At 42.1% G+C, this 72,089-nt stretch overlaps 3 protein-coding genes across 3 annotated transcripts; all 3 read left to right on the top strand.

Moving 5' to 3' along the window:
• Positions 1 to 2,685: 2,685 nt before the first annotated feature.
• Positions 2,686 to 5,783, top strand: LOC309506565 (G-protein coupled receptor 35-like; the record flags this gene model as incomplete). The annotated part of the gene is made up of 3 exons (XM_082180408.1): positions 2,686 to 3,370; positions 5,704 to 5,723; positions 5,765 to 5,783. The coding sequence occupies exons 1-3, from the start codon at positions 2,705 to 2,707 to the stop codon at positions 5,781 to 5,783; spliced, it is 705 nt and encodes a 234-aa protein (XP_082036534.1). The 5' UTR covers positions 2,686 to 2,704.
• Positions 5,784 to 17,291: 11,508 nt separating this feature from the next.
• Positions 17,292 to 19,480, top strand: LOC309506564 (C-C chemokine receptor type 8-like; the record flags this gene model as incomplete). Its single annotated transcript, XM_082180407.1, has 2 exons — positions 17,292 to 18,048; positions 19,473 to 19,480. The coding sequence occupies 2 exons, from the start codon at positions 17,292 to 17,294 to the stop codon at positions 19,478 to 19,480; spliced, it is 765 nt and encodes a 254-aa protein (XP_082036533.1).
• Positions 19,481 to 41,844: 22,364 nt separating this feature from the next.
• Positions 41,845 to 42,870, top strand: LOC309506563 (G-protein coupled receptor 35-like; the record flags this gene model as incomplete). The annotated part of the gene is made up of 2 exons (XM_082180406.1): positions 41,845 to 42,516; positions 42,865 to 42,870. The coding sequence occupies 2 exons, from the start codon at positions 41,845 to 41,847 to the stop codon at positions 42,868 to 42,870; spliced, it is 678 nt and encodes a 225-aa protein (XP_082036532.1).
• Positions 42,871 to 72,089: the final 29,219 nt, after the last annotated feature.

The raw sequence follows: 72,089 nt of genomic DNA, 5'->3' as shown, positions 1-72,089 counted from the left end.
TTTGAGATTAGGAGGAAACTGCGGCTTTACCGGCTCAACGGCTCCGGCTGAGCTGTGATATAAACTAAACGCTATTGGCTATTTAAAAAAAGGGGAAGAGCTCATCGATATGTCCCGCCCTGTCTTCCACCACAAACTGACTTATCGTTGTACATTTGTTTGTTCTAGTTATTTACACAGATTTATTGTTTATTCTGTATGCGTAATTCAGATATGGCTGGCATGAAGAATGATTACATCAAACTTGACATTCTGTCATAACACAGATATATAGTGGGGTTTTCTTTGTCGTAGTTTTTAAATGCTCAGTCTAACTATTTGAATATCAGGTGTTGAATGAGTAACACCTGACCTGTGTCAAAGACTGGGCTGTGTTCAGCCCCGACAAAACGTTGCACAACGTTTTTTAAACAGAAACGGTGATGCGTTGAACACACTGTTCTGATGACGCAAGAGTTGCAGCTATGGCAGCTGAGAAGGCCATTCTTTGTGTTCTTTGTGAAGAATTTTCGGAGCCTGATGAAGTCGGTATAAATATGTTTAATACTACAAAATATGCCCGATGTTACAGTTACTGCACTTGCCGCCCAGAACAAAAGAGAACATCCCAATCGAGTGAAGGGATTGCTGAAACTGAAATGGAAGCACACATCTTACCTAATTCAGACTAAAACACATCTATTTAGCCTCACATACTGACTTTATTTGTAGTTCATACTGTTTTTTAAACAGAAACGGTGATGCGTTGAACACACTGTTCTGATGACGCAAGAGTTGCAACTATGGCAGTATTATACGAACAACTATGGATAATATACGAACAATTATGCAACTTTGGCAGTATTATACGATAAATACGAACAGTATTTATATCGTTTTTACCACTTATACACAGCCATGTCCAAGTGATCTGATCTGACGTGTGCGCAGACTGGTGCATAGATATATACACACTATGTCGCCTTGTCTACGGCAGTTCATTGGAACGAATGTCTTTAAGGCAACATCTAGTGTATATATCTATGCACCAGTCTGCGTACACGTCAGATCAGATCACTTGGACATGGCTGTGTATAAGTGGTAAAAACGACATAAATACTGTTCGTTTTCTCACACAAACCGCTCGTTTCGTGTCTTAGGCCATCAATGTGTACTTACGATGGGGAATTGTTTAATTTGGACGACGGGAAATTGTTTTAATTTGGACTCTGTGCATGCTCTTTGAGACAGTGACCATAGACCTGCATTATATGACTGACAGACAAGAACGGTTTGACCTAAAAATATCAAAATTGAAACTACTGCAGAAAAAAAGACACCTACATCTTGGATGCCCTTGAGGTAAGCTAAAACATACCAAAAATTAATTTCAAAGTGAACTATCCCTTTAAACACATTGTTTATTTCTATACCAAATGTCATACACTTGCAATGAAGCTAAAAATATAAACTACTACATCATTGTTGATATCCTATATTTTTACAATAAAACTTACGACAAACATGTCTTCTAATATCCTCAGTTGTTGCGTATACATTTGTAAATTACTTTCCTTGAACCCATTGTGCGAGTTCACTTTAATACCGCGTGCTTTATATACATGTTGCTGCTGATTGGACTGCAGTTCTGACACACCCACCAAACAAGAGAAAACGTATCTCAAACCCCGTTGCACACCGGTGCACGCCGTTTCCAGGAAACATGACGTTCAACCCGGAAACCGTAGCAAAAGGTTGCGCACCGTTTTGAACTTGAACATGCCCCTGAATCTTTGAACGTTCACTGATTGTATCTGCATACACATCATTCTACAAAGATGGTTACTGAAGTTAGACAATTTTCTGCATGCATGAATGTAAATAATGGTTGCCATATTTATTTTCTTCAAATGTTTAGTTAGTCATTTTAAACCCCAGTTTTTATTTTAAAGTGCCCCTATTATGTTATTTTAAAGGCTCCTAATTTTGTTTTGGAGTCTCCTACAACAGGTTTACATGCAACAAAAGTCCAAAAACATTTTCCCATAATATACATTGAACATCACCACATTTTTCAATGATTCTCAAATGGACTGGATGGATGAATCAGTCTCTCTAAATCCCTCCTTTTTGCGAGCTACTCTGCTCTGATTGGCCAGATGGCCCAGTCTGTTGTGATTGGTCTACCGTGTACAGCGCATCTGTCTCTATCTCCTGTCAGAAAAAAAAAAAAAGAAAAAAAAAGTGTTTTATGTGATGTGTAGCAGATGTCGTGCTCATATATTCTTGTGACTGCTGTGAAGTCAGTGTACAAAACACAGCACAGAGATTTATCCACAGAGAAACTGGACATTCACTCTTCAGGTGATCAACTTCTGTTTTTGATTGAATTTCTTTTCTTTTTTTTACCACCAACAATAATCAGTCGCGTAACTGTGTTTATCTGTCCAAGGGGCCAGTTTGGGGTCAGTGTAATTGTTTAGAGATATTGAATTAAAAGAGACTGTATATCATTTAATAATGAAGTGCTCTGGTTATTTGAATGTAAACAAAGAATTCTTAGAATTCTAGACTGGATCGTTCAAACTGGATGCATTAAAAAATATTCAAATCTTACTTATACTGAGTTCATTCACTCAGGTTTAATTCACTGGTTCATTTACGCTTCTCTTTTCCAGTAAATCACAGTTGCAGGATATATTGCTGAAGACAAACAGACAAGAAGATGAACAACTACACAGTGAACTTCACCACACCTGAAGCATCTACAAACTCCACAACTGATTCTTTCTGGTTACTTGAAAGTCCGAAAATTTGTATGTTCAGCATGAATCTCCTGTTTGGTTTTCCTACTCACTCCTATATTATATGGCTCATCATCACAGGAACGGGAAGTGGAGTCGCATCAGAGTTCTTCAACCTCAATCTCTCTGTTTGTGAGCTTGGTGTCTGTCTGAATTGTTTGTTTTATGTAATGTCAGTTTGCTTTCAGAGAATCTCAGAATTACCACTCTTTTTACTAGGCCTATTCCTTACTGGCCGTCCTCTGTTTCAGTGTCTGATCTGTGTTGAGCGTTACCTGGCAGTGGTTCATCCTGTAACCTTTCTGAAGTACAAACCTCTCAGATATAGAGTGATCTGCTGCACTGCAGCCTGGATAACTATTCTTGGCTCCTGCTTCTGTTGCTTATTTATTAACTTGACAGAAAATGGACTAATACATACACATTTTTTATCGCTGCAGTTGGTCCTCTACCTCTGCATCCAGTTGTTTTGTCTTGTGGCTGTTCTCAGAGCGCTGAAGCAGTCAGGACCAGGAGAGAGAAGAAGAGAGAGAGAGGAGGAAAACCACATGAAGAGAAGAGCGTTTCAAATCATTCTAATAACTACTGTGAGCATGACTATCATATATGTCCCATTTGCTACAACAGGATTGTTTACCACTCTAACAAAGCAGTATATTCACACACTTTGGATCACAGGTTTGATGTGTTATATACTGGCTGGGTTTGTTCAGCCTGCTCTTTATCTCCACCGCACTGGGAAATTTTCCTGCTCTTGTGCACCATGAAATGGTGATATATGATTTAGTTGTTATTTAATCATTTTAAATAATTGATAAATTAATTGGCTGTTAAATTAAATCATTTTATGCTAAATGTAATTTATTTTTATTATACTGGAAAATTATAAATTCAGTTTTTGGAGCTGATATATTGCTTTTCTTTTTCCTGTCTAGCCTTAAAGGGCCACCATTGCACACTGGCTTATAGTTACAGCTTCATGTGGTGGTTTTGGTTATGTTATATGTGCAAGTCAGTGATCTCATTAAAAAGTTGTAGGTAATTGCATGTAAAATATAGTTAGAGCACACATTCTCGTACGTTTGCATTGAATGATAACATGCTATTGACAACATGCATCTAAAATGCATTTTTATAAACGCTAATTACGATTATCTGCAAATAATATGCTCATTTTATTACATGTAATCAGTTATATTAATGAAAATACGCTTTAACATTCATAAAAAAGTAAAATGTGCAACAGACAGAAGATATGCATATTCCATTATTTGTTAAGAACAATGTTGCTCCATATACATCACTCAAAAAAAGAGAAAAAAGATTCAGGCCCTTCATAGATATGACACATTTAAATTGTGTTCACTTTACTTATATCTAATTAAGAGTAATGCATATTTATATTTAATGAGTCTAACATAAAATATTTAAATAGTGTCATCTATAACATTTATTTAAGTTTGATCAACTCAATTTAGTTACAGTACATTTAGGAAAGAGGAGCTCCTTCTGTCCATAGGCTATAGGTCTATTTGATATGCCTATCAGACTCAACAGCTTTTGATGATACATTAAATGTTACTCACAGAATGAATCATAAATAAATGCAAAATAAAAAAAAGTTTATCATTGTAGCAATTCGCAAGTGAACTGAAGCGTTGACAGCAGATCTCAAGGTGGTAGTACCGAGGGGGTAATGTTTCAGAAAACATTGAAGCTTCCCTGGGCGCCGCCATTGATTAGCAGACCCCCACCTGCTGTTAGCATTCCATTGACTCCCATTCATTTTGGCGTCACTTTGACAGCGAATAACTTTACATCTGAGGCGTTTAAAGACTCAATTTGTCCATTATTATTTCTAAAGAAACACGAAAATGTATAAAAGGCTCCAGTACCTTGTATCTTACGTTATGGCCATTAGAAGCAGTTTTTGTAAAAATAGGCTAACGATTGCGTCATAACCACGCGACTCTCTGTCACACAGTAGATAAATTACCTTATGGGAGGAGAAGCTCGCGGGCAATCGGGGGGACGTGGAGGCAAAATGACAAATTAATTAATCAGAATACTTAGCAAAAGTTGCTCCTGCTCCTAGCTCATGGACACCTCCTACTCACACTCTCCGTCTCCGCAAGTTTCGGAAGGGAATGATTCAGATTTCTCTTGGCACAGCCACTAGAAGACAGACAGGTTGCTCACGTCACATCTACGTCGTCAAGCTCAGTTTGAGTCTGCGCAGTACAGTCAGCCATCAGGAAGTGAGTGCTTCTAATTGACTTCACTTTTCTCCGTTGAATCCAATGGGGTCGCTGTGTCCATTTCTTTTACTGTCTATGGGTAGTACTCGACTCATTGAACTGAGAGCAGAATCTCTCCGATATGAACAGAGTGCACTGTAGTGTACAGAGGATTTGAATGACGCTTCTTAGCAGACTGCATAACAACTTCCTGGAAGTTTAAGTCTTAGTCTTTGTGTATATAGTCATAATTTTACCGTTGTCTCTTGTCTAGCTTTGTTCCCTGTAACCACTCTCACGGGCGTTAGGTTTTGTTCAAGTCCTTGTTTATTTTGTTCATGTTTATTTGAATAAAGCTGCACATGGGTTCTCACTGCAACCTGCCTCTGTGGACTTACGTTACAAGAACTGACTTCTTTTTCAGATAGTAGGCCACAACCACTGATCTATATAATGTTATTCTATATAGATCAGTGGCCACAACACAATTTCGCTTATGAACACAACACCCATCATTTGAGTCTCTTTAAACTTTGATATCGTGCCAATTGCTGCAACTTTTTACTAGATTTAACATTGTATTATAAATGTAACACATAAGTTACATTGTGATTCCTCTGTAAATGAGTTTCACAATGAAGAGTCTGTGTAAATGTACCTTTAATGTGGCTTCTGTGTCTTAGAGGTGTAAAATGGTTCTGGGGTGCGTTGTCATGATTCTGCCTTGTCTCTGTATTTGTCTAGTCTTGAGGCAGGATCATGACAGACCCATGTTTTATGTGCAAGCACATGGCCTTGTGTTTGGACCATGTGCTTGTGTTGTCTTGTCACCTAGCCCCGCCCCCTTGTTATCCTCATTTAGTCATTATTATTCAATCTGTGTCACCTGTTGTGTTATCATTAGTCTCCCTATTTAATCCCCTTGTGTTTGCTGTCCTGTGCTCGTTCATTGTGATACCTGTTGTGATACCTATCTGTGAGTACTGTGTCCAGAGAATAGTCTTGCCTTTGTTTTGCCCCTTTGTGGGTTTTGTTTTCTGTTTTATTGTCAAATAATGTGTAGAGCATTCTGTCTGCGCCTGGGTTCATCTCCTTTGAGATTCATAACATGCGTTTCCCGAAAGCATCATTAGCCAACTATGGTCACAAGTTCCGTCGTTATCAGCATAGTTCAACGAGTCAGTGTTTCCCGAAACCATCGTTCCAACGAACGTTCGCAAACAGCATCGCAAACTTGTGTGGTTGGAACAACAGCTCTCGCGCTGTGGTTAGAAGCATAGTTTCTAGTTTACATGAGATGCAGACTGAATAAATCCTTATCTTTAGCAAAATAAGCAAGCTGACAGTCAGTACAACCCGTGTTATTTATTTAGAATACATACAAATGTAATTTACGTCTTTTAGTTTGTCAGGAGATTTAAAGCACCGTTTTTGAAGACTGTGAGCGTGCTCTACTATGTAAGAACGAGCCAAATATTGAGTCTGGTAATAAAGCAAAATAACTGAGAAAAATTAGAAATGGTCTTCAGATGCCATGTCTAACTTGTATGACAAAATCTAGCGTTAATTTGATCTCAAACAGATTAATTAAAATAAGTTATTAGTCCACCACGTGCGAGACGTCATAAACCAACGTGGTTGAACGATACTTTGCGACATATGGTTTCGGGAAACAGTCGTGACTAGCTAGTTGATTTCTCCAAAGATGCATCGTACTATGGTAGTTAAGCAGCGAGCTATATAGTTGTAAGGGAAACGCACCCCTGAACAGCGTACCCGTACAACGACGCAACTTGCTGGATCACTAGCATAGTAGCCTACATGCATCATTGAAGAAATCAACTAGCCAAGAAATCCCGAAACCGTATTGTCGCAAATTGGTCGTTCAACCACGTTGGTAATGATGTCACGCAGGGGGAGGAGTAATAACTTTAATGAATCTGTTTGAGATCGAATTAAAACTAGATGTTTTGCTATAAATTACGAACATGGCATCTGAGGACTATTTCTCATCTTTCTCAGTTATTTTGCTTTATTACCAGATTCAATTATAGGCTCGTTCTTACTAGAGCACGTTCGCACATGCGCACTCTTCAAAAACAGTGCTTCAAATCTCTTGACAAACTAAAGACGTAATGACATTTGTATGTATTCTAAATAAAAGATACAGATTGTAATGAATGTCAGCTTGCTTATTTTGCTCAAGACAAGAATTTATTAAGTCCACATGTCATGCAAACAAGAAACTATAATGCGTCTAACCACAGGTTGAGAGCTGTCGTTCCAACCACACAACTTTGCAATGCTATTTGCGAATGTTCGTTAAAACGATGGTTTCGGGAAACACCGACTCGCTGAACTATGCTGAGAACGACGGAACTTACAACCATAGTTGGCTAACGATGCTTTTGGGAAACGCACCCCAGGTTAATGTTCAATGCTACAAACTGATTTATTGTACTTTTTGTAGATTGTTATTCCAATAAAACACATCATGACCCAGTGTCGCCTTTTCCCTATTGATGGTTGCCACAGAGATTATAGCAATAATCTTGACTTCCTGTCAACACAAACGTCTAAAGTATTTATTCCCTCTCTAACTTTCAAATTCTCAGTCTAAGAATTTGCATTTGAGGTGTTGAATAAGTGGCACCTGTGTTGTTTAGTGTCAGATAAATGAATATGATTTGGGAGGACTGAACAAAAATTGTTCCAGTGATAATTTCCTTTTTACAGATTTGAGTGATTGAAAATAAAATGCAATGTAAAACAATAATCCAGTTGCTGTCGGACATTAAGGAGTTGATAAATATTGTGTAAAATGTCAAGTCAAGTCAGTGACATTTAGTGGAACTAAAACACAAGTCTGCAAAATAAATTTGACAAAAAGTTTCTGCATTTGCTGTTGAAATTAAAATCAAAAAGACGATCTGTCTTTTTGATTATAAATGTTATCTTTTGCATTATGTGTTTTATGTGACGTGCAATAGATGAACTGTATGAGGAAATTATCACCGGAACAATTATTGTTCAGTCCTCCCAAATCATATTCATTTATCTGACACTAAACAACACAGGTGCCACTTATTCAACACCTCAAATGCAAATTCTTAGACTGAGAATTTGAAAGTTAGAGAGGGAATAAATACTTTAGATGTTACATACATGGCATCTGAAGTCAGTCTACAAAACACAGCACAGAGATTTATACATATCCAGAGAGACTGACATTCACTCTTCAGGTGATTAACCCAATTTTTTTTTTTTTTGGTCAATTACATGTTTTTACAATTAATAAACAGAAACATTTCTACTGTGTTGATTCGTTTTTTTTTTTTTTTTTTTGTATTTCACTGAAAATTATTTATTTAAAATTCATTCAAGTGAATTAAAAAAATTAAATGGTAAGAATATAGAGGTTGTTTTTGAATGCTATAAATAGCTACTGCCTTTGTATAACCATTTTTTGCAGATTAAAAAAATTATGTGCTCTGGTTCTTTGAGTTTAAATAGAAAATTTGAGTACTTACAGATTGGTAGTGAACTTAATTTACACTTCTCTCTTCCCATAAATCATAGTTACATTATTATGTTTTGTCGGCTGCTGAACTGAGGAAGACAAACACAGAGGAGATGAATAACTTTAGAGTGAACTTCACCACAACTGAAACATCTACAAACTGCACAACTCAGTCTTTTGAGTTAATGGACAGTCTGGACATCTGTGGATACACCATTTCTTTGTTGTTTGGTCTTCCAACACACTCCTATATTATATGGCTCATCATCACAGGAACAGAACGTGGAGTTGCATCAGAGTTCTTCAACCTCAATCTCTCTGTTTGTGAGCTTGGTAACTCTCTGGCTAGTTTGATCAGTGCACTGTCATTTTGTTTTTTTAGTCTCTCAACATTAAAATTCTTTTTACTAGGATTTGTCATCACTGGCCGTCCTCTGTTCCAGTGTCTGATCTGTGTTGAGCGTTACCTGGCAGTGGTTCATCCTGTAACCTTTCTGAAGTACAAACCTCTCAGATATAGAGTGATCTGCTGCACTGCAGCCTGGATAACTATTCTTGGCTCCTGTTTTCTGTGCCTGTTATTTTATGACAACTATGAACTTACATTGTTCTTGTCGGGGCAGTTCCTCCTCTTCTTCTCCATCCAGTTGTTTTGTGTTGTGGCTGTTCTCAGAGCTCTGAAGCAGTCAGGACCAGGAGAGAGAAGGAGAGAGAAGGAAAACTGCATGAAGAGAAGAGCATTTGATCTCATTCTAATAACTACTGTGAGCATGACTATTACGCATATTCCATATGTAGTCATAGGAGTTGTTACCATTCTGAAGAAACAGATTATTAAGGCACTTTGGTCCATTGGTTTGACTTGTTACGTGCTGGCTGGTTTTGTTCAGCCTGTTCTTTATCTGCACCGGGCTGTAAAACTCCCTCTTTCTTCGAAATAATAGAGTGTTTGATTCTACCAGAATAGACAAGTTAAAGCAGCTCAATGATGCCTCCAAATATTTATTTAGTTGTGTCCAAGAATTAACAGCTTTTTGTGTTTTAAATGTAACATGTGTGTAATACATTGTGATTCCTCTGTAAACACTTTAGTCTCACATTAAGTTGTTTTTAAATATACAGTACATTTTTGTGGAACATAAGCAATGTGTCCAATATTTTCAACATGTTGATTCTTTTTTTTGTTCTTTTTTTTTTGTAAACAGCAGTGGTGTTGGAGTATCAGGGATTGATTGGGGATGGTATAAAAATGATTTTGAACAAGTATTTAGTTAAAACAAAAGCATTTGGTTGTTGTAAAACAACAACAACTGATGTCCATGTTTTAGGGCCGTTACATAGTCAACGCATCGGTACGCATACGCGTCCGCAAGGATACCCATCGCCCGTGACGCTTATTGCGTCTGCTTGCGTCCACTGTTTAGACAATGAAAGGGAGCGCGTCGCTCGCGTCGTTCGCGTTGCTTGCTCGCGTGACTCGCGTTGACTATGTAACGGCCCTTAGTGTTACAAACTAGACTAAACTCTTACAAATTCAGGACATCTTCAAATTCCGTTAAACGAAAGTTAGAGACACGAAGTTGTAGACATTATAGGAAACAATTCTAATCGCATGTATATAACTTTTAAGTCAGCGAAAGGACATTCAAATCAGTAGATGAAAATCAGACACAAGGTGCATTCATTTGAATGTAATTTTTTGTGAATTTACAGGAAGAGATCTTCTAATAGCCTACTACACTCCTATGTTATGGCTCATTGTCATATGGCTCATCGTCACAGGAACAGAAAGTGGAGTTTCATAAGAGTTCCTCATCCTCAATCTCTCTGTTTGTGAGCTTTAACTGTCTGAATGGTTTGATCTTTATACCCTCAGTTTGGTTTGCAAGTCTCAGGACATTATAAACTTTTTTTTTTAATAGACCTTATCATCACTGGCCGTCCTCTGTACCAGTGTCTGATCTGTGTTGAGCGTTACCTGGCAGTGGTTCATCCTGTAACCTTTCTGAAGTACAAACCTCTCAGATATAGAGTGATCTGCTGCACTGCAGCATGGGTAATTAATTTTGGCTCTTGTTTGAGTTGCATGTTCAATTTAGACTCACAAAACAGATATACACATGTAACGTAAACTGTATATATGACTCTGGGTAAATACGAATTAGCTCAAGGATATAGGGAATTTGGAATTATTAATAATCATAACTCATGGTTATAATTCATAAATCGCATATACATTTACTTTATCAATTATCGAGATTACCTTGTTCTGTAACTGGTCTAGTCATCAGTCATTCGTCCAGCAAATAAATGTAAGATTATCACAGTCAAGAAGGGGTATCCCGTTTACAAACTCCAAGAAAATGTATCTTCTGGCCGTGAACATAAAACTTTCTGGGTTTATGAATTAACACTACTCAAAGCAGTCTATAATTTCGAGTGTGTAGCTTAGATCTTTTGGCATTTTCATTGACTTTATAAAGATGGATTTTCAAATACAGAGACAGTCAAAGTATGAATGGGTTTTAATAAATGTCAAGAGTTATTACATAAGCTACAACTATAAACGTACGTAAACATGCAAACAATAAAACAAACAAGAACATAAGAAATAACGTGATCAGAGTGAATGAAATGAAAGAGAGAAAATAAGGAGAGAAAGAGAAAGTAGCTGGTAATTATTACAGACAGAAACCTAATTTCAAAAGACACCTGGAATCAGCTTTTAGAATGATCATTAGCCTACTTGCAAGTTGGTTCTCTGTTCGAGTGCTGGACTGAGAGGCAGGAAGCACGGACGGTGTCCTGTGGGTGCTGCGTCTTCTGGTGTCGCGGGAAGCTTAATAGGCTCACTGAATGTAACGTTTACCTGAAAATAAGATAATTTCCCTTGTGGAGGGGAAAGGCGAGTATGAACTTAGTTGCAAAGGACGGCAGGGCAGCTCCTACATGGCGCGGAGGTATGCGTCCCAGAGAGAGGGAGGCCAAGGCCTGTTCCCCTGGTTCCGTAGAGGAGAAGCGCTGCTCGTGGAGAAGATGACGAAGGTTGAAAGTGGGTCAGAGTTGAGAGCCAGAGTTGAGAGGGAGATCAGAGGAGAGGGTCTCTACTTTTAAAAGACATCTGCTTATGCCCTCTTTTTGGGACAACAGCAAATCGGATCTGCTGATCTGAAGCGGGAAAGAAGTTTCTTTGTTTGTGAAGAAACGCCTACTTTGACTCAAACATGTGAGAGATCGAATTTAACATTCATATCTAGAAAATATGGTATTTCCTAGAATAAATGCATATTATTGTACTTTGCAGTCAGGATTCGACTCCGACATGTTTTTCCCATTACATTGACACCTCGAATGACGTTTTTGCATGACAGAAATACAGGGTTACATAATTTCCTCATAATCACTAGCATAGTGATTTTGATTAACATAATAACGTTGCATAGATACCTCAGACATTATCTGGCCAATTATACACACATAAAAATACATATCAAAAACATTCGTAATGGCTATTAGATTTGGGTTCTTTGTAGGACTTTAATCTCAGAGTCTGTGTCTGATAGGAAAGTATTTGTGTGTGTGTGTGTGTGTGTGTGTGTGTGTGTGTGTGTGTGTGTGTGTGTGTGTGTGTGTGTGTGTGTGTGTGTGTGTGTGTGCCGTAAAAGTCACGCGGTGCTGCGGGAGGTTTCAGCACTAGGGAATTGACCCTAAGGCGGTCAAAACAGAAGCTCTTGTCTTCTCCTCTGACAAAAGAGGTTGAATTAGCAAATCATGATTCGCTAATTCAGAACATCTGAGTTACATATTAAGGACGTTTGTGTGTGTGTGTGGTGACTTCTCAGTCTTGAATGTCACATAGAGTTTTGTTATCTCTTTGGTGCAGAGAGGAAGGGGGTTTGGAATGCAGAACGTTCTGTCTAGGGTGCTATAAAATGTTGGAGGAGCCGTAAAAGTTGCCGACTAGCTGGAGCCGATGTGTGATTTGTATTTGTTTGAAGCTCACCGCGTGGTGCGGTTTGTTGATTTTGAGGAGGGGGTCTGTTTGATAACCTCATGATTCACTTGATGCAGAACCCATCTGGCAGAGTTTAATTCTCATGTCATTGTCGCTACACACACATGGCTCTCGTCGATACAACTGGTACTGGTCTTCTCCATCCAGTTGTTTTGTGTTGTGGCTGTTCTCAGAGCGCTGAAGCAGTCAGGACCAGGAGAGAGAGGGAGAGAGAAAAAGGAGGAAAACCACATGAAGAGAAGAGCATTTAATATTATTCTAATAACTACTGTAAGCATGGTTATCCTAAATATTCCAAGAATAATCACAGGATTCTCTGAAATCCGGACATCAGACAGTACTCCAACAACCTGGTTTACTGCTTTGACTTGTTTTATCATGGCTGGTTTTGTTCAGCCTGTTCTTTTTCTGCACCGCACTGGAAAACTCTCATGCCTCTGTTCATCATAAAATTTGCAGTACTAGATTAAAGGTATAGCAGAGGATCTTTCCAAATTTTAGATAAGACCCGCCCTCTCCACTTTTTGAAAAGTTTGATTGATTCACCAGAATGATTGACAATTAGGAGGACCAATAGTTTAGACTACCCACCAGGAAGTAAAACATCCTCCGCTATACCTTTAAGTTAATCTTGTGCAAATTATTGATAACTTTTGATAAAGTAGAACTGCAACACATGGGCATGTGTACATTTCTGATGATTGTGACTACAGTGCAAATACATTTGTCATTTCTGTCACAATAAATAGTATGTGTAAATGTACCTTGTCATGGTATGCTCACCATCTCATAATTTCATAAATGCTGAAGATTTGCATATTAGGTGTTTCGATTTCATTTTCAGATGTATAAAGATTGTTTGTGATGTCGGGACATTCATTGTTGCATTCATAATTTCTCCTTTAAAAACTTGATTGACATTTGATTATATTTTATTTTACTGTATATGAACCATTATACCACATGAGTTCAAACTGAGGTCATACAATAAATCAGTTTTAAAAGAAATTTTGAAATCAGGCTCTGTCATAATTTAAGATTATGATATTGTGATCTATTTATCTATTTTATTCAGTGTTTATTTTTTATTTTTTTTAAACAGCCTTTTTAACATTTACTTATATTTGCATACCATGGTGTTAAGTATTCTTGTGACAGCTGTGAAGTCAGTCTACAAAAAGACTGACATTCACTCTTCAGGTGATAAACTCTTTTTAAATCAATTTGATTTGACTTGATTACACCTTTCCATTCTCCTTTAGATCAGTTAAAATTTTATATTTATATTTTGTGAGCTGAGGAGATGAATAACTCTACAATGAACTTCACCACACTTGAAGCATCTACAAACTGCTCAACTCAGTTCATTGGACCACTGGGCATTCTGGAAAAGTGTACGTACAACTTCAATTTCCTTTTTGGTCTTCCACTCCTATGTGATCTCTGGCTCATCATGGAAGGAACAGAAAGTGGAGTTGCATTAAGAGTTCTTCATCCTCAAACTCTCTGAATGGTTTGATCTTTATACTCTGTTTGGTTTGCAAATCTCAGGACATTAAACCGTTTTACTAGGACTTACCATCAGAGTGATCTTCTGCACTGCCTGGATAATCACACATGGATCCTGTTTGTATGGCATGTTGACTATTCACAAAACATGGTACATGTATGGTTTATGTCAATGTAGCTGCTACTGGTCCTCTCCATCCAGTTGTTTTGTGTTGTGCCTGTTTTCAGAGCTCTGAAATATCAGGATAATAACCAGAGGATTCAAGTGCAAGTAAAATAATATGTTTATTTAGAGAGCTGGTCAGATGCAGGGAGAGTGATGATGAGTAGTAGTCCGGTATGAAGGCACTTGGCAGAACAGGGACGCTGAGGACAAACCCGATCTCTCCGGTAACTATGAAGATGAGGATGACGATGATGACGATAGCAGTCCGGGGAAAACGGAGATGTGAAATTTACTTTAAAAAAATATGCGTCCAAAAACCTGCCAAAGTTTTACTTATTGTTTTTTCAGTCCACTTTAAAATGATATATATTATTTACTCGCCCTCAAGCCATCCTAAGTGACATTCTTCTTTCAGACAAAATCAGAGTTATATTAAATGTCCTGGCTCTTCCAAGTTTTATAATCTGTTGGTTGCAATCCACTGCCATTATCAAGCTTGGAAGAGCCAGGATATTTATTAATATAACTCCGATTGTATTCGTCTGAAAGAAGAATGCCATATACACATAGGATGGCTTGAGGGCGAGTAAATCATGGGGTATATTTCATTTCAAAGTGAATTACTCCTTTAAAAAAAAAAAAAAGAAGAAGAAGGATGCTTTTAAACTTTAAATATTAAAACAAGAGAAAATTATGTTATATTTTAATCTCTATTAAAGAGGACCTATTATGTTTTTTTACATTTTCAACTCAGTGTGTAATGTTGCTGTTTGAGTATGAAAAAGGTCTGAAAAGTTACAAAGCACCAACTCACTCCAAAGAGAGTTATTCTGTATATCAATAAAACCATTTCTGAACATCATCATTCGAACATTCTGAGCATCGATTGTAGTGAGTTTTTTTTCTGGGAACGTCACGTCACAATATCCCTTATTTAATCAATTCCTGCCTAAGGCATGCACAAAAAAATGGGTCAGGGTCTGGTTGAGTTGAGTTAGTACTGTGTTGAAACTCGCGGTTATGGTAAGGGGAGTGATATTTTCGAAACCCACTCGAATCGGTTGACAAATCACAACACACTGGTCCAGCCGGCAAATCAGAGTACATTGATCTTTTCGAAAGGAGAGTTCCCTATTTAGACAGGACCTAAACAGAGCGTTACTGAAGACTAGTGCTGCCTTTCAATTGGCCTATACACCCTAAAAGTATGTACTCTTTTTGTGAAGAAAAACTGCTTACTTTTGAGTGTGTAGCAGAAGAGTAGACCAGCATTGGGACATACTATCACGTCATACAATTGCGTCTTTAACGGTTGCTCTCTGTCGCATCCTGTCATGCAAACTGACCTGTCAATCATCTTGTCAAAGATAAAAATCCTCCACATTTCATTTTATTTCATTTTCTACCATATCGGAGAGAAATGCAGAAGCATGTTGATCTGCAGTCACGGGTCTTTCATGCAGAGAATCTCCTCAAATTAATGCATAATCACTCTTCAGCTTCTCATTGGATTTTCTGTGCAATCAAATGTTCTCTGGAATCTAAAGTGTCCCGCCCCCTACATTATACATAGACGCTGAAGCTGCGCCTGAAATCAATTAATTCACACAGTTACTATTTTCTACATGGCGAATGGCACACAGTGCACTATATAGGGGATAGGGAATGATTCAGTGTAAATATGCTTTCCATTGGGGCGAATGAAGTCTGGTTTCTTGTTAGTGTCACGTGAACCATCGAAGCACACACACAGTCTGCTCCGGTCCAGAGACACGAGTCGGCACGTATTAGAAAACGTATCGGACCCATTTGAATTCTGCACAGAATGCTATATTTTAAAGCGATATTGAGGAGATTAGGAGGAGAAACGATTTGAGATTAGGAGGAAACTGCGGCTTTACCGGCTCAACGGCTCCGGCTGAGCTGTGATATAAACTAAACGCTATTGGCTATTTAAAAAAAGGGGAGGAGCTGTTCGATATGTCCCGCCCTGTCTTCCACCACAAACTGACTTATCGTTGTACATTTGTTTGTTCTAGTTATTTACACAGATTTATTGTTTATTCTGTATGCGTAATTCAGATATGGCTGGCATGAAGAATGATTACATCAAACTTGACATTCTGTCATAACACAGATATATAGTGGGGTTTTCTTTGTCGTAGTTTTTAAATGCTCAGTCTGACTATTTGAATATCAGGTGTTGAATGAGTAACACCTGACCAGTGTCAAAGACTGAATCTTTGAACGTTCACTGATTGTATCTGCATACACATCATACTACAAAGATATTTACTGAAGTTAGACAATTTTCTGCATGAATGTAAATAATGGTTGACATATTTCTTCAAATGTTTAGTTAGTCATTTTAAACCCCAGTTTTTATTTTGAAGTGCCCCTATTATGTTATTTTAAAGGCTCCTAATTTTGTTTTGGAGTCTCCTACAACAGGTTTACATGCATCAAAAGTCATAATATAATAATAATAATAATTTCTCATAATATACATTGAACATCAAAACATTTTTCAATGATTCTCAAATGGACTGGATGGATGAATCAGTCTCTCTAAATCCCTCCTTTTCACAAGTTTATTTAAATCTGATGTTTTATGTGACGTGTAGCAGATGAAGTCATTCTTGTGACAGCTGTGAAGTCAGTGTACAAAACACAGCACAGGGATTTAAACACATCCACAGAGAAACTGGACATTCACTCTTCAGGTGATCAACTTCTGTTTTTGATTGAATTTCTTTTTTTACCATCAACAATAATCAACCGCATCTGTCCAAGGGTTTTGGGGCAAGTGTAATTGTTTAGAGATATTGAATTAAAAGAGACTGTATATCATTTAATAATGAAGTGCTCTGGTTATTTGAATGTAAACAAAGAATTTTTAGAATTCTAAACTGGATCGTTCAAACTGGATGCATTAAAAAATATTTAAATCTTACTTAAACTGAGTTCATTCACTCAGTATAATTCAGTGGTTAATTTATGCTTCTCTTTTCCAGTAAATCACAGTTACAGGATATATTGCTGAAGACAAACAGACAAGGAGATGAACAACTACACACTGAACTTCACCACACCTGAAGCATCTACAAACTCCACAACTGATTCTTTCTGGTTACTTGAAAGTCCGAAAATGTTTATGTTCAGCATGAATCTCCTGTTTGGTTTTCCTACCCACTGCTATATTATATGGCTCATCATCACAGGAACAGCAAGTGGAGTCGCATCAGAGTTCTTCAACCTCAATCTCTCTGTTTGTGAGCTTGGTGTCTGTCTGAATTGTTTGTTTTATATAATGTCAGTTTTCTTTCAGAGAATCTCAAAATTACCACTCTTTTTAATAGGCCTATCCCTTACTGGCCGTCCTCTATTTCAGTGTCTGATCTGTGTTGAGCGTTACCTGGCAGTGGTTCATCCTGTAACCTTTCTGAAGTACAAACCTCTCAGATATAGAGTGATCTGCTGCACTGCAGCCTGGATAACTATTCTTGGCTCCTGCTTCTGTTGCTTATTTATTAACTTGAAAGAAAATGGACAAATATATACACATTTTTTATCGCTGCAGTTGGTCCTCTACCTCTGCATCCAGTTGTTTTGTCTTGTGGCTGTTCTCAGAGCGCTGAAGCAGTCAGGACCAGGAGAGAGAAGAAGAGAGAGAGAGGAGGAAAACCACATGAAGAGAAGAGCATTTCAAATCATTCTAATAACTACTGTGAGCATGACTATCATATATGTCCCATTTGCTACAACAGCATTGTTTACCACTCTAACAGACCACTATATTCACACACTTTGGATGACAGGTTTGATGTGTTATATACTGGCTGGTTTTGTTCAGCCTGCTCTTTATCTGCACCGCACTGGGAAATGTTCCTGCTCTTGTGCACCATGAAATGGTGATATATGATTTAGTTGTTATTTAATCATTTTAAATAATTGATAAATTAATTGGCTGTTTAAATTAAATCATTTTATGCTAAATGTAGTTATTTTTTATTTTATTATACTGGAAAATTATAAATTAAGTTTTTGGATCTGATACATTGCTTTTCTTTTTCCTGTCTAGCCTTAAAGGGCCACCATTGCACACTGACTTATAGTTACAGCTTCATGTGGTGGTTTTGGTTATGTTATATGTGCAAGTCAGTGATCTAATTAAAAAGTTGTAGGTATTTGCATGTAAAATATAGTTAGAGCACACATTCTCGTACGTTTGCATTGAATGATAACATGCTATTGACAACATGCATCTAAAATACATTTTATGTATAAACGCTAAAAAAAGAAAAAAGATTCAGGCCCTTCATAGATATGACACATTTAAATTGTGTTCACTTTACTTATATCTAATTAAGAGTAATGCATATTTATATTTAATGAGTCTAACATAAAATATTTAAATAGTGTCATCTATAACATTTATTTAAGTTTGATCAACTCAATTTAGTTACATTTAGGAAAGAGGAGCTCCTTCTGTCCATAGGCTATAGGTCTATTTGATATGCCTATCAGACTCAACAGCTTTTGATGATACATTAAATGTTACTCACAGAATGAATCATAAATAAATGCAAAATAAAAAAAAGTTTACCATTGTAGCAATTCGCAAGTGAACTAAAGCGATGACAACAGATCTCAAGGTGGTAGTACTCGACTCATTGAACTGAGAGCAGAATCTCTCCGATATGAACAGAGTGCACTGTAGTGTACAGAGGATTTGAATGATGCTTCTTAGCAGACTGCATAACAACTTCCTGGAAGCTTAAGTCTTAGTCTTTGTGTATACATAGTCATCATTTATCGTTGTCTCTTGTCTAGCTTTGTTCCCTGTAACCACTCTCACGGGCGTTAAGTTTTGTTCAAGTCCTTGTTTATTTTGTTCATGTTTATTTGAATAAAGCTGCACATGGGTTCTCACTGCAACCTTCCTCAGTGGACTTACATTACAAGAACTGACTTCTTTTTCAGATAGTAGGCCACAACCACTGATCTATATAATGTTATTCTATATAGATCAGTGGCCACAACACAATTTCGCTTATGAACACAACACCCATCATTTGAGTCTCCTTAAACTTTGATATCGTGCCAATTGCTGCAAATTTTTACTAGATTTAACATTGTATTATAAATGTAACACATAAGTTACATTGTGATTCCTCTGTAAATGAGTTTCACAATGAAGAGTCTGTGTAAATGTACCTTTAATGTGGCTTCTGTGTCTTAGAGGTGTAAAATGGTTTCCCGTACAACGACGCAACTCGCTGGATCACTAGCACAGTAGCCTACGATGCATCGTTGAAGAAATCAACTAGCCAGTCCTGACTGTTTCCCGAAATCGTATTGTCGCACATTGGTCGTTCAACCACGTTGGTAATGATGTCACGCAGGTGGTGGAGTAATAACTTTCTTTAATGAATCTGTTTGAGATCGAATTAATGCTAGATGTTTTGCTATAAATTACGAACATGGCATCTGAGGACTATTTCTCATCTTTCTCAGTTATTTTGCTTTACTACCAGATTCAATTATAGGCTCGTTCTTACTAGAGCACGTTCGCACGTGCGCAATCTTCAAAAATGGTGCTTCAAATCTATTGACAAACTAAAGACGTAATGACATTTGTATGTATTCTAAATAAAAGATACAGATTGTAATGAATGTCAGCTTGCTTATTTTGCTCAAGACAAGGATTTATTAAGTCCACATGTCATGCAAACAAGAAACTATAATGCGTCTAACCACAGGTTGAGAGCTGTCGTTCCAGCCACACAACTTTGCGATGCTGTTTGCGAATGTTCGTTAAAACGATGGTTTCGGGAAACACTGACTCGTTGAACTATGCTGAGAACGACGGAACTTACAACCATAGTTGGCTAACGATGAGAGAAACCCCTGCTAGCAAGGCTCTAGAGCAGGGATAGTCAATTCCTGCAGAGTTTAGCACAAACCCTAATTAAACACACCTGAACAAGGCAATCAATGCTTTCAGGATTACTAGATAGATACAGGCAGGTGAGTTTTTGTCAGGGCTGAAGCTAAACTCTGCAGGACAGTGGCCCTCCAGGACTGGAGTGGCCTATCCCTGCTCTAGAGGATGCCACTCCTCTAGTTGAGTGGGCTTTTATCAGGAGAGGTGAAGGCAGATTGCGCACCTCGTAAGCTGAAGAAATAGCCTCTACTATCCACTTGCTAATAGTCTGTTTGGAGACCGGGGAGCCCTTCTTGGATAACCCAAAACACACAAACAGCTGGTCCGACTTCCTCCAGCCCGAGGTCCTATGTACATAGGCCTCAAGAGCCCGGACCGGGCATAACAAGTGTAGTTTAGCTTGATCAGCCGACACATGCGGTGGAGGATGAAAGGCCTGAAGGAATATAAACCGTGCCACATTCGTGGGCACCTTAGGCACATAGCCAGGTCTAGGGTGCAGAATGGCTCTCACTCTGCCAGGAGCGAACTCGAGGCAAGAGGGAGCCACAGATAGCGCCTGCAGGTCGCCAACTCGTTTCAGGGAAGTAATAGCGAGCAGGAAGGCTACCTTAAAGGATACAAATTTCTCAAACACCTTATCCAGGGGTTCGAAGGGTGCCAGGGATAACCCTTCGAGGACCACTGCCAGGTCCCACGTGGGGACCCTAGGCTGGATGGCAGGCCTCATCCTCCTGGCTCCACGAAGGAAACAAATTATGAGTGGGTGTGTCCCCAGAGTGCCCACCCTTAAAGGCGTGTGGAAGGCTGATATAGCCGCCACATAGACCCTAAGCGTGGACGGGGAGAGCCCATCAGAGAAACGATTCTGGAGGAACTCCAGTACTGAAGCCACTGGGCAGTTAACTGGGTCCAACTGACGTTCTCTGCACCATGAAATTTAAAATGTTCTATTTAAATGCATTAAGTTTCCTCATGGAGGGGGCTCTAGAGTTTAGAATGGTCTCAACAACCTCGGTTGAGAGACCAGAATTTGTGAATTGGTCCCCCTCAGGGGCCAATCCAGCAGCTTCTTGGGCTTCAGCCAAAGGTGAAATATCACGACCTCGGACTGAGGAGGGAGGACCATCCTGATCCGTATTTACCGCGGAAGGCCTGCCAGGAGAGCCCAGATGTTTGGAAGCTATATTCAGGCCAGTCAGTACCCTAGAACCCTTTTGTACTCTAGAACCCCCGGGGGCAGAACAATCGGGGAAAACATACACAGACGTGGCCTCAACCATGTCTGTATCATGATATCCAGATTCCAGACCCAGCGGAGCTGGAAGAGCACGGGAGAGGTGGCGCGGAAGGTGGCCGTCCGCATGAAGGGGAAACGGGACCACCTCCGATAAACCGACCTCCATCCTGGCTAAAGCCAACTTGGGGTGGAGTTTGAAATCCCCGGGCTGCAGCCCCTGCCTCGACAGGATGACTGCCCCCTCTTTGATTAGAGAGACCACCGACGTATTGTCTGTCAAAAATAGAACCTGATGGCCTCTCTGAAATATCCTCAGACCCTGTGTTTCCAACACAGGTTCTAGGAGCAGAAACCATAACTTTCCATAACGAGGGCATATGAGCGTAACTCTGGTCATGCAGAGTGGGTTCCCTCTCGGGAAAAACCCATTGGTCCTGAGCCACTACTACAGGGCCCCCACGTACAGCAGGCCAAAGAATAGTACGTTGAACACTGCTGCCAGCGAGTCCACTCTTTGATAAGGTCATATAGTGGTGGCCTGGCCTAGCTTGATATTCATGACTATGGTCAGGAAGGTGAATGTCCGAGCTGGTGACAATTGTGCCTGCATCGTGACTACAACCTACACCGCCCCCAGGAATCGGTTCCTCTGAATAGGAACTAGTGATTTTTCCTAGACTCTGAGCCATATTCCCTAGCACCTCACGAGACTCAGAACAACACCTCAGTGTTGAACCGTCTGCTCTAGTAGTCAATGGACGGGAATGAGGATGCCCTGAAGACTCCATGGAGCTAGGACAGTGACCATGCATTCCAAGGAGGTGCGGGGATACAATACTAGGCCGAATGGAAGAGTCCGGAACTGATGCGCTTTTCCCCCAAAAGCGGATCTCGGAAACTTCCTGTGATGGGGTTAGAAGGGAACGAGGAGTTAAGGAGCTTGTGGATCTATCTTGACAGACCAGTCCTCGGAACTGGTCTGACTGACAGTCGGTATCTTGAATCTGAACCCCCTCGGAGGTTGATCCAGTACCTAGAGATCCAAAATAAGGCCTAACTGCGATTTGTGATCGCTGGAAGCCGATGTGTCCCAAGGTGCCATCGGCGGCGGGAAGCAGACATCGATTTCCTAAGGGCTGCATAATGGGGCGAGACCAGGGATGTAGTGGAGGCTAAACGCACGTAAACGCCGTTTACTCACCTCCCAAAATTCGGAAATAGCGTTTGCCCACCTCCAAAGTGCGTTTATCCACCTCAAATTGCGTTTATCCACCTCTAAATTTCACGTTATTTGAGCGGACTTTGCTTTTACAGTGCGTGATCGCCGATCGGTACATGATTCGAGCATTTGGGCCGTTAATGACAGAGCAGAACGTTGAGCAGAGAGCGCAGCGCGCCGACACACACACACACACACACACGGAACAAAGAGAACGGCACACACGGAGCAGAAAACACACGCTCGTTACTAACACAAGCTGCGCGAGAATTAAACTTGATCGCAGCCGCAACAGAAAATCATTCAAACTAGGCAAAAAAAAATATATATATATATATTTTTTTTTAAACAATTCATTACATGCAGCTGGTTTAATGTAATGACCATGTCAAAACCCAACTGTACAAGACATTCAGAGGGAATCAAGCCTGCACCAGGTTAAAGACTTTTCCCTCTACAGGGAAACACTGATCCACATTTTTCTGATAGACCAAACAACTAATCAATTAATCGAGGAAATATTCAACAGATTAATCGACTATGAAAATAACCCCAAATCCCTGTCATTATGTTCAAGTGCATTGCATTGGAAGCCCTGGGTATAATAAGCCTCCCTCTCTATCTCTCTTAAATATTTTTGTTCTCTCTGTTTTGTCATTTAGTAAACTTTATAGATTTCAACCATATTATTCCTTCTTGAGTCTCTTTAACAAGAACTTCGATTAATGTATGAATTGAATAGTGATTTTGTGACCTATGATGAGGGAACAACCAGTGATACCCTTGGTAGTACCATCAAATGATAGCCTATAGCGATGTCATCAGGATACACATACACCGGTAGGCAGTGGCCCACCTTACCGGGTAATCAAGTTGTGGTCCACCAGAATTTATAGTTTACCCACCTCTTTTTTTACCACTACACCACTGGGCGAGACTCTTGTACTCGCTCTCCTGGAGGAACGCCCATAAGGGTACGCGTGTTACGACAAGACTTTTTAGTCAAAGCCATCTTAACCCGAGAAACAGTCCTCAGACCTGTCTTCGGTATGGAGGGCTTCGTGCGAGAATGTTTCCTCTGGCCCCAAGCCTTATACGGGGGGGGCACAAGAGGCAACCTTCTCAAAATATGAGGAGCTGGCGGCTGTCCCATGAGGCTGCCCCCTGGCAGCAACCCCCTGAGACCTGGACTGACAACTGTGGATAGCTGATTGTCGCTCTGCCTCCTGAAGCCTCTCAACAACGGTTCTTGCCGCGTCGCCAAAGAGGCCAGAAGGCGAAAGGGGGGCATCGAGAAGGAAGGCCCTGTCCTTCTCCCCGATCCCCAAGCGATTTAGCCATAAATGTCTCTCTGAGACGACTAGTGTTTCCATAGAACGGCCAATGGCACGGGCCGTCTCTTTAAAGGTCCCGTTTTATGCCCCTTTTCACAAGATGTAAAATAAGTCTCTGATGTCCCCAGAGTGTGTATGTGAAGTTTGAGCTCAAAATACCCAACAGATCATTTTTTACAGCATGTTTAAATTGACATTTTTTGGGGCTCAGAAAAACGAGCTGTTTCAGTGTGTGCCCTTTAAATGCAAATCAGCTGCTGCTGGACGACACAGGGGGCGGAGCTTCATGAGCTCGCGCTCAGTCTGTCAGGAAAAATTCATCTCACGGAATGATGATAATATCAGAAACTCTCAGTAACGGCGTTCATTTCGAGTCGGACAATAATGCCTACAGAGTCAGAGTGCTGTATAGAGATGAAACAGGTATGGTTTAGTAGTTTAATTACGGTTATTATAACGTATTTGTCATCTGCTTGTAGGCTATGTATCCATTATTTATTAATAGCCTACAAGTCTGCTGTCTGAATGATGATCAAACATGTACTGATGAGTTTAATAAAGTTTATTGTACATCACACAAAAGATGAAGCGTCAGTTTTACTTCAGAAAATCACCGTAAGAGCTGAGTAAACACAGTAGCCTAAGTTATAAGAAGTGCGCAAGTAGCCAGTAGAGTTGAGGGAGCATTCCTGTGGGCGGAGGTTAGTCAAGAAACGGTTCTAGTGACATCATTAAAGAAGGAAGTAGAGGGATGTAGTCCAATCGAGCCGTTTTTTGTAGTCAACTTCTGTTAAATAAAATATCTCGCTTGGCATTGAACTTTGAGCTTTATAATTTTACAGATATTATTTATGCTCTAACAGCAACATTACACACTAACTAAAGTTTGAAACATGGGATCACGCAGAACGGGACCTTTAATAATACGGAGAGATAAGTCAGCCACTCTACGAAATTCAGTAATACAGTCGAGTGAGACCTCCCAGTTATCATCCACCTCTTTGAGGAGGTCAGCCTGGTATGCCTGTAATAACCCCATCATGTGTAGGCATGTACCGGCTCGACCCACCACCATATATGCTTTCCCTAACAAATTCGATGTACGAGATTTGGAGGGAAGTGTCTGAGCTATCAGGGGTTACGCAATGTCGGGGAGAAAATATTTCACAAGATATTCCTCAACCCGAGGCATCACCTCATAACCATTCTCATTAGATTCCCTAATGGATGAGTAAATATACATGGGGGGGGGGGGGGGGGGGGGGGGGAATAATTGAGATGAACATGGATTTTTCCACGATCTTGATATGGTATGATTGATATTCAGTATGGAGATCAGTGAAAAAGGGAAGGCTCTGACACAAAGATTGTGACTGGGTCTGCAGAAAGCGCTCATTCATTTTATTTTTCTTAGTCGCTTCCTGCTTATTAGATGGCCATTCAACATTTAATTTAGCCACTGCCCTGGTTACAACCTCCAGCAACTCCTCAATAACGGGAATATGGGGTGGCGAATCCCCATATCCACGTGATTCGGTGTTGAGAATATCTAACTCCTCGGAGCCAGATAAATCAAACGCCGTGTCTTTAACACGGTCGGAAGAAGACGCAGCGTGGGCTTCCGAATCGTGCGCGAGACCAGTGGAGCTGGTTAATAAACACTGAGAAAGGGTCGCAACCGTCTCAGTATTATATGGCAGCCCCACGTGCGAATCCCATGCATACAAGCGGTGCGCTGCCTCAACATACTTATGTCATGCAATAAAATGCTAATTAATTACACATCATACAATGTGATTCCCTGGATTTTTGTTTTAGATTTCGTCACTCACAGTTTTATGGCGCTTTTCCTCTGCATGGTACGGTACGGCTCGGTTCGGTACGGCACGCTTTGGCGCTTTTCCACTGCATGGTACGGTAACGGCTCGGTTCGGTACGGCTCACTTATGGCGCATTTCCACTGCATGGTACGGTACGGCTCGCTTCGGCTCGCTTTAAATGGTACCACCTCTGTTGAGGTTCCAAGCGTACCGTACCGATACTAAAATGTGACGTGAAAACACTGCAGATCACTGATTGGTCAGACAGAATCATCACTACCAGCGTCATTGTATTTACGACACGTGACACTAAACCCGCTAGATTTAAATAGCCAGTAGACAACAGCCAACGCTGTAGCGCCTGTTTTAAAAGTATTTGCTTAAACAAAAAAAGAGTATAAACTTAAAAAAAGAAATGGCTGAATCGTGGTCAGTGGACGAGGTGCAGACGTTCCTCTCGTTGGTTGCCGAGGAGTGGATGGAGAAACACGGAATGAAAAATTCGCATTTAATATGATGATGTCATGGCAGTAGAGACGGCAACTATAACGATCAGTCCCACCCACTTTGAAGTGGTACTAACTGCAGTGGAAAAGCAACCGAGCTAAAATGAACCGAACCGAACCGTGCCGTACCGAGCCGAGTCGTACCACGCAGTGGAAAAGCTCCGCGCCGAGTCGAACCGTACCGAGCCAAACCGAGCCGTACCATGCAGTGGAAAAGCGCCAGAAGAGTACCTATGATAAAAATGACAGACTTCTACATGCTTTGTAAGTGGGAAAACCTGCAAAACCGGCAGTGTATCAAATACTTGTTCTCCCCACTGTACCTCAAATGGGGTAAAAACTGCACCCCTGGGGGGCAGGAGCTGCCCAAAATTTCCCATTGACTTACTATGGAGTAGGATGGCCCATGAAATGCATGCGTTTCACCTACTATGGTAAATTGCATAGGGATTTTGTATTGAACATAGATCTGGATCACAGTGTCATAGAGACAAGGGGGCGGGCTCATTTTACTCAGACAACCAATCAGTCTCTCAGGATCATTGTAAAGCTATCAAGCCACGCCCTAGCAACCGTTTAGAGCACCTTAGCAACAAGTTTCATAGACTTCCATTTAAAGAGATCAAAGGGATATCTCCGGACTGAATTGTCATAGAAACATGAGGGTGGTTTCATTTGACTCGGGGAAGCAAACGGCAAATCATGAATCACCTCAACACTTCCTTGCCCCTCCCTAGCAACCATTGTCGAGCACCTTAGCAACCAAAATTCATAGAGGGATATCTTTTATTCTGAATGTCACAGAGGCATGGAAGTTGATTTTTATCATTCATAGTGACAAGAAGCCTTTGCAGTTTCAATTTCAATTTCAATTTCAATTTCAAAACACTTTATTTGTCCCCAAGGGGCAATTAATGAGGCCATGTAGAGTCACGTAAACAATACACATAAAAAACATCATACATTAAATAAATAGTAAGTGTGCACGAAATACATATTAATAAAAAATCCACTTCAAGTGGATACCAAAAAAAAACAAAAAACTAGTCCATACCATATATAAGAATTAATAAATAAGTAATTATATATATGTTTATAACAGAGTACAAAAAAAAACACAGGAACAAAGGTTTTGGAACAAAGGTTGCCTTCCTCCTTTGAGTCCTACAACATGGACAAAGAAGCCGTCGCCCTGAAGGGAGCCACTCAAAAACAGAGAACATGACATGTGAAGTGTCTTGTAAAATCCTTCCAGCCAATCTCAATGTTTGCTGATCACTTATAGTAGAAAGTGCCCTAATAGGGAGTCCAATTATTTTTGAGCAGACTTTAGCCGTGCGCTCCAGACTTTTTCTATTTTGGAGGCTAATAGAATGAAACCAGCAGACAATGGAAAATGTAGTGACACTTTCAATGTAGGAGTAGTAGAACATGATAAGAATGTTCTTACTGACTCCAAAGGAATTGAGCTTCCTTAGAAAGTACTGCCGCTGCTGGAATTTCCTCAATATCTCCTCTGTATTACAGGCAAATTTAAGCAGACTGTCAAAGGTTGTCCCCAGGTACTTGTACTCTTTGACAATCTCAATTGGTTTTCCATGAATAACAGTATGGACTGCCATAGCCATCTGCCTCTGCTTATTAGAAAAGGTTACTACCATCTCTTTAGTCTTATTCACGTTAAGTTCCAAACAGGAGATGTCACACCACTCAACACATTTCTGAAGTGTTGGGCCATGATGCTGTGAATATGCAAGAATATGTGGCTGTAAGGTCTTGAATGCCGAAGAAAAATCAGCAAACAAAAATCTGGCTGTGGTATTAGGAGACTCAAGATGCTTATGAACAAGGTCTGTGATAAACACTTTTGCATCATCAACCCCTCTACCTGTGCGATAAGCAAACTGAAGTGGATCCAACTGTGAGTCGGTTACTTTAGTAATATAGTTTTTAATAATCCTCTCGATTGCCTTAATCACAAGAGAGGTGAGTGCAACAGGCCTCAGATCATTTAGGGCTTCTATGGAACTCTTTTTAGGTATCGGAATAACTGTGGAATGTTTCCATAGGTGAGGGACTACACCACTGGCCATGGAGTTCTGAAACAAGGTCTGAACCCTTATCCACACAAAAGGAGATGTACGATGTCACTATGTCCCCTTGCTCATTAATATCACTTGATGGAGCTATGAGCATATTCCAATCAGTTATTTCAAAGCATCCCTTTAATCTATCGATGCTATCATTAGTCCATTGTTTAATAACCTTGACAACCTTCTCAGTCCTCCTAATAACCGGCAAATAGGCTGGTGCAAGTAATACAGAGTAGTGATCAGAAGAACCAAGTGGTGAGAGAGCAATAGATCTATATGCACCTAAAATTGAGCCATAGCATTTATCTAATATTTTCCCCAGACGAGTAGTACATGTGACATACTGTTGGAAACCTTTCAAGGATTTTTCTACCTCACAGTGATTAAAATCACCCAGAATGAATTTGGGAGAATCTGGAGATATTAATTCCAGTCTGTCTAAGGTGTTCTTAATATGCTCTATGGCTGTGGTAGCATTTGCTCTCGGGTGTATATAAACCAATATAATCAGAATCAGAATCAGAATCAGAATGAGCTTTATTCGCCAAGTGTGCACAAACACACAAGGAATTTGTTGTGGTTTTTACAGGAGCTCTTGGTACATACATACATATATGACATTAGAACAGGCATTTAAATGAGAACATAAATAAATAGAATAAACAATAATAATAGTTCTAGTATACATCTGAAACAGAAGACTTATTTACAGATTTGTGCATTGTGTGTACAGCTCTAAAATGTGTATATGTATTTACACAAAAAAAAAAACCTCTTGCTTCTCTCTCAAGTACTGAATGAATTATACAGCAGGTGTTAATTGCTGTTTTAGCTGTTTAAGCTGGAGATAGCATGGGGGAAAAAACTGTTTTTGTGCCTAGATGTTCTAGTGCGCAGAGATCTGTAACGTCTGCCTGACGGCAGAAGTGCAAACAGGTTTTGGCCGGGGTGGGAGGGGTCTGTGATGATGTTCCCTGCCCGTTTCTTCACTCTGGCATTGTACAAGTCCTGAAGGTTGGGGAGGTGTACACCAATGATCCTTTCAGCTGTCCTAACAGTCCGTTGTAGTCTTCTTATATCTGATTTGCTGGCTGACCCAAACCAGACAGTTATAGAAGTGCACAGAACCGACTCAATAACAGCTGAATAAAACTGAGTCATCTGCGCTTGTGGTAGGTTGAACTTTTTCAGTTGACGAAGGAAGTACAACCTCTGTTGGGCCTTTTTGACAATGGAGTCAATGTGATTGTCCCACTTCAGGTCCTGAGAGATGGTAGTGCCCAGGAACCTGAATGACTCCACTTCTGTCACAGTGCTGTCCATGATGGTGAGAGGGGGGAGTGCAGGGGGGTTTCTCCTAAAGTCCACTATCATCTCCACAGTTTTGAGCGTGTTCAGCTCCAGGTTGTTATGACTGCACCAGATAGACAGCTGTTCAACCTCTTGTCTGTAAGCAGACTCGTCACCGTCCTGGATGAGGCCAATGACTGTGGTGTCGTCTGCAAACTTCAGGAGCTTGACGGAGGAGTCTTTGGAGGTGCAGTCATTTGTGTAGAGAGAGAAAAGCAGTGGGGAGAGAACGCACCCCTGGGGGGCACCAGTGCTGATGGTAAGGGTCCGAGATGTGACTTTTCCCAGCCTCACTAGCTGCTGCCGGTCTGTCAGGAAGCTGATGATCCACTGACAGATGGAGGAGGGCACAGAGAGCTGGGTTAGTTTATTCAGGAGGGTATCCGGGACGATGGTGTTGAAAGCGGAGCTGAAGTCCACAAACAGGATCCTTGCATAAGTCCCTGGTTTGTCCAGATGTTGGAGGATGTAGTGCAGTCCCATGTTGACTGCATCATCCACAGACCTGTTTGCTCGATAAGCAAACTGCAGGGGGTCCAGCACCAGTCTCTCAAATGACTTCATGACCACAGATGTCAAAGCAACAGGTCTGTAATCGTTAAGTCCAGAGATTTTAGGTTTCTTGGGTACCGGGATGATGGTGGAGTGTTTGAAGCAGGAGGGGACTTCACACAGCTCCAGTGATCTGTTGAAAATCAGTGTGAAGATGGATGACAGCTGGACAGCGCAGGCTTTGAGACAGGCTGGTGAGACACCGTCTGGGCCTTTGGCTTTCCTTATCTTCTGTTTCCTGAAGACTCTGCATACATCCCCCTCACTGATCTGAGGTGCAGGCTGAGAAGCAGTAGGGGGGAGGGAGGGGGGTGTTGATGGTTGTGTGTAGAGACGGTCAGAGCGGGTGTGGGGTGTGAGAGCAGGCTTTTCAAATCTACTGTAAAATACATTGAGATCGTCGGCCAGTCGTTGATTCTCAACAGTGAATCAAGACAGTGATGGTGTCTTGTAGCTGGTGATGGCTTTCAGGCCTTTCCACACTGATGCAGGGTCGTTAGCTGAAAACTGGCTTTTCAGCTTTTCAGAGAAGCTCCTCTTAGCTTCTCTGATCTCCTTTGTCAGTGTGTATTTGGCCTGTTTGTACAAGGCTCTGTCCCCACTCCTGTAGGCATCCTCTTTGGCCTGACGAAGATGTTTTAGTTTTGCAGTGAACCATGGCTTATCGTTGTTATATGTTAAAAAAGTCCTAGTGGGGACACACATGTCCTCACAGAAGCTGATGTAAGATGTCACAGTGTCAGTGAGCTCATCCAGATCAGTGGCTGCAGCCTCAAAAACACTCCAATCAGTGCAGTCAAAACAACCTTGTAAGACCTGCTCTGTTTCGCTGGTCCATCTCTTTACAGTTCTTACAACTGGCTTAGCAGATTTAAGTTTCTGCTTGTAGGCTGGGAGAAGATGAACCAAACAATGATCAGAGAGTCCCAAAGCTGCTCTGGGGACAGAGTGGTATGCGTCCTTTAAAGCAGTGTAGCAATGGTCCAGTATGTTAGTGTAGTAGTAGTAGTAGTAGTAGCCTTTATTGTCACATAGTCACAAGTACCAGTGAAATTAGCCATCAACCTGTCCATACATACAATATGACAAGGGGGTAGACAGGACAGGAAGACAGAGCATTGAGGAAGAGAATACAGCATAACATGAGGAGAGGTGAGGAGAAAAAAAAGGCAACCCCCAGACTATGCTCCTGTAAGGAGTACAGTTTGGGAACAGTAAAAAACACCTCAGAAACATTAGCACATAATCAGTACACAGCATGAACACACAAGACTTGCAACAGGGGAGGGGAGTTGGGGATGGAGGTAACCCAGCACAGGCAAGCAGCCATCCGGTCCTGCAGCCATTCTCGGCGCTGGTCACAGACCCGCCTGTCAGACTGGTGGTACAAAGCGTCGAAGGCGAGGGATGGGGGTTGGGGGGTGATTGCATATCTCTGTATATATGTAAGAGTTCGTGTATGTGTAGGCCTGAAGAGTCGCTACGCCTGGCATCATAATCTAGGTGCCTCAGTCCGCAGGATGTCATAGCGATACACAGCAGTTGCCATGGAGTCAACCTTGATCAGGTCCCAGACAGAGTCAACAATCAGCAGGTGTCAGTGGGGAGTGGGGGAAGGAACGCTAGAGCGTCTCGCTGCGGTGCTCTTCCGGGGAGTTGTTGTTCCAGCAGCAGCCTCGGCCAAGGCCAGTGCTGGTTGAGGGGGGCCGAAAGCAGATAAGATTGGGGTTGTTTGGTCTTGGGACGAGTAGCCGCATTCCAATTTACACAGCTCCTGGTCCATTTTGGACTCCGAAACGATCCATTTGCCTTTGCAAAGCTGTGAGCTTCTCCATGATGTTATCCATATAATGGTTTATAGTCACAGTCTGAGTGCTGACAGCTCTGCCCACTGCTTCAATCATGACAGGCAGCCTTGTGGGGTTTTGGACAGCTGTCACCGTCTTCTTAATTCCTCGATAAACCAGGGCAATGCCTAATCCAAACAGCAGAAAACCTGTTATCATGGTTCCGAATAAGTAGATATCTTCAATGTCCTCCACGGAAAGAGCCGCCAGACACACGACCCGCCACCTCTCCCACGCGTCCATCGTGTAGCCAGCTGCGAACGTTCCGGCAGGGCAGTCAGGTTCCCCCGAACCCAAGCTTCTCGTCGAGAAGATGGTGTCAATTGCGTTGAGAGACCAGTTGATCAAATCCATAATTTCTTAGTTTGGAGAGCAGTGCGGAGAGAGTCTCTCAAAGTACAAGACAGTAGACTAGACGAGACGAGAGAAGCAAAGCAGGGGAGATAAGGGAGAGGAGGGGAAGAAAAATGCGACCGCCTTCGTTGAGAGCCATAGTCAAAGTAGTAGTGTCCCTGGTGGGGCAGGTGATGTGCTGTCTGAATTTAGGCAGTTCACGGGTGAGATTAGCTTTATTAAAATCGCCGAGAATGATAGTGAAAGAGTCCGGGTAACTTTGCTCCGTGTGTGTGATCTGATCAGCCAGCTGTTGCAATGCTGCGCTCACACACGCGTCAGGGGGAATGTACACACTCGCCAGAATAAATGAGGAAAACTCCCGCGGCGAATAAAAAGGCTTACAGTTAATGAAGAGAGCTTCCAAATTAGGGCAGCACATCTTCGTCAACACTGTCACATCTGAACACCAGCCTTCGTTGATATAAAAACATAATCCACCGCCTCTCGTTTTCCCAGTTAACTCGGCGACGCGATCCGCTCTGAACAGCTGGAAGCCCGTTAGATTTAGTGCACTGTCCGGTATGGAACCGTTCAGCCATGTTTCTGTGAAGCAAAGAGCAGCCGAGTTTGAAAAGTCCTTGTTTGTGCGGGTGAGGAGTAGTAGTTCGTCTGTTATATTTGCTAGAGAGCGGAGATTTGACAAGTGAATGCTCGGCAGCGGAGTCCTGAATCCGCGCTGTCGAAACTTCACGAGCGCGCCCGCGCGTTTCCCTCGTTTGCGTCTTTTGAAGCGCTTGTACAGGATCGCAGCTCCGCCAACTAGGATGTCAAATAAAATGTCGGAATGCTCAAAAGTCGGCAAAATGTCGTTTGGTGTGTTGTTCCTGATGTCTAGGAGTTCGTTCCTAGTTAAACTGACGGGGAAAAGGTTACATAAAACAGGACAAACAAACAAAAACAGTAAAAGTACTGAGGAGCTCAAAACCGAAGCAGCCATCCGCGGCGCCATTTTATATATAAAAAAAAGCTGTGGAAATTCCCTGGGCAGATAAAAAGGGCGTAGAGATACAGCCAAAAGTTCAATGTCAGGGGTGCACAACTTCTCCCTTACAACAATCGTTGGGCACCAGCGTGCATTTATTTACATACAAACACCGCCACCAAGCTGTTTACCCGTAGACTCACTGTCCCGGTCAAGTCTCAGGGGAGTTCCAAAGCCATCTAAACATAAAGTGTCATCATTATCGTTCTTATTTAGCCATGTTTCAGTAAATGCAAAAATGGAAGCAGTCCTGTATTGATGCATATAGTTCACGTTAGCTTGCAGTTCATAAATTTTTCGTACGAAGAGAATGGACATTGGCCATAATGACTGATGGGAGCGATCGATGTTTACATTTCTCCCACTTGAGTCTAGCTCGTATTCCTCCCTTTTTCTTCCCCCTTCTCGTTACCTTCTTGTTTTGAGAAGAATCCCTCTGGATAGACCTCTTACGTATTATTTCCTCTGAAATCCTCTCTGTAACAATAGCCTGATGAGGGTGGAATTGCAGCTGCAGCAGAAGGTCTCTTGTATGTAAAAATGTAAAAAGACCAATGACCAGAAAAGTCTTTTGTAATCCATATTGATTGCAAAGTGATATTCCAACAGTCAGTCAGCATGAAACTCACGTGTAACCATGTATAAAACGCAATATCCTCTCAATATAACATGGACGGTCTTAATATAATCCAAAATAGATGCACTCAGTATATAAACAAACAAACAAACAAATACCATAAAAACTATACGATTAAAAAAAAAACTATTAATTTACGTTACTCTACAAGCCACACGGTCAGCCACATGAGCAGCGACCCGCTGCTTCATCATTAGCAGCTGCCAAGCAACTCCATAGCAACCAAACAGAGTACCCTAGCAACCATTTTGCAAGACCTATATCTCTGCATCAGAACATCGTATAGAGATGGGGGTTGGGTTATGTCATTCATACTGACAAGCAGCCTTTGAGGTTTCATGATTGGCAGCTGCCAAGCCACTCCCTAGCAACCAAACAGAGTACCCTAGCAACCATTTAGCAAGACCTATATCTCTGCATCAGAACATCGTATAGAGATGGGGGTTGGTTTATTACTGACAAGCAGCCTTTAGAGTTTCATGATTGGCAGCTGCCAAGCCACTCCATAGCAACCAAACAGAGTACCCTAGCAACCATTTAGCAAGACCTATATCTCTGCATCAGAACATCGTATAGAGATGGGGGTTGGTTTATATCATTCATACTGACAAGCAGCCTTTGAGGTTTCATGATTGGCAGCTGCCAAGCCACTCCCTAGCAACCAAACAGAGTACCCTAGCAACCATTTTGCAAGACCTACATCTCTGCATCAGAACATTGTATAGAGATGGGGTTTGGCACTTTTGACTCATGCTAGCAAACAGGACTTCCAACATGCTACACATGCTAGCTGTAAATAGCTACATGCTAATAGTGATTAGGTAAGTGCTGAATCATGCCAAGAAAACTCCAATTGTAACCATCTGTGACAACTAACAACCACCTAGTAACACCACAGCAACCACCTAGAATACCTTAGCAACTGCCCTGAACACCCTAGCAACTGCCTAGAAACGCCATAACAACCACCCAAAATACCATAACAACCGCCTAGCAACACCATAGCAACCACCCAGAACACCCTAGCAACTGCCTAGCAATGCCCTAGCAACCACCCAGAACACCCTAGCAACCACCTAGCAACACCATAGCAACCACCCAGAACACCCTAGGAATGCCCTACAAACCACCAATAATACCCTAGCAACCGCCTAGCAACACCATAGCAACCACCCAGAACACCCTAGCAACTGCCTAGAAACGCCCTAACAACCACCCATATCACCCTAGCAACCATGCAGAATACACTAGCAACACAATAGCAACTACCCAGAACCCCCTAGCAATGCCCTAGTAACCACATAAAGAGCCCTAGCAACCGTACAAACACATTAATGAGCCATATCTCAGCACCAGAACATCGTACAGATATGGGGGTGGGGTCTTTTGTTTTAGGTGAGTAACCAGTCTGTAAATATCATCATGGTAACTGTGTAACCACACCCTAGCAACCGTTTAGAGCCACCTAGCAACCATTTTGTAACAAATAAAAGCCATATTTCAGCTCCAGAATATCGTACAGACGTGGTTGTTGGCTTGTATGCAATCATTTACAACACCCTAGCAACCAAGTGGTGAGTTTTGTCACTGCAAGCACCCACTCACATTTTCTTCAGGAAATGTACATTCTAGTTCTAATAACTACTATGAGCATGACTATCATATATATCCCATTTGCTACAACAGGATTGTTTACCATTCTAACAAACCACTATATTCATACACTTTGGATCACAGGTTTGATCTGTTATATACTGGCTGGTTTTGTTCAGCCTGCTCTTTATCTGCACCGCACTGGGAAACTCTCCTGCCTTTGATTTTACCATCCTCATATAATTGTTTAATGAAATAATGATTCATAATGAATAAAATAATATTACACAAAATTACTAAGTAACTTTTTTTCTGATACATTGCTTTTTCATGATATTATGCTACTTCAGATGTTGCCTTTGCAGTGTAAACATTTTACAATCCTCTGTGCATAACTTCATAACTAATAGTTATTATTATATTTACAGATTTAAGTTTATTCTGCACTAAGATGTAGGTATTTTCCACACATATATTTTACTATGTTTAAATAATATCATTAACGTATTGATAGTCTACCACGCAGCATTTTTAACACTTTAGAGAAATTTCATGCATAAATGTAAATGTAGGAATCAACAGGGGTTAATTTAGGATAATCAAGCTTTTAGTGTTGTTTATATGTCTATGAGGTGTTTGTAATATGCTTTAAGGCAAACCATGTGCAAATTCATAAGTCAACATCATTGCTGAGTATTTTCTCCTTAAAACTGCAGTGAACCAAAGACAGTCTCAAAAACACGGTTTGAAATCGGTTTCTGACATCACAAACTACCAATCAGGTCAACGAGTGAATGTCAACGAGTGGATCTCTGAGCTGGTGCGAGTGAGTGGAGGCGGGGCTAATTTGCATATTCATAGAACCGCGTATAGCCTACTAAATGAGGCAAGGGTGTAGAGTTATATTCAAGCCTATTTTAAGGCATGATGAATTCTCTTTCACAGGAAAAAACATTTAAATATGTCATTTTGGTGATCAAAGATGAGTTTTAAGAGATACAATTATTGACTACAGGGGACTTTAAGATTTAGTCAGTCAAAACAGTTTTGAGGTTATCACTGATAAAAAATTATAGTAAATACTACAGAAAATGTAATTTCTGCATGAAAAAGTTAGTTCAGACAAGAATTAAAAAAACTAAGTAAATTCTATATTAGTACTCAATTCAAGCGTGTAGAAATTAAATCGTAAATATCAATGTTATAAAATTAAGTAAAATTACTCAACTTTTCTGATACTGGTGTTCGCATTATGCAATGGGCCTTGAATAATGAAATTTTTTTTTTCACTGTTTTCCAGCTGTATTTACACTGTTTTATCATTGCTTGTGTTGTTAGGATTAGTAACTTGCCATTTTGTGACATTTGGAGTTGAATTTCTTTCATACACAAAAATGATCCAATGTTACCGTCATTGTGTATTACTTCTAATATGGTGTCTTACAAAATATCTATTGTATTATTTACTTAGATGTTTCTAAGTAAAGCATATACTTTTAAAACTGTGGTTTAATTCAATGTTATATTGTTTGAGTGAAATGAATTGTAAAGGAAAATAACTTATTTTCTTTGTTAATTTTACTTAACTTAGTTAAGTAGAGTTTACTTAATTCCATATGTGAAATTTACTTAAAAAAATATATGTGTCCAAAAACCTGCCAAAGTTTTACTTATTGTTTTTTCAGTGCATTTTAAAATGAGATATACCCCATGATTTACTTGCCCTCAAGCCATCCTAGGTGTCTATGACATTCTTCTTTCAGACGAAATCAGAGTTATATTAACAAATGTCCTGGCTCTTCCAAGTTTTATAATGGCAGTGAATTGCAACCAACAGATTGAAGCTCAAAAAAGTGCATCCATCCATCATAGATGAACTCCACACTGCTCCAGGGGGTTAATAAAGGATTTGACTTAAGTGTAAAGTGCAACTTATCCAAGTAATGCGTCATACTGCTGATATTTACGCTACGCCATGACACACTACGCTACTTCCGACGTCTTAAGTTGTGCATTAGGGGCAAGTAGAGACTGCGTATGGCCGTTTGGCTGGAAGCTAGAATTTTTGAACTTTAAAAGTTTAGAATAGAGTTTGATTATGATGGATGGATGCACTTTTTTGAGCTTCAATCTGTTGGTTGCAATCCACTGCCATTATAAAACTTGGAAGAGCCAGGACATTTGTTAATATAACTCTGATTTCGTCTGAAAGAAGAATGTCATAGACACCTAGGATGGCTTGAGGGCAAGTAAATCATGGGGTATATCTCATTTTAAAATGCACTGAAAAAACAATAAGTAAAACTTTCAAGCTTGGAAGAGCCAGGATATTTATTCATATAACTCCGATTGTATTCGTCTGAAAGAAGAATGTCATATACACCTAGGATGGCTTGAGGGCGAGTAAATCATGGGGTATATTTCATTTAAAAGTGAACTACTCCTTTAAAAAAAAAAAAGAAAAGAAGGATGCCTTTAAACTTTAAAATTTTGAAACAAGTGAAAATTGTTATAATTTAATTTCTATTAAAGAGGACCTATTATGCTTTTTTACATTTTCAACTCAGTGTGTAATGTTGCTGTTTGAGTATGAAAAAGGTCTGCAAAGTTACAAAGCACCAAGTCACTGCAAAGAGAGTTATTCTGTATATCAATAAAACCATTTCTGAACATCATCATTCAAACATTCTGAAAATTTTGAGCATCGATTGTAGTCTTTTTGTGGGGGGTTTTCTGGGAACGTCACGTCACAATATCCCTCATTTCAACAATTCCTGCCTAAGGCATGCGCAAAAAAATGGGTCAGGGTCTGGTTGAGTTGAGTTAGTAGTGTGTTGAAACTCGCGGTTATGGTAAGGGGAGTGACATTTTCGAAACCCACTCGAATCGGTTGACCAATCACAACACACTGGTCCAGCCGGCAAATCAGAGTACATTGCTCTTTTCGAAAGGAGGGTTCCCTATTTAGACAGGACCTAAACAGAGCGTTACTGAAGACTAGTGCTGCCTTTCAATTGGCCTACTTATAATACGCCCCAAAAAATGTACTCTTTTTGTGAAGAAAAAGTGCTTACTTTTGAGCATTGGCGTAGGAACTGGGGGGGACGTGTGCCCTCAATATTGGAAAATGCTTCATGTGTCCCACCCAAAAATAAGCCTATACCGCAGGGACAAAAACACATTTGTACATTTGGGACTTTTATTTTGAAAGCGCGACAATTTTCCTGCATAGAGAATGCAGAATTATGTTAGTTATATTATAAAATGTTTCATTAAATCACTATTGGAAAACACTCTTATCAGAATAATCCCGGACCCCCCTAGAGGTACCGAGGTCCACCCATGAAACATGGTAGGCTATATGATGGTATACGAAAAATACAAGTTAAATTATCTTATTATTAAATTACATGATCAGGATTTTACCACCTCTGCCTAGTTTTGAACCAGGAAAAACCCTGAAAGAAGATATCCGGTTTTGCCAGCAAGTCAAACCCAGAGTGATAGGTCGAAACCTTCCCATTTCATGCTTGAATAATCACCATTCGCCAATCACCAGCTTCATATTCTTCACTTTTCACCTATAGTCGGAGCATCTGATTGGTAGAGAGAAGTTAACATTACACTAGGAACATACAAATACGTTACAGGTGCGCACCAGCTTTGAACTGGAATAAGACTCGACTTTGTATGAGGTAAATTAGTCTCAGTCAAGCGGTTTAATTTTTTTTTAATTGAATTATGGATACGAGGCATATGACGATTAAATCAACAATGGAATTTTGAATGGCACGTGTGTTATGCTTTGCGAGAGGTGCTAACTAACGTTACGTTAGATAGCTAGCCAAATAGCTATTATAGATATAGCTGGCAATCGATTTCTCTGTGTTAACCTTAGCAAAAGTAAAATGTTCTGTCATCTCATTTCAGAATAATGCCACCCCATAAAAAATTAAAACCATCAAAGGTCATAACGTTACTGAAGTTTTTTACATAGCTGGCAATCGATTTCTCTGTGTTACAAATCAAATATTTGCCTTGTAAAGTGCCACTCTCCTTTCTGCCTGCAATTACAGGGGGGCTTGTACACTTTTATGTTTCCCAACTCCAATATCTGTCTCATAATAAACAGATTGGATGACTTTGTTTATTTATTTGCTGTTTGTGATTCCATACATGTTGTACCACGTCACCATACTATGTTACTATTATGGTGGTGGGATGGACGTTGATTCATAGTGGCCAATATGTCCCCCCAATGTCATTCCTACGCCCCTGCTTTTGAGTGTGTAGCAGAAGAGTAGACCCGCATTGGGACATACTATCACGTCATACAATTGCATCTTTAACGGATGCTCTCTGTCGCATCCTGTCACGCAAACTGACCTGTCAATCATCTTGTCAAAGATAAAATCCTCCACATTTCATTTAATTTCATTTTCTACCATATCGGAGAGAAATTCAGAAGCATGTTGATCTGCAGTCACAGGTCTTTCATGCAGACACTCTTCAGCTTCTCATTGGATTTTCTGTGCAATCAAATGTTCTCTGGAATCTAAAGCGTCCCGCGAATGGCACACAGTGCACTATATAGGGGATAGGGAATGATTCAGACGGTGTAAATATGCTTTCCATTGGGGCGAATGAAGTCTGGTTTCTTGTTAGTGTCACGTGAACCGCCAAAGCACGTACACAGTCTGCTCCGGTCCAGAGACACGAGTCGGTACGTATTAGAAAACGTATCGGACCCATTTGAATTCTGCACAGAATTAAAGCGATATGGAGGAGATTAGGAGGAGAAACGATTTGAGATTAGGAGGAAACTGCGGCTTTACCGGCTCAACGGCTCCGGCTGAGCTGTGATATAAACTAAACGCTATTGGCTATTTAAAAAAAGGGGAGGAGCTGTTCGATATGTCCCGCCCTGTCTTCCACCACAAACTGACTTATCGTTGTACATTTGTTTGTTCTAGTTATTTACACAGATTTATTGTTTATTCTGTATGCGTAATTCAGATATGGCTGGCATGAAGAATGATTACATAAAACTTGACATTCTGTCATAACACAGATATATAGTGGTGTTTTCTTTGTCGTAGTTTTTAAATGCTCAGTCTGACTATTTGAATATCAGGTGTTGAATGAGTAACACCTGACCTGACCAGTGTCAAAGACTGAATCTTTGAACGTTCACTGATTGTATCTGCATACACATCATACTACAAAGATGGTTACTGAAGTTAGAACATTTTCTGCATGAATATAAATAATGGTTGACATATTTCTTTTCTTCAAATGTTTACCCCAGTTTTTATTTAAAGTGCCCCTATTAGGTTATTTTAAATGCTCCTAATTTTGTTTTGGAGTCTCCTACAACAGGTTTACATGTATCAAAAGTCCAAAAACATTTTCCCATAATATACATTGAACATCATCACATTTTTCAATGATTCTTAAATGGACTGGATGGATGAATCAGTCTCTGTAAATCCCTCCTTTTTGCAAGCTACTCTGCTCTGATTGGCCAGATGGCCCAGTTTGTTGTGATTGGTCTACCGCGTACAGCGCACCTGTCTCTATCTCCTGTCAGAAAAAATAAAAAAATAATTATCTTAAGTTTATTCATATCTGATGTTTTATGTGACGTGTAGCAGATGTCATCCTCATATATTCTTGTGACAGCTGTGAAGTCAGTGTACAAAACACAGCACAGAGATTTATACACATCCACAGAGAAACTGGACATTCACTCTTCAGGTGATCAAATTCTGTTTTTGATTTAATTTCTTTTCTTTTTTTTACCACCAACAATAATCAACTGCGTAATTGTGTTTATCTGTCCAAGGGTTTTGGGGCAAGTGTAATTGTTTAGAGATATTGAATTAAAATATACTGTATATCATTTAATAATGAAGTGCTCTGGTTATTTGAATGTAAACAAAGAATTTTTTGAATTCTAAACTGAATCGTTCAAAATATTTAAATCTTACTTATACTGAGTTCATTCACTCAGGTTTAATTCACTGGTTCATTTACGCTTCTCTTTTCCAGTAAATCACAGTTGCAGGATATATTGCTGAAGACAAACAGACAAGGAGATGAACAACTACACAGTGAACTTCACCACACCTGAAGCATCTACAAACTCCACAACTGATTCTTTCTGGTTAATTGAAAGTCTGAGAATTGTTGTGCTCAGCATGAATCTCCTGTTTGGTTTTCCTACCCACTCCTATATTATATGGCTCATCATCACAGGAACAGGAAGTGGAGTCGCATCAGAGTTCTTCAACCTAAATCTCTCTGTTTGTGAGCTTGGTTTCTGTCTGAATTGTTTGTTTTATATAATGTCAGTTTGCTTTCAGAGAATCTTAGAATTACCACTCTTTTTACTAGGCCTATTCCTTACTGGCCGTCCTCTGTTTCAGTGTCTGATCTGTGTTGAGCGTTACCTGGCAGTGGTTCATCCTGTAACCTTTCTGAAGTACAAACCTCTCAGATATAGAGTGATCTGCTGCACTGCAGCCTGGATAACTATTCTTGGCTCCTGCTTCTGTGTCTTATTTATTAACCTGATAGAAAATGGACAAATAGATAGGCCTACACATTTTTTATCACTGCAGTTCGTCCTCTACCTCTGCATCCAGTTGTTTTGTCTTGTGGCTGTTCTGAGAGCTCTGAAGCAGTCAGGACCAGGAGAGAGAAGAAGAGAGAGAGAGGAGGAAAACCACATGAAGAGAAGAGCATTTCAAATCATTCTAATAACTACTGTGAGCATGACTATCATATATGTCCCATTTGCTACAACAGGATTGTTTACCGCTCTAACAAAGCAGTATATTCATACACTTTGGATCACAGGTTTGATGTGTTATATACTGGCTGGGTTTGTTCAGCCTGCTCTTTATCTCCACCGCACTGGGAAATTTTCCTGCTTTTGTGCACCATGAAATGGTGATATATGATTTAGTTGGTATTTAATCATTTTAAATAATTGATCAATTTATTGGCTGTTAAATTAAATCATTTTATGCTAAATATAGTTATTTATTATTATACTGGGAAATTATAAATTCAGTTTTTGGAGCTGATATATTGCTTTTCTTTTTCCTGTCTAGCCTTAAAGGGCCACAATAGTACACTGACTTATAGTTATAGCTTCATGTGGTGGTTTTGGTTATGTTATATGTGCAAGTCAGTGATCTCATTAAAAAGTTGTAGGTATTTGCATGTAAAATATAGTTAGAGCATACATTCTCATACGTTTGCATTGAATGATAACATGCTATTGACAACATGCATCTAAAATGCATTTTACATTTAAACGCTAAGTACAGTTATCTGCAAATAATATGCTGATTTTATTACATGTAATCAGTTATATTAATGAAATACGCTTTAACATTCATAAAAAAGTAAAATGTGCAACAGACAGAAGATATGCATATTCCATTATTTGTTAAGAACAATATTGCTCCATATACAAAAAAAAAAAAAAAAAAAAAAAAAAAAAGATGCAGGCCCTTCATAGATACGACACATTTAAATTTTGTTCACTTTACTTATATCTAATTAAGAGTAATGCATATTTATATTTAATGAGTCTAACATAAAATATTTAAATAGTGTCATCTATAAAATTTATTTAAGTTTGATCAACTCAATTTTGATACATTTAGGAAAGAGGAGCTCCTTCTGTCCATAGGCTATAGGTCTATTTGATATGCCTATCAGACTCAACAGCTTTTGATGATACATTAAATGTTACTCACAGAATGAATCATAACAAAATGCAAAAAAAAAAAAAAAAAGAAAAAAAAAAAAGCGTTTAGCATTGTAGCAATTCGCAAGTGAACTGAAGCGGTGACAGCAGATCTCAAGGTGGTAGTACCGAGGGGGTAATGTTTCAGAAAACATTGAAGCTTCCCCGGGCGCCACCATTGATTAGTAGACCATCACCTGCTGTTAGCATTCCATTGACTCCCATTCATTTTGGTGTCACTTTGACAGCGAATAACTTTACGTCTGAGGCGTTTAAAGACTCCATTTGTCCATTATTTATTTCTAAAGAAACACGAAAATGTATAAAAGGCTCCAGTACCTTATATCTTACGTTATGGCCCCGTAGAAGCAGTTTTTGTAAAAATAGGCTAACGATTGCGTCAAAACCACACGACTCTCTGTCGCACAGTAGATAAATTACCTTATGGGAGGAGAAGCTTGCGGGCAATCGGGGGGACGTGGAGGCAACATGACAAAATAATTAATCAGAATACTTAGCAAAAGTTGCTCCTGCTCCTAGCTCATGGACACCTCCTACTCACACTCTCCGTCTCCGCAAGTTTTGGAAGGGAATGATTCAGATTTCTCTTGGCACAGCTACTAGAAGACAGACGGGTTGCTCACGTCACATCTACGTCGTCAAGCTCAGTTTGAGTCTGCGCAGTACGCTCAGCCATCAGGAAGTGAGTCCTTCTAATTGACTTCACTTTTCTCCGTTGAATCCAATGGGGTCGCTGTGTCCATTTCTTTTACTGTCTATGGGTAGTAATCGACTCATTGAACTGAGAGCAGAATCGTACTCGGTTACTAGTGTAACCTCGGTTCTCTCTAGAAGAGGGAACGAGTACTGCGTAAGTATCTTATGCTAGGGGAAAATCCCTTTTCCGCGAGATATTGAAGCCAAAAAATTATCCTTAATTTTGTATTATTGTAAAACGCGTTGCGGCAGCATACAGACATAGGCAAGACGGCTTGTGTGCCTATTGGCTGTTCTGCGGCAACGGCAGCAGCCTATCGAGCGACGCCTAGCGTGACGCTAGACCCAATGAGGGCGCTTCGCGCCCACTGCGTCACGTCCCGCCGAAACGGGCGTGGCTTAGGCCTATAAATCCAGCTCGCAGGCAGCTGATATCTGGTTTTTCATCGCCGAAGCGAACCAGAGCGTGTGCATGCACGGCAAGATACGCAGTACTCGTTCCCTCTTCTAGAGAGAATCGAGGTTACGTTAGTAACCGAGTACGTTCTCTTACGAGAGGTCTCTCGTACTGCGTAAGTATCTTTTACGCTAGGGGACCCACTGTAAAACGCCATGCGTGCTGGGATCTGACACCAAAGACCCAAGGGCGAAAGCCCGGGGTTCATATAGTGCATAATCATCAGGGGAACTCACAGGGAGTCCGGGAAGAGGGAGGGGCGGAGCAGACGCAAATTACATCATACAGACAGGGCGGTATTCTGAACCAATAGCATCAGAACAGACAGTACTGGTATATTTAGACCGACAACAGCCTGGCCTGTAAGGTGGGAACCTCTAGGTTATAAAACCTTATAAATGTAGACGGGGAGGCCCAGCCTGCCACCATACATATATCTTGCAAGGCAATCCCACTTGACCAGGCCCACGATGAAGCCATGCTTCTCGTGGAGTGCGCTCTGACACCCAACGGGCACTGCATACCCTTGGAAGTGTACGCCAGCGCAATGGCGTCAACTATCCATCTGGATAGGCTCTGTTTCGACGCGGCTAGTCCTTTGGAACGTCCGCTGAACGAAACAAAGAGCTGCTCCGTCTGTCTGAAGACAGATGAGCGAGACACATAAGCTCTTAATGCCCTGACTGGACAAAGGAAGCTTGCGTCTCCTTCCTCGTCAGAGACCGGTAGGGCTGACAGGGAAATGACCTGCGCCCTAAACGGTGTGTTGAGGGATTTTGGAACATAACCGTGCTTAGGTTTGAGTATAACTCTTGAGTCATTAGGCCCAAACTCCATGCACGTCGCGCTTACTGAGAGCGCGTGTAAGTCCCCTATGCGCTTCACCGAAGCGAGAGCCAGAAGAAACACTGTCTTGAAAGATAGGTGTTTAAGATCAATCATCTGTAAAGGCTCGAATGGCTCACCTTTCATGGCTTCCAGCACCGTAGAAAGGTCCCATACAGGGACTGAGGGAGGTCTGGGAGGATTCAGTCTCTTAGCTCCTCTAAGGAAGAGGATGACTAAATCGTTCCTTCCTATTGACTGACCAAGCGTTGTTTTTGAGAACGCTGCTATGGCCGCCACATAAACTTTGAGCGTGGAAGGGGTCCTGCCATTGTCCAACAGCTCTTGTAGGAAGGAGAGAACCTCCGTCACCCCACAGTCTGGGGGCGACACGAGCTGTGCACCTAGCTGAGAAGGGGGCGTTCCAAGACTTAGCGACTTCTTCGTGTAACTCAGGAAGAAAAGGCGCTGGTCTGGACGCAGGCGAAGCGCGCTCCCCAGGAAGAAAGTATCCATCCAGCCGGTTGTGAGCAGGCTGTTCAGGCGTAGACCACTCGAGGCCGTGGCTCACCGCGGCCTGTGCGAGTATGCGCATCAGCTCTGACTCGATGCTAGCTCTTTTGCCTGACGATGCGCGGGCAGAGGGCGCGAGATCCACAGAGCTCGCCCAATCCTCACTGCCCGATGCCAGGAGAGAGCAGGAATCATCCTCCCCCGACGCGGCTTTCTCATCAGCGTCGTCGACGGAAGCGGCGGCAGACGGCGGCCGCTGTCCGTCAGGAAGAGACACTGACGAAGCCGGTGAAGCTGGCGGGCGAACCTGCGAGCTTTGACGGGTGGGGGAAGGTTCCGGGATCCGCTGAGCACGGCGCTTTTTACGGCGCGGCACTACAGCGGGCGGGGGTGCAGTCTCAGCGAAATATGCCAGGCGAGTCCTCAGAGTCGCCATAGGCAGTAGCTCGCAATGAGGGCAGCCGCCGTCAGCGAGTGCGAGAGCTGCATGATCCTCACCCAGGCAGGAAACGCAGATCACGTGGCGGTCCCCGTCGCTGAGTGTGGCTCTGCACGAGCCGCAGGAAGGCATCTTTAAAAGACGCAAGCTCTTTTAGACAGTGTGTGTCGCGGCGGCGAACACACAGCAGAGAGTGTAAAGGATATAGGCGCCGGATAGCGCAGCAGGAAGGCGATTGAAGGCGGCGCGGCCAGCGACTTCAGTGACGACTCGTCCCGCTGCAAAGGCTTCCTCAGACGGCGCGGCTTCTCTCCGGATCCAGCGATGCGTGTGCTTCGCTGAAGAGATGAAACATCTGATATCAGCTGCCTGCGAGCTGGATTTATAGGCCTAAGCCACGCCCGTTTCGGCGGGACGTGACGCAGTGGGCGCGAAGCACCCTCATTGGGTCTGACGTCACGCTAGGCCTCGCTCGATAGGCTGCTGCAGTTGCCGCAGAACAGCCAATAGGCACACGAGCCGTCTTGCCTATGTCTGTATGCTGCCGCAACGTGTTTTACAATAATACAAAATTAAGGATCATTTTTTGGCTTCAATATCTCACAGAAAAGGGATTTTCCCCTAGCGTAAGATACTTACGCAGTACGAGAGACCTCTCGTAAGAGAACTCTCCGATATGAACAGAGTGCACTGTAGTGTACAGAGGATTTGAATGACGCTTCTTAGCAGACTGCATAACAACTTCCTGGAAGCTTAAGTCTTAGTCTTTGTGTATACATAGTCATCATTTTACCATTGTCTCTTGTCTATAGCTTTGTTCCCTGTAACCACTCTCACGGGCGTTAGGTTTTGTTCAAGTCCTTGTTTATTTTGTTCATGTTTATTTGAATAAAGCTGCACATGAGTTTGTCATGATTCAGCCATCTAGTCCTTGTCGTTCTTTAATTCTTGAGGCAGGATCATGACAGACCCATGTTTTGTGTGCAAGCACATGGCCTTTTGTTTGGGCCATGTGCTTGTGTTGTCTCGTTCTCTTGCCCCGCCCCCTCGTTATCCTCGTTTTGTCATTATTGCTTTACCTGTGTCACCTGTTGTTTTATCATTAGTCTCTCTATTTAATCCCCTCGTGTTTGCTGTTTTGTGCTGGTTCATTGTGATTCTCAGTGTGTGTATCCTGTGATACATTACCTGTTTGTAGACCTACCCGTGAGTACCTTGTGAAGAACTCTGTCTTGTAAAGTCCTGATCTTGTTGCTGTTGTTAGTTATTTGTCCAGTTATCTGTCAAGTCTAAGTCTAGTGTAGTTAGGCATTGTTTTTACCCACCAGCCTTGTTTTGCCCCATCGTGGGTTTTGTTTTCCCTGTTTTGTCTGAATAAAACTGTGTTAATTGCATACTGTCTGCGATTGGGTTCATCTCTCCACAAACCGTAACAGAATGAACTGGCCAAAACAGAACCCAGCAGACAGTATGTCTTATTCCGTCAAGCAACATTCGGACGACCAGGAACTATGGTGGCAGTCGGCTATCGCCGACAGTAAGAGTAGAAAACTTCCGTTTCCTCCCCAGGGTGAGTCGACCTTGAGACGTTACGCCCAGGTCGTGGAAGGGAAGATATTTTTCTTGCCGGAGATCCTGGTCAACCGTTACTTCGTCGCGGGTCTTAATACCCCTCCTCCTCTGGCTGAACGGGAGAGACTGGTCCACCGTCCTTTCCGAGAATTGGTGGATCGTTTGTGTCGAAAGGAGCCGCAGACTCCCTCCATGTCATCATCGCCGGCCATGCTGCCCATGATCCTGGAGGGTCGCGTCCTCGCCGTGGCTACGCTGGGGGACCAGACTCATTCCACCTTGACTCCCGAGGCACCATCCGCAGCTACAAGTCTTCGTGGAAAACGAGGAAGACGGCTGTCGTGGGAGTCAGCGTCAGAGTCCTCCTCCACAGAGTCTGCTGTACCTGCGGTGGTTCCCGCTGAACTTTCCCAACCGGTCGCAAGTCCGGCTATGGCCTCTGCCCCGCGGCCGAGGAGGAAGGGAGCTTTCAGTCCTCCATCTCAGACCCCTTCTGAGTCCGCGATGGCTTCTCTAACTGCTGCTGCAACTGAGAGCACTATTCCTAAGCCTGCCGTTGTAAGCGCGGCTCCAGAATCTGCAGCAGTGAGCAGATTCTGAGTCTGCTACAGAGAGAGCGGTACCAGAGTCTGCAGTCGTGAGCGCTGCAGAGAAAGCTGAGGCCGATTTAGCTGCAGAAGCAACACTACGTCCTGTTCCCACTGTGTCAGAGCGCTGATTCCCAAGTCTTCTGCAGAGAGCGCTGTACCTGAGTCTGCAGTCGTGAGCACTGTTCCTGAGTTAGCTGCAGAGAAAGCTGCGGCCGATTTAGCTGCGGAAGCAGTTCTGCAGTCAGTGTCAGCTCATCAAGAGATGCCAGTCGTCGTTGCTGCCAATACCTTATCTGATTACCTATCGAGTCTTGTCAAGATCCTTGAAATTCCTGTCACGTCTTCTAGTCCTGTACCCACTGCATCAGAGAGCGCTGTTCCGAAGTCAGCTACAGAGAGCGCAGTTTCGAAACCAGTTTCTGAGAGCACCATGCCCGAATCTGCCACAGAAGGCGCTGTTCCTAGTCAGCTACAGAAAGCGACGTTCCAGAGACAGCTACAGACGACGCTGTTTCCGAGGCGCAGATGTGGAGCGTTGGTTCCGAGCCGTCATCGGGGAGCCCAGTTCCTGTTTCAGCTCCGCCTATTACCCCTCCTATCATGTGTCCTGTTTTGTTACCTGTTGTTCCCCCCCGTCAAGAGTCGTGTGAGCATGACTATCATATATGTCCCATTTGCTACAACAGCATTGTTTACCACTCTAACAAACCACTATATTCATACACTTTGGATCACAGGTTTGATGTGTTATTTATCTGTGTCTCTTTATCTGCACCGCACTGGGAAATTTTCCTGCTCTTGTGCACCATGCAATGGTGATATATGATTTAGTTGTTATTTAATCATTTTAAATAATTGATAAATTAATTGGCTGTTAAATTAAATCATTTTATGCTAAATATAGTTATTTATTATTATACTGGAAAATTTTAAATTCAGTTTTTGGAGCTGATATATTGCTTTTCTTTTTCCTGTCTAGCCTTAAAGGGCCACAATTGCACACTGACTTATAGTTATAGCTTCATGTGGTGGTTTTGGTTATGTTATATGTTACATGTTACATCTCATTAAAAAGTTGTAGGTATTTGCATGTAAAATATAGTTAGAGCACACATTCTCGTACGTTTGCATTGAATGACAACATGCTATTGACAACATGCATCTAAAATGCATTTTACGTATAAACACTAAGTACGGTTATCTGCAAATAATATTCTGATTTTATTATGTAATCAGTTATATTAATGAAATACGCCATAACATTTGTTTAACAATTTTAAGTTTTTGCCATTAGTCTGTTGTTTGTTTATTCAAATAAAAAAGGTTATCATTGACCAAGTGTCTCCTTGGCTATAACAGTGATTCCAATACAATTTACTATATATATATATATATATATATATATTGTGGCGGAGCTGAAACACTACAAAAACAAATTAAATCATTAAATCAAGGTTGTCTCTGCCCATTTCCGTTGCTAAGTGGGGAAAAAGGAAATGAGGTTATCACATAAAAGGAGGAACTTGTACTGAAGGAATGGAGAGAGAGAAAGTGTTGAAAAAGACGTGAAGTTTGTAGTTACGAGGGCGATTTATCGAGGTGAGAATCGGAAAGCCTCAATAACAGTCGAACGCCAACTGAAAGTAACCACATGAACTGAACTCTGGTGGTAATTCCGTGGTGGATTAGTAAATGCAAAAGAAGGTGTTGTTTTCCCTTACCTGGGAGGCGGCAAGCGGGAAGGAAGTCGACCGGAAGTTGAAGCCGGCCGCGTGCCACCATCTTGTAGCAGAACTTCACCTGCTGTTAGCATCCCATTGACTCCCATTCATTTTGGCGTCACTTTGACAGCGAATAGTTTTACATCTGAGGCGTTTGAAGACTCCATTTGTCCATTATTTATTTCTAAAGAAACACGACAATGTATAAAATGCTCCATTACCTTGTAGCTTACGTTATGGCCCCGTAAAAACAGTTTTTGTAAAAGTAGGCTAACGATTGCGTCATAACCACGCGACTCTCTGTCGCACAGTAGAGAGATTACCGTATTGACGGGAGGAGAAGCTCGCGGGCAATCGGGGAGACGTGGAGGCAAAATGACAAAATAATTAATCAGAATACCTAGCAAAAGTTCCTCCTGCTCCTAGCTCATGGACACCTCCTACTCACGATCTCCGCCTCTGCAAGATTCGGAAGGGAATGATTCAGATTTCTCATGCCACAGCCACTAGAAGACAGACGGGTTGCTCACTTCACATCCACGTCGTCAAGCTCAGTTTGAGTCTGCGCGTCAGGAACGGAAGTCCTAAAAAATCGCTGAAAATGGGCTTCACTTGTCTCAATTGAGTTCCAATGAGATGACTCTGTCCATTTCTTATACTGTCTATGGGAGGCGGTGACGCAATCGTCAGCGGGTAGAACGCTGTGCCTCTGCTGGAGCGGATGCGGGAGAGTAAACCGCTCTCCACAACGATGTCTTCAGCGCGGAGCGTGTAAAAGAACCCCAAGCGAGCTGTGTTAAGGACCGTCTGGATCCTGTGGCTGATTCCATTTACCATCCAACAGAGTTTCACCATTGCTAAAGGCTACGGCGTGGCTGTATTCGCGGCTGGTTTTTTCCAAACACTCACACAAATTCACCTCTGCACTTTCCACATCCGGGTTATCCGGTCCCCCACAAACTAAGTAGTGAGTAATATATTTTTGTTTTGTTTTTTTGTTTATTTTTTTGCCACCAAACAAAATTGACACTTTTTTATATTTTTGTTGTTGTTGAGAAAATCTGATTCTGTACCTGGACGAACGAACTGTTGAATCCGTGGTCTTTGTAAAGAAGATTGGTCTGGGAATTTAAAGTGGTTGTATATTTTTTCCATTTTGTTCTTTTTTGTGGGAAATGGTATGAAATACAGACATTTCTAAACTGATTCTGAACTGTCCTTGGTGATTTTTCTTTTTCTTTTTTGATTTCGTGTATGTAACTGGTGGCATCTGAGCTATCTGGGTTATTGTTCTGAAAATATTGACAGGGTTACACCTGTCTGGCGCCCGAACTTACTAACTTTTATTTGAACAATCATTGGTTGATTATTTGAATTCATTATCGGGTTACCACCGTTACAATATATATATATATATATATATATATATATATATATATACAAATATTTTATACACATATATTCTATAGCTACACCTGTACACTGCCTATTACCCAACACTTTTCTTAAGCCTGAGAATCGATTAATAAAAAAGTAAAATGTGCAACAGACAGAAGATATGCATATTCCACTATTGGTTAAGAACAATATTGCTCCATATAGGCTACATCAGATGCAGGCCCTTCATAGATATGACACATTTAAATTTTGTTCACTTAACTTATATCTAATTAGGAGTAATGCATATTTATATTTAATTACACTGTAAAAAAGAAAATTACATCCCCAAGTCAAAAATTTCAAGTGACCGATAACATCTAAATTTTTCAATTAGTTTTACGTATTATTTCTCATTGAGCCAATGTTAACAGACTATTGCAACAAGAATTTCACTTGGGCCAATTGAAAAATGTAGATGTTATCGGTCACTTGAAATTTTTGATTTGGGAGGGATAGAATTTTTTTACAGTGTAGTCTAACATAAAATATTTAAATAGTGTCATCTACAGTATGAAATGTATTTAAGTTTGATCAACTCAATTTAGTTACATTTAGGAAAGAGGAGCTCCTTCTGCCCATAGGCTCTCCATAGGCCCATATGCCTATCAGACTCAACAGCTTTTGATGATACATAAAATGTTACTCACAGAAAGAATCATAAATAAAAGCAAAAACCTGCCGGACTCCTCCTCCTCTTTGCTTTTTTCCTGTTTATTGCGTCTCCCCTACAGGTGGGTGAAGCACAGGTGTGGCGTGATGCGTGTGATTGCTTCCTGGATCTTGGTGTAACGGGACTGTAAGTCTCGCCTCGTAGGGGAAAATTAAAACATTACCCTGGACTTAAGACTTAAAAGCGAAAGGATCCAGTGCTTTGAGCCTCAATATGCACGTTATGTGTATATGTTTTACCTTACACTATTTTATGATATATTACAGGAATAGGTAGTGTAGGCTTCAGGTGAGTATGTTGATACGGTGGCTTCCTGAAGTGCATGTGATAGAAAAAAACTCAAATTTAAATTTACATCCCCACCCACCTAATCCTAATAATGTAAGTGAGCCTACCCTACCCCAAGGTAAGTTCAAAAACAAATGTCTCAATTTTAACAATTAGTAATTTATTTTCTTCTTCCCTTAGGAAATTATATTTCTACTGGAAGGATCGGTTTCAATAGAATAAAAAATAAAAAAAAATAAAAAAAAGAGCAGTTTTGAGATCTCTTGTTTTCTTACAAGAGGTTCTCTCGTATTGTAAAGTCATCTTTTCTCGAGATATTGAAGCCAAAAAAAACACTCTCAAAACAAACCCCTTTTAACGCCTCAAAAGTGTTTCCCCCAAATTAAAGGGCAAAAACTTATTTACAAACACTGGATGTTGATGACTCTTATAGTTCAATCCAAACGATTTACTTCAAATAACTCATTTCGAATATGTAGATAACCTTGAAATCGACACTCGGTTACTAACGTAACCTCGGTTCTCTTTACAGAGGGAACGAGTGTTGCGTAAGTTTAGCTTACGCTACGGGAAAACTCCTTTTCTCGAGAATACTGAAGCAAGAAAATTATCCTTAATTTTCCAAAATGTAAAACGCATTTGCTGCAGCAGGAAGACATAGGCGAGACGGCTTGCGCGCCTATTGGCTGCTCTGCAGCAACTGCTGCAACCTATCAGTGCGTATTGGCGTGACGCCAGCGCCAATGGGAAGCCTTCCCGCGCTACGTCATGAACCGCCAAAATGGGTGTGGCCTTGAGCCTATAAATACCCCACACGCTAGTTGTATGATGATTTCAGTCGACTGGAAGCGAAACCATAATGCAGCACAAGCACGGCAGCGTACGCAACACTCGTTCCCTCTCTAGAGAGAACCGAGGTTACGTTAGTAACCGAGTGTCGTTCTCTTACGAGAGTACTCTCGTGTTGCGTAAGTTTAGCTTACGCTACGGGAACCCCATGTAAAACGGCGTGCGTGCGAAATTTTCAACACTAATGTCCCAAGGGCAGTGTGCCTGTGGCTCATATCCGTGAAATACACACAGAGCGGTAGACGGGGATGGACGACTCGGTAAAGTGAGATAGGTGTGCGCACATATATACAGTTAAGGCAGTACCCCAACCTTAAAACTGCATACGCCCACAGGACGTTGCAGCATATCAACAGTCTAATCAAACTGAGTTGGGTAGACAGTGTTAATATGGTATAATCAGACTGAGAACAGCCTGGCCTGTAAGGCAGGCACTTATAGGTTATAAAACCTTATAAATGTAGACAGCGAGACCCAGCCTGCTGCCATACAAGTATCCTGAAGTGAAACCCCACTTGTCCATGCCCACGACGAGGCCATGCCTCTAGTCGAGTGGGCCCTAACCCCCAAGGGGCAATCCAGGACCTTGGAAGCATAGGCTGACGCGATAGCATCCACTATCCATCTGGACAGAGTCTGTTTCGAGATGGCCAGCCCTTTGACGCGGCCACCGAACGAAACGAAAAGCTGCTCTGTTTGCCTATAGACAGCAGAGTGCTGCACATAGATCCTTAAAGCCCTCACTGTGCAAAGGTGGTTAACCCCAGCCTCACTGTCGGACGCAGGGAGTGCCGAAAGGGAAATAACTTGTGCTCTGAATGGAGTTGCAAGCACCTTCGGGACGTAACCATGCCTTAGTTTGAGGATAACTTTAGAGTCATTAGGCCCAAATTCCAAGCATGTAGCGCTCACTGAGACCGCGTGCAGGTCGCCCACCTGCTTTACTGAGGCTAGAGCCAGCAGAAAAGCGGTTTTGAAGGACAGGTACTTTAGTTCCACCGCATGTAATGGTTTGAATGGTCTACCTTTCATGGCCTCAAGGACCGTGGAAAGGTCCCACGCTGGAACCGAGGGTGGTCGAGGAGGGTTCAGTCTCCTAGCACCCCTGAGGAAATGGATTATGAGGTCGTTCTTTCCCAGTGACTGGCCATTCGCGGGCTTCGCGAAGGCCGCTATAGCCGCCACATACACCTTGAGCGTGGATAGGGTTCTCCCGCTGTCCAACAGCTCTTGTAGGAAAGAAAGCACCACCGTTACCTCACCACTTAGCGGGTTAAGGTCGTGAGCTGATCACCATTCGGCGAACACTGACCATTTAGACGCATAAAGGCCGTCTAGTAGACGGAGCTCTAGCCTGTGTGATCGTGTTCAGCACTCACTCTGGGAGGTGAAATGGTGATGGTTGATCGCCCACACATGTAGGGCCCACAGCTCGGGGTATGGGTGCCAAACTGCACCCTGGGCCTGGGACAACAGGTCCCTCCTCAGCGGAATTGGCCATGGAGCTGTGTTCCCCAGTTCCATTGGTTCTGGGAACCACACTTGATTCTCCCATAGCGGGGCTATCAGGAGTATCGAGCATTTGGTCTCCCTGACTCGCTTGATTACCTGTGGTAACAAGGCGACCGGGGAAATGCATAGAGAGGGCGCCTGGGCCAGTTTTGGGCCAGCGCGTCCCTTTCTTTTGAAAAGAATATTGGGCAGTGAGCGTTGGTCTGTGACGTGAACAGGTCTACCTCTGCTCTGCCGAAAATATCCCTGATATTTTGCACCGTCATAGGATGCAGAGACTACTCTCCTGGGGAGAGCTTGGCCCTGGATAGCATATCTGGGCCCACGTTCAGGACGCCCGGCACATGCGCCGCTCTCAGCGAGCGCAGGTTGTGCTGGCCCCATATGAGGAGGCGTCTTGCTATTGCAAGAAGGCTCCGGGACTTGCGGCCGCCCTGGCGATTTATATAGGGCACCACTGAGGTGTTCTCTGTTCTGACCAGAACGTGGTAGTTCTTTAACACGGGGAGAAAGAACTGAAGGGAGTTTTCGACCGCTTTCATCTCTAGACAGTTTATGTGTAGACGCTTTTCTGCATCTGTCCACAGGCCCATGGAATGGAAGGTCTCCCTTCGTACAGGGCGCCCCAACCCGTGATGGAGGCGTCTGTCGAGACTACTTTGATTTGTGAGGTGGCGCATATGTTCACACCAGTCTGGTACCAGCCGGTTCTCATCCACAGTTTCAGAGCTGCAACGCATTTCTGATTCGCCGTGAGACGAAGCGAACCTGTCTTCCACGCTTTTGCTGGTACGCGCCGTTTCAACCATAGCTGAAAAGGGCGCATGTGTAACAGAGCCAACCGCAGCACCGTTGAGGCTGAGGCCATGAGACCCATCATCCTCTGAAACATTCTGAGGGGAAGATTCTTCCCTACAGTGAATGTTGCTGCGAAGCGTTTGATTGCCGCCGCGTGTTCTCGCGTCAGGCGCGCCCTCATAAGCCCAGCTCTATCCCCGGAAAGTATATTCTCTGGCTGGGAGATAGAATGCCCTTGGCCCAGTTGACTCTGAGACCCAGCTAATCCAGATGGGCCAGCAGTAATGTCCTGTGTAATACCAGTTCTTCCTCCGACTGGGCTAAAATTAGCCAGTCGTCCAGATAATTCAGGACTCTCACGCCCCGTCGTCTGAGGGGCGCGAGCGCCGCGTCCATGCACTTCGTAAATGTACGAGGTGCTAAAGACAGGCTGAAGGGAAGGACGTGTACTGATAAGCCCGGCCCTCGAAGGCGAATCTCAAGAATGGCCTGTGGCGGGCTGCTATTTGGATCTGAAAATAAGCGTCGTTCAGATCCACTGATATAAACCAGTCCCCCGGTCAAATTCGAGCGAGGATTTGTCTAGTTGTGATCATTTTGAACGAGCGTATCATCAGTGCTTTGTTCAAACGTCTGAGATCCAATATAGGACGGAGTCTGCCGTCTTTCTTTGGTACTAAGAAGTAACGGCTGTAAAACTCAGAATCGCTCTCGGCTAAGGGGACGTGTTCCACCGCCCCTTTTCTCAGCAAATTCGCTATCTCGGTGTGAAGTAGGTGTGCTACTTCTAGATTCACCGAAGTTTCGACCCGTGCTGTGAAGCGCGGCGGTCTGCGAGCGAATTGCAGCGAATATCCCTGTTTCACTGTCTTTAGTACCCACTCTGAAACCCCCGGTATCAATTCCCATGCTTTCGCGTGTATTGACAGGGGTAGAATGAAGTCTGGGTTCCGGTCGCTCACATTCGGGGACCCGGAGACCAAACCATGATGAAATCATGTTCATTTTGAATGGGGTGGACAGCACTTTGTGCGGTAGCTCTGTGGCTAGCACCCCGGTCATAAGAACGGGAAGATGCTGCTTTACAGACACAACTGTGTGGGCTTGCGGCGCGGGGCGCAGAGAGTTTTTCACAAAGTGTGTGCGCTGAGGGGCATACACGTGATCTGCACTTGAAACACTGTCAGCTTGTGCTGGGTTCATACGCTGAGGCGATATGCGGGCACATTTCCTACACTTAATACATGAACGGCGTGAGCCGGTTCGACTGATATGGACCCTGTGGTGGTGTGAGACACTGCATGGGTAGTGCTTGTGTGCAGGGGTGGGCACTGGGCAGCGGGCACCTTTGCTACATTCAAAACACCTTCGGCCTGAGCCGGAATATGACCAGACATAATGCTCTTTTTGAGATGTATGTGGGTCGCTGTAAAAACGGCGTTTGTGTGCAGGCCAGCGAGTTTTAGAACTGGCTCGTTGGCTGCTGAGTACACTCTTCGAGTCGCTTCTGTTGCGGGAACTGAGAGAGCGGTTCGCGCTGATTTTGACGGTGGTCCGGCCGCAGCGGGACTTAACCATCGGCACCGCCGACGAGTTCTCCTTCGCGGAAGGTTCTGGTGGCCTTTGAGAGCTGCGCTTCTTACGGCGCGGCCCAACAGAAGGCATGGGAGAGGCAGACTTAACGTGAAACAAAGCCTGTCGAGGCCGCAGGGTCGAGAGAGGCAGAGACTCACATTCCTGGCAGCCACCATCAGCGAGCGCGTGGTCCGCGTGATCCTTTCCCAGGCAGGAAGCGCACAGCACGTGGTGGTCCCCGTCGCTGAGAATGGCTCTGCACGAGCCGCAGGACATGGTTGGCATTTAAAAATGCCTTTGCTCTTTTAGGAAATCGTGTGTGTCGCAGCGGCGAACACACACGGAGCAGTGAAAAGGATATGGGCGCCGGATAGCGCAGCAGGTACGGCGAGCGAAGGCGGCGAATCTGGCCGGCGTCCTCGAAACTCAAGCTCGTCCCGCTGAAGGCTTTTCGACGAGCCCTTTCCAGAGATCCAGTGAAGTGAAGTCACTCGCTGAAGGAGACGACATCATCATGCAACTAGCGCGTGGGGTATTTATAGGCTCAAGGCCAGACCCATTTTGGCGGTTCATGACGCAGCGCGGGAAGGCTTCCCATTGGCGCTGGCGTCACGCCAAGACGCACTGATAGATTGCAGAAGTTGCTGCAGAGCAGCCAATAGGCGCACGAGCCGTCTCGCCTATGTCTGCCTGCTGCAGCAAATGCGTTTTACATTTTGGAAAATTAAGGATAATTTTCTTGCTTCAGTATTCTCGAGAAAAGGAGTTTTCCCGTAGCGTAAGCTAAACTTACGTAACACGAGAGTACTCTCGTAAGAGAACACTTAAACAATTCTTATGAATCAATTTTATGATTCGGTCTCCAATCGACTCAGTTATCACAAACACAGTTCAAATTGACAGTTGAAACCCTCAGTTCGTTCAAACACTCAGTTTGGTGCTACTGACTATATCAGTGAAGTGTTCGTGTGTGTGTGTGTGTATGTATCGAACTGTTGTACCAGTCTGTGGCAACGAAAACATTGTGATGACTTGCGATGACTTAATGGACAGCTGAGACAAGACAGTGAGATGTCGAAAGGATGGATAATAAACAAAACAAAAAAAACACAAGAAAAGTTTCAGCGCGGCCCAGGAAAAAACTCAGGAACTTTCTGGAACAAAACGGTGCAGCTCAGCACGCGGCACGCAAAGATCGAATGATCTGAATCACACACAAAAAAAAAGTATCTGAAAAACAAATCTTGATCATGGACGATCGTCAGTCTCTTAAAAAAACACAAAAAAAACCGAATCACTCCTTCAAAACCGATCGTTCAGCTCACAGACGCATTCTCGTGCACTAACAAGTGCACTTAAATCAGATGTCTTCAATCCTGCTCCTGGAGGGCCACTGTCCTGCAAAGTTTAGTTCCAACCCTAATCACACCTGAATCAGCTCATCAAGCTCTTCAGAATCGCTTGAATATTCAAAGGCAGGTGTGCTGAAGCAAGTTGGAACTAAACTCTGCAGGACAGTGGCCCTCCAGGAGCAGGATTGAAGACCTCTGACTTAAATGATTCGCAGAAAATGTCTCTCGCTCCAACACAGTTTATGGATCACTCAGAAAAACAGTAGGATGCTCAAAAATTCTTAGTCAGAATAACGCCCCAAAAAAACAAATGTTCTGAATGAAACTCACAGCTCCAGCAACTCTCTCTTGTGCTCTCAGCCAGTCTCCAACACTGTTCTCTGTCCGATGACGCAATCAACCGAACTTCTGTTTTAACTGCGTCTCCAGTCTCACACAACAGTGTTAATGAACACTAAACTCACGAAACTTAATCTGACCATGCACCACTGTCTTACATTATAGCTTCAGCGAAAAAATTCCGACTTCTCGTACTGCGATCAATGCGTCTGCCTCGTAACACTGCTCTCTCTTCTTCTTCCCAGACGTCTTTGCATCTCCCACGAACACGTCGGAGAAAGAAAAACCCGTCAAAATAAAAGTCCCCATAGAGAAAAATACCTCCGTTAAATTGGGCTTTAAAATCTGATACATTAAATGTTACTCACAGAAAGAATCATAAATAAAAAATAAAAAATAAAAATAGCCAGACTCCTCCTCCTCTTTGCTTTTTTCCTGTTTATTGCGTCTCCCCTACAGGTGGGCGAAGCACAGGTGTGGCGTGGTGCGTGTGATTACTTCCTGGATCTTGGCCTGTAAAATCTCTCCAGACCTGGTTGTGGGAGGCCTCCGCTTCTCCTCTCCCGCACCTTTTTTGCGTTTTTGTTTCTTTATGCACGACACCTCATTTCTCTTGTTGCATACATTTTTATTTCCCAACCTAACATCTATACTGACTTTATTTAACCTACGTTGTTAATTCTTTATCTTTAATAAATATATTTCTTTAAATGGCAATCCCGTGTGGTCTTCCCTCTTTACATAGCCTAAAATAGGCAGGATGTAACAGATTGGGGGCTCATCAAGGATCTGAAACAACATCGGTAAATATCCATTTTTCCTTTAATGCTTATCACTAGGTTTTGAATAGCCTAGGTGTTGGTAGGTGTTAAAAGCTTTAAATATATTCGGTCCATTTTGTTTAGTTGCGTTTGATCTGGAAAGCGCTATATGGATCCTGTGAAGATCCGATACAGTTCATTGAGCTTAACGCGTGGTTTTGAATCATTGGGAAGACGCATGTGGTATATATAGTGGTATATATAGCCACTATTGTTTGGTAAGTGTGGGGCTGCACTGCATTTACAAGATTGAGTTTATTGATAAAGTTTTGGATAACATAATTATCGGAGCTTTATGAGTGCAAGCCAAGCGTTTATGGCTTGTTTGTTATTTTGTTTTGTTATTTTAGTTTATTGTTTTTGTGCTATCCTGGACAGAGGGCACCATCGTGGAGGCCTGCTTTAACAGCAATTTTATCTGGGGAGTTTAGGCACCACTGATATTGTGTAATAAAAATCTCTGTCCTTGGGGTATGCATGAAGTGGATCGGTGTTTTTTACAGGGCAGCTCCGTTTGTCTCGTCTTTATGCACAGTGTTGTGGCCACACTTGCATTGAAAAAGGTGAGCTTGTTTTTCTTTGGTATCTAAGGATTGTATGTTGTAGAACTCTTTCCATTTGTATGGCTAGTTTGGAGGATCAGTTGCGTCAAATTTGCGAACATTATAACTTTGACTTGGGTTTACCCAGAACTGCGAAATTGGTCCAGATAAAAGAGTCAGTTCAGGCGGAATTGGTTATCAGGAATATTCTTTCATCACCGGCATCTTTAATTATGGAGGAGTTAGAGTTAGGAGAAGCAACGTCGACACCTCTTTCGATAGAGTTTTCCAGCAACAAAAAGTGTTAATAGAAATGTAACAGAAAGAAAGGGAAGCGCAGTGGGAAGATGAACGTCAAGAGAGAGAAGCTCAACGTGAGGCAGAGTGGAACAAAAGGGAAGCTGAGCGTCAATTAGAAACGGAAAGAATAAAAAGTGAACGTGATGTGGCTTTAGAACGGCTGAGGCGTGTCGCTGAAGGTAGGCTTTCATTTGATGGGGGTGAGGGTATTGCTTCTAGGGGGTTTGTGCGTCCCCCTGATATATCCAACATGGTTAGGTTGCTCCCGAAGTTCAATGAGAGAGACCCAGATATTTTCTTTTCTTTATCTGAGAGTGTGGCTGATGACCATGGCTGGTCTGACTCTGAGAGAACGTTGTTACTTCAAAGTGTTCTTGTACAGTAAGTAGAGCACAAGAAGCGTTTATTGCGTTGCCTGTACCAGACAGAAAAAAACTATGTGAAAGTAAAAGGGGCGGTGCTTAAAGGGTAACTAAACCCCTGGTCAGAGCCTGACTCCACCCACTGGCAATATTTGAAAAATGCTGGAAAAGTAGGCAGAGCCCAGTGGAGAGGGGGCGTGCATCTGTGACGTATCTCTCTGCAGGCAAGGGCGTGGTTAGCTGGTACCCTCTGACGTCAGAGGGTACCACAACTTCCAATAGGAAAATTCAACTGCAGTAGCCACTGTTCAACCTGAAGAGGGCAACACTCAGACGTTTTTACACCATATGTTGTAAAATTAAAACACTTTAAACACAAATGTCAAAAAAACTACTTGAATCAATGAACAGCACTAATAAAGCCCCATTCTTACAGATCATTAACTAAAAAAAGTTGGTTTAGGGTTTAGTTACCCTTTAAAATGTACGAATTAGTTCCTGAAGCTTATCGTTTGCGGTTTCGCAGCTGGAGAAAGGGAGAAAAACAGACGTATACAGAGGTAGCGAGAGAACTGAACAGCCACTTTAATCGTTGGTGCTCTGCAGTGGGGGTCGCTACTTTTGAAGAGTTGTTTTAGAACAGTTTAGAAACATCCTTCCTGAGTGTATTGCTACACACATATCTGAGCTTAAACTCAGTTAAACTCATTAGCTTACATGACTGATTTAAAAGGTCTCATACTCACAGGCAACATGATGTGTGGTGGATCCATAAAGCATACAGAATCCTGATAGAATTTTTTTTTTTTTTTTTACCAAAATGCACCATTACAGTAGCACAAGTACCTCTACGTGACATTACTGCTATGATGTACTTAGGCTTACAATGCCTAAGGAAGGAGGAAATCAGTTAGTCAGGAAGGAATAATGATAATAAAACACACACACACCTTTTATATACTCACTCCTTATACTACGTGATATCATTTTAGATGATGTCCCCCCCTCTATTCCCTCAAGGACGGGCCTCCCTTTATTAATTTCCAAAGCCAGCTCCTCTGCAGGAGTGAAGCTGGCTGGTGGTGGCCCTCCCCCAGTGCCAGCAACCTCAGTCTTCTTTTTGGTCGCTGCAATAAAAAAAAAAAAAAATAGTTGTAACTTCAAGCTGGCATTGATTACATATGTACATACCATTAGATTTACTTACCATTCTGAACTTTATTTTTATATTTTATTTTCACCTGCTGCCAGGTTCTTTTTCCTTCACTTAAGTTGCTGCTGCGTGAAAGCAATTAACGTTACTGTTATTTACACACAAACTTTGCAATGTATTGTGACACACATTCAATGTTGATAAATTATTTTAAATAGTTTACACCGCTACTTACGCATTGAGACGATCAGCAATTTCCTGCCAACCTTTCTCTCTTGCTTTATTTATTGCCGCTGTATTGCCTTTTTTGGTGATGACATCTTTAAATTCTTCATATGTTTCCAATAGCAAACGCTGTTCCGTTGCCGTGAACATCGCTGCTCTATCTTTTCCTTTTGTTGCCATGGTAGCCCACAGTAAATCGATTGACCCATGCTCGACTTTTCAGGACTTTTAAACAATGGCGTGCACGCGCAATTATCTAGACTATTTAAACCTGACTCAAATTAGTAAGATCACATGATCCTCAACTTACTGTTATGGAACCAATTTAAGCGCGGATGTTTAGCTCGGCTCATTCAAGTCAGGTTTTGGACTTTAATCCTCGCTTTTCTAAGCGGCTTTTATGGAACAGCCCCCTGAAGTATCTTAAGTTGTCCCAACCTGATGGCTTTTCCTTCTCTGTTATAGCCTACAGAATAATAAAGAACAGCTGTTATAGTAAACTGTGTAGGACAAAATCAACGTGGCCCATGTTTCGTTCAGTACAGTCTAGTTTTATTTAATGCCATGTCAGCATCTGTGGCTGATTTCATGGCATAAACTGATTTACAAAAATACAAGAGTTACATTTATACAATGAAAATAAAAACAAAGCAAACAGAAAAAAATACAGCAATTAATACTTTACAATATTTTTAACATGAATGTGTTACCTGTTCTGGTAAATGCTTACTAAAGTCCTTAAGTGAGTTTGCTGCCTTTGCTGTTGCTGTTGTTGCTGCTGCTGCTGATGCTGATGATGATGATGATGACGATGATACTGCTGGAGCTGATCTGAGACTGTAGACATTAAAACAAACATATAGGAGATATATTAGCTGATTAAACAATTTTTATGTGACCATGACAAGATGTAAAGATTGCTGACAGTGTTTGGAACTGGCTCACTAGCTCACTGACCTGCTGTAAAGCTGCAGACTCTGCCCAGGCTGCTAGGGGAGATGTTCACAGAGGCTGCTGCACACAAAACATAAGATACTGGTAAGCCTTACCAGTGTTGTGATCATTTTTAAGGCACTCTACGTTTTTTAAATAAATATTGTAATAATAATAATAGTTTAAAGTATAAATAACATAAAAAGACCAGACCCCTCGACACCCGTGAAACTTTTCTCCCTAAACAGCAAGCTAACGTTACTTCTACAGCCTACACACAGCAATAAACAACATTTCTGCATGCTCTCTTCACGTCGTTCTTGTAAAATAATAATAATAAGTAAACAAACATCATAAGCACTTCGCATGAAACACCACTTACCAGCAGCTGAAGATCTCCTCTGGTAGTGCGCGTAGCCACGCGAATTAAAAAAATGCGCGTGCACCGTGCAGCGTGAGGAATCGTCCCGGTTGAGTTCGTCAGGTAAAAGGTCATCATGTGGGTCATTTTATTTACGGCTAAATTATTATTCATTAATTTTACTAATAGTTAGATTGTGCAGGCATCCACAAAAGGGCCTTTAATTACAAAAAAAGGAGAGGAAATTTTGCCTTGACAAAAGGGCACTTTGGGCACCAAGGGCAGGTGCTCGAGCGTGTAGCAGAAGAGTCCTGTCATGCATCCTGCATGCAAACTGACCTGTCAATCATCTTGTCAAAGATAAAAATCCTCCGCATTTAATTTTATTTCATTTTCTACTGTATCGGAGAGAAATGCAGAAGCATGTTGATCTGCAGTCACGGGTCTTTCATGCGGAGACTCTCCTCAGATTAATGCATAATCTCTCTTCAGTTTCTCATTGGATTTTCTGTGCAATCAAATGTTCTCTGGAATCTAAAGTGTCCCACCCCCTACATTATACATAGACGCTGAAGCTGCGCCTGAAATCAATTAATTCACACAGTTACTATTTTCTACATGGCGAATGGCACACAGTGCACTATATAGGGGATAGGGAATGATTCAGTGTAAATATGCTTTCCATTGGGGCGAATGAAGTCTGGTTTCTTGTTAGTGTCACGTGAACCGCCGAAGCACGCACACAGTCTGCTCCGGTCCAGAGACACGAGTTGGCACGTATTAGAAAACGTATCGGACCCATTTGAATTCTGCACAGAATTAAAGCGATATGGAGGAGATTATGAGGAGAAACGATTTGAGATTAGGAGGAAACTGCGGCTTTACCGGCTCAACGGCTCCGGCTGAGCTGTGATATAAACTAAACTCTATTGGCTATTTAAAAAAAGGGGAGGAGCTGTTCGATATGTCCCGCCCTGTCTTCCACCACAAACTGACTTATCGTTGTACATTTGTTTGTTCTAGTTATTTACATAGATTTATTGTTTATTCTGTATGCGTAATACAGATATGGCTGGCATGAAGAATGATTACATCAAACTTGACATTCTGTCATAACACAGATATATAGTGGGGTTTTCTTTGCCGTAGTTTTTAAATGCTCAGTCTGACTATTTGAATATCAGGTGTTGAATGAGTAACACCTGACCAGTGTCAAAGACTGAATCTTTGAACGTTCACTGATTGTATCTGCATACACATCATACTACAAAGATAGTTACTGATGTTTGACAATTTTCTGCATGAATGTAAATAATGGTTGACATATTTCTTTTCTTCAAATGTTTAGTCATTTTAAAACCCAGTTTTTATTTTAAAGTGCCCCTATTATGTTATTTTAAAGGCTCCTAATTTTGTTTTGGAGTCTCCTACAACAGGGATCTACATGCATCAAAAGACCAAAAACATTTTCTCATAATATACATTGAACATCACCACATTTTTCAATGATTTTCAAATGGACTGGATGGATGAATCAGTCTCTCAAATCTGAAGCTGAACGTCAAAAGAGAGAAGCTCAACGTGAGGCAGAGCGGAACGAAAGGGAAGCTGAGCGTCAATTAGAAATGGAAAGAATAAAAAGTGAACGTGATGTGGCTTTAGAACGGCTAAGACTGGTTGCCGAAGGTAGGCTTTCATTTGATGGGGGTGAGGGTACTGCTTCTAGGGGGTTTGTGCATCCCCCTGATTTATCCAACATGGTTAGGTTGCTCCTGAAGTTCAATGAGAGAGACCCAGATATTTTCTTTTCTTTATTTGAGAGTGTGGCTGATGACCGTGGCTGGTCTGACTCTGAGAGAACGTTGTTACTCCAAAGTGTTCTTGTAGGTAGAGCACAAGAAGCGTTTATTGCGTTGCCTGTACCAGACAGCACCATTTTTTTGAGTTAGCTCAAAGGGGAAATATTAATAATAACTCATAATTATCAGTTATGATTAATTATTAATATTTGGGTCAGTTAATTGGATTAACTTGAGGTAGCTAAATTAATATTACAATCAATTAAAGGGTAACTAAACCCTAAACCAACTTTTTTTAGTAAATGATCTGTAAGAATGGGGCTTTATTAGTGCTGTTCATTGATTCGAGTAACTTTTTTGACATTTGGGTATAAAGTGTTTTAATTCTACAATATATGGTGTAAAAACGTCTGAGTGCTGCCCTCTTCAGGTTGAACGGTGGCTACTGCAGTTGAATTTTCCTATTGGATGTTAGCGGTACTACGTGACGTAAGCTGTACTATGTGACGTAAGCAGGTTCCAGCTCACCACGCCCCTGGTACGAGCTCACCACGCCCTTGGTATGATGAGCTAGCGTAGATTTATCACAGGTCAGGAGGATACGTAGGTGTAGTGTTGCTGGTTGCAACATCACTGTTGGACTGCATAGCTTTCCAGCAGACTTGTAAATTAGGCGACAGTGGTTGCATGCACTTGGCCTGGAAGACCGTGAGTGTGAAACCTGCATTTTACGCGGAATTGCTTTTGAAACGCAATAGAGGTGGAAATGGGCTTCTCCACACAGCTCGCGCTGAAAAGCGACACAGTGCCAAACGCTGCTCCTCCTGCATGGACTCCACCACCACAGCGGCGTCTTGATGTGAGTGATCATATATATTTTAATCACAATTTATGGTTAGGCTAAGTTAATCCTCTGGGGTCGACAAACGCGTCGGCGCATTTTGCTAGATTTTTTCACATAGCGGCAAAATATGAATATGCCTACAGAGAGCGCGCGCTATTGACATCAACTCGATAAAGCTCATCAGATGCATGTACTTTACGTCGTCTTGCGACCCTGTGAGTCACTCTCCATTTTAGAGAATCTGACAGCAGGTCTCAGGTGCACGCCCCCCCCCCCCCCCCGCTCACGGTTCGTCCCCTCTATCTCCGCTGGGCTCTGCCCACTTTTCTAGCATTTTTCAAATATTGCCAGTGGGTGGAGTCAGGCTCTGACCAGGGGTTTAGTTACCCTTTAATCAGTTCCAACAAACTCTTTTGATTATTCATTTATTCTAAGAAAAGTGTATCTTTCATGGCCACCGAATTTTTTTTATTTCTTAGCATGTACAGCGCTTAGAGCATGTAACAAGATCAAGATCGTAAAATGGACTTTGTTGCAAGCAGAGAATCAGAACCAAATACATATTGTGCACAAGTTTTATTAACTAAATCACAAACATAACTAAACTAAACAAACATACATACATACATACATACATGCATAGTTAAAATGGTGAGTGATATGAAACAGGAAGCAGGAAATAGAACTATGGAAAATATCCATTTAACTATGAAAAGAACCATCAGCTTATCATTTTCAGAGCACCTCATTAAATTGATACTTGCATGGTCTGTGCAGTTGACAATTCTTGAAGTGGTTGAAAATTGAGTTTGTTGATGGGTCTGTGAGTGTCAAATGTCACTGTACAAGTTGCAATCGTTTTCTTCTCTGCTGGATGGAGAAGATATGATGAACTTGCATGGTTATTTCGATAACCATGAAAACTGGGGGGGGGGGTTGATACCCACAGTATCAACTTGATGAAGCAGCAGTTGAGGCCCGAAGAGAAGAGAGAGAAGGGCTAATGGAGAAGCTATTTATTGCTGGACAAAGGTCACACCTTTCGGGGTTGGCTCAACCAATAAGAAATGGGGAATTTCCAAGTGGGAGATTCCTCTGTTGCTAGGATTTATGACGCTATCTCAAGTGTGGTTAGACATCTGCCTTCCCTTTTGTGTTCATTAATGCTCAGATAGATATAATAAACACATACTGCATTCTAATATAAGGTGACGTGCATTAAAGTCTAAATAATTAAATGAGGATTAATTAGATAGGAGGCATGATACAGGTGGGGTTACATTGACCGTTGGTTGTATAATAAAATACATACCGTAGTATACACATAATAGTGCACAAGACAGTAAATCATTCACACAGTTTCTGGGATGCATGTTCATTTATAGATCAGTTCATCTATGATTAATGCAGCAAAGTCTGTATTAAGCTACGTTCACACTACACGCGACCAAGCGACACGATACCATTCATTTTCAATGGGGAGCGGGCGACTTCCGGCAACACGCGCGGTCGCGGCCGCGGCCGTTGGCGACTGGATGGGGCGTGTCTGTGATATGTTGTTTCTGCTGTTGGAAAGATATGTTTATTGAGCATATCTTATAGTATAGCCAGGATATAATTTAGTATTGATAAGAGATGATGGAAACACATGGAAACATTGCTCTTTTATTATAATGTGGGTGGCTCTTAAAAGAGCCTTTGGTTTAGTTCTGAAAAGAACCTTTCATGCCTGTCACACATGTGGCTGCCAGAGAACTGCACCCTCAGCACAGAAGTAATCGACAAGGGTCTCCCTCACACGCATGGCATCGCGGGAAGCGTTGTTGCTCCCTGCTCTGCTGATGTTCTGCAGTGCAGAGGCTTCTCCTTCCACAGCCAGGGTTGGTGGGTTCCGCACACTCCCTGTTGTCCTCCGCAGAAAGTTGTGTAGAACATAGGTTGCCTTCACACAGGCTTCCACATGGTCTGGGCTGACACCAATCACACGCCGATACATTCGCCACTGTGCTGCGAGTATACCGAATGCATTCTCAACTGTCAGCCTTGCCCGTGAAAGCCTGTAGTTAAACACCCTGTGTCTACTGGGAAGGGTGGTGGTACCTGGGAAGGGTCGCATTAGATTTCTGCGGAGAGGGAAGGCCTCATCTGCCACAAAGACGTGAGGCTGGGGTCCCAGGTGTTCTGCTCCTGGTAGCAGCGTGTCCTCCGGTAGGCCAAGGCTTCCACTTCGAAGGCCGTTACCAAAGGGACAATTAGCCAGAGTCCCACCATCACTGGACTTCCCATAACTGCCAACATCTATGATGCGGAAACAGTACCTGGCATCTACAACTCCCAAGAGGACAATAGAGAATGTCCCCTTGTAGTTATAGAATAATGATCCAGAGTTGTTGGGAGCCTGGATCACTACATGTTTCCCATCAATAGAACCAAGACAGTTTGGGAAATTCCAGCGATGGTAGAACTCTGCTGCAATGTCCCTCCAATCTTCTGTGGAAGGAACCGGCATGTAGTCCTCAACCATGGAGTCCCAAACGGCCTTTGACACCTCTGCCACGATACCAGCTACAGTGCTGTGCCCAACCCGGTAGCTGAAGGCAATACTGCGGTATGAATCCCCTGTTGCAAGGAATCTGTGTAAATATGTATTAAGAATTAAAGTATACATTTATATGAAAAGAAAGCATTAATCTACAATATTGCAGTTAAAAAAATACATTATATATTTATATTTATGTTTATTTTTATAATAATTTAACCGACACATTAAATAAGATTCAACATGTTATATATGTTTCAACATGTTATATATGATTCTTCTTTGGTACACACACAGATATAATATATACACACACTTTATAAGTATAAACAAGTATAAATATAAACACACACACACACACACACATAGGCATATATGTATATATATATATATATATATATGTAGGCCTATCCCAGATAGCAAGGTGACATTGATTAAATGTTGAAACATATGTGTGTATTTATATACTGATTAAAATAAACGTAGTCTTAGTCTATATAAAAGCATCTAAATCGATTAAATATTTTAATCAACCTGGTTCAGTTACGCATTTAAATAGGCTTACTAACCGTAAACAAATTACCAGCCGTTCACCGGGGGAAATGGCTCGTCGGAAACGTGTATTTTTCCTTGTAAATCAGGGGACCCACCCTCCGCAGCAGCACATCAAACTGGGTCCTGTCCAGCCTGAAGTACTGCTGGAACCGGACTTCATCCAGCCGTAGCTCATGCACCAGCCGGTGGTACTCGCCGTGCCGACTCCGAGCCCGAATGGTCTCGTGAACCCAGATAGACCGGCGTTTGCGCTTATGCCGTAGATAAACGGCCGCAATGAGAAAAATCGACTTTTGTGTCTCGTTCATCTTCATGCTTCACTTCAGACGTTTTTATGTACGGAGTATATTTATATTTAGTATTTTCCCTCCAGAAAGCGGCAAGAAAGCTGATTCGCTGTCTTTTGGATGTCATTCATAAACATTACTAGGCAACCAGTAGTGGGAACGCCCACTAGTGACCTCATCGCCAGCGACTGGCGACTTGCAGCGACAAAGTCGCGTGTAGTGTGAACGGGGCTTTAGAGATTGTTTCTGTCTCCCCCATTGTCTCTGTCTTGAGCACGTGACCACATTTTTGAACAGCCATAAAACCAACTTATCTGATCGTGGTCATGGCGACTAAGACCTTCTTGCCCTCACTGGGGGATGGGACCACAGATCCCAGAGTGAAGTTTAAAGATTTTTTGGTACATATACCAAATAATTGTGTCTGATTTGTCTCAGTCGTTACAAGGCGGTGCTTAAAATGTACTTATCATTTCCTGAAGCTTATCGTTTGCGGTTTCACAGCTGGAGAAAGGGAGAAAAACAGACGTATACAGAGGTAGCGAGAGAACTGAACAGCCACTTTAATCGTTGGTGCTCTGCAGTGGGGGTCGCTACTTTTGAAGAGTTGTCTAATCTGATTGTTTTAGAACAGTTTAGAAACATCCTTCCTGAGCGTATTGCTACACACATATCTGAGCTTAAGATGAAAACAGCAGCGGAAGCCGCAGTCGTGGCTGATGATTTCGCTTTGACACATAAGTATAGTTTAAAAGAAAACAATATAGGTAAGGTTGATCGGAAACAACATTTTGGACGTTTCAGTAGACTTTTGGGGCCTTCTTCTTTAGGTTTATTTGGGTCATCTACTCAGAGTAGAATAGATTCACACGCTAATCAGTCACACAAGGGCGCTGTGAGTTTTCGCAGAGATTCTGGGTTTTCTGCTTTTACATCTGCCAGTCAGGGTAAGAAGGATGCTGATGTGTGTCGATACTGCTTGAACAAGGGGCACTGGAAGAAAGACTGTCCTGTTTTAAAGGGGAAAAGTCCGAGAAATGGTACTGATGTTGTTAGGGGGTCACACTTGCTGTATCTGAATCAGGTGTACCTTCTAAAGTTTTGGTGGCTGGGACAGAGGCTAAACCTGTTGTGGCTATGACTTCATCTCAGCTATCAGGTCTGAGCTCTGCTGGGTCTAGTGAGAGCAACGGTAGGGCTGATTCAGTTGAAGCAGGTGGAAATGGCTACTTTCCTTTTGTTACAGATGGTTAAGTTTCACTGGTGGGTAGTTCTGTCCAGGTGCCAGTTAAAATACTTAGGGACACGGGGCGTCTGAGTCCTTTATCTTAGAGTCAGTTTTGCCTTTTTCTACTGACTCGAGCACTGGGAACAATGTCTTGGTCTGGGGGATTGGGTTACAGGTTGTCTCTGTTCCATTGCACAGGATTAATCTGCAGTCTGATTTGGTACAGGGGGAAGTAACCATAGCAGTCCGCCCTTCTTTGCCAGTAAAGGGTGTCCATCCCCTCTTGGGCAACAACCTGGCCGGAGAGCATGTCTGGCGTGATATCCCGCCCCCTGTAGTTGTTAAGAATTCTCCCTCTATTCCAGCTGATAGTGATGTTAGTCGTCAGAATCTGTCTGATGTCTTTACAGCTTGTGAAGTGACACAGGCTATGAGCCGTGCCTCTAATGATGATGATGTTTCTCAGACTAGGGAATTAAAGTCTGTTGTTTTGCCTAATCTATCTCCTTCTCTCTCCCATAGTGATTTTGTTGGAGCTCAAAAGGAAGATGCGACATTAAAAGAACTGTCCGTTGGGGTTTTGCCACCTGAGGAGTTGCGCAGTGCAGCAAGGGGTTATATTGTTCAGGAGGGGTTGTTGATCCGGAAGTGGTCTTCCCACTCTGACGAAGGGGTCGAGGACCCGATGTTTCAAGTGGTAGTGCCATTTAAGTTTGGAGAATTGATTCTACAGACAGCTCATGGGGATGTAGCTGGGCACTTGGGGGTAAGAAAGACCTATGACCAGCTTATGAAGTACTTCTATTGACCTCGCCTAAAGAAGGATGTGGCATGCTTCATTAGGACGTGTCATGTATGCCAGTTAACGGGGAAGCCTAATCAGGTGTTAAAGCCAGCTCCACTTTACCCTGTTCCAGCTATAGGGAAACCATTTGAACATTTGTTCATCGATTGTGTGGGACCATTGCCTCCATC

The sequence above is a fragment of the Leuciscus leuciscus genome (assembly GCF_965113295.1).
Source record: "Leuciscus leuciscus genome assembly, chromosome: 9".
NCBI lineage: Eukaryota > Metazoa > Chordata > Actinopteri > Cypriniformes > Leuciscidae > Leuciscus > Leuciscus leuciscus.
This window is presented reverse-complemented; position numbering and strand designations above follow the sequence as displayed.